At 42.6% G+C, this 71,432-nt stretch overlaps 3 protein-coding genes and 1 non-coding gene across 6 annotated transcripts; 2 read left to right on the top strand and 2 right to left on the bottom strand.

The window, feature by feature from the left end:
• Positions 1-4,097: 4,097 nt before the first annotated feature.
• LOC117063805 lies at positions 4,098-4,169 on the bottom strand. The gene has a single exon (XR_004429089.1). It is a non-coding gene; the product is annotated as a small nucleolar RNA SNORD27 (small nucleolar RNA).
• On the top strand, positions 4,102-12,239 carry SAP18 (Sin3A associated protein 18). The gene is made up of 4 exons (XM_033177057.1): positions 4,102-4,890; positions 5,096-5,205; positions 11,109-11,231; positions 11,821-12,239. The coding sequence occupies exons 1-4, from the start codon at positions 4,762-4,764 to the stop codon at positions 11,975-11,977; spliced, it is 519 nt and encodes a 172-aa protein (XP_033032948.1). The 5' UTR covers positions 4,102-4,761; the 3' UTR covers positions 11,978-12,239.
• Positions 12,240-18,745: 6,506 nt separating this feature from the next.
• Positions 18,746-45,088, bottom strand: SKA3 (spindle and kinetochore associated complex subunit 3). 3 transcript variants are annotated; one of them, XM_033177040.1, is made up of 9 exons: positions 44,786-45,088; positions 38,325-38,386; positions 38,044-38,209; positions 33,704-34,115; positions 26,945-27,030; positions 24,779-24,864; positions 22,448-22,651; positions 20,553-20,671; positions 18,746-20,021 (listed from the first exon to the last, which is right to left on the bottom strand). In XM_033177040.1, coding segments are annotated over exons 1-9 (1,239 nt in total). In that variant the 5' UTR covers positions 44,889-45,088; the 3' UTR covers positions 18,746-20,020. The 3 variants fall into 3 exon arrangements, with proteins under 3 accessions (XP_033032931.1, XP_033032932.1, XP_033032933.1); XM_033177041.1 differs by lacking the exon at positions 44,786-45,088 and adding an exon at positions 39,173-39,307; XM_033177042.1 differs by lacking the exon at positions 22,448-22,651.
• On the top strand, positions 44,966-45,902 carry MRPL57 (mitochondrial ribosomal protein L57). The gene is made up of 2 exons (XM_033177058.1): positions 44,966-45,117; positions 45,312-45,902. Exon 2 carries the CDS (start codon positions 45,317-45,319, stop codon positions 45,623-45,625), a length of 309 nt encoding a protein of 102 aa, XP_033032949.1. The 5' UTR covers positions 44,966-45,117; positions 45,312-45,316; the 3' UTR covers positions 45,626-45,902.
• The last annotated feature ends 25,530 nt before the right edge of the window (positions 45,903-71,432 follow it).

Genomic DNA, 71,432 nt, shown 5'->3' with positions numbered 1-71,432 from the left:
TGTCTTGAGACGGAGTTTCGCTCTTGTTGCCCAGGCTGGAGTGCAATAGTGCAATCTGGGCTTACTGTAACCTCCACCTCCCAGATTCAAGCAATTCTCCTGCCTCAGCCTCCCAAGTAGCTGGGATTATAGGCATGTACCACCATGCCTGGCCAATTTTGTATTTTTAGTAGAGATGGGGTTTCTCCATGTTGGTCAGGCTGGTCTTGAACTCCCAACCTCAGGTGATCTGCCCTCCTCGACCTCCCAAAGTGTTGGGATTATAGGCGTGAGCCACCACGCCTGGCCAGAATAGCTGAGTCTTAAGGTGTACATATACTGAATCTTTCTAGGTGATGCCAATCAGTTTTCTAAAGTGAATGAGAGCAATCTATAAGATTTCCCTTTTCTCCATATCCTTGCGAGCACTTAAGTTGTCAGACTTTCACATTTTGGTTAATCTAGTAGAGTAAAATGTTATCTGTGTTTAACTTTGCATTTCTATGACTATTTTTTTTTTTTTTTTTTTTTTTTTTTTTTTTTTTTTTTGAGGCGGAGTCTCGCTCTGTCGCCTGGACTGGAGTGCAGTGGCCAGATCTCAGCTCACTGCAAGCTCCGCCTCCCGGGTTTAAGCCATTCTCCTGCCTCAGCCTCCACAGTAGCTGGGACTACAGGCGCCCGCCACCTCGCCCGGCTAGTTTTTGTATTTTTAGTAGAGACGGGGTTTCACCGTGTTAGCCAGGATGGTCTCGATCTCCTGACCTCGTGATCCGCCCGTCTCGGCCTCCCAAAGTGCTGGGATTACAGGCTTGAGCCACCGCGCCCGGCCTTTTTTTTTTTTTTTTTTTGATACAGAGTCTCGCTCTGATGCCCAGGCTGGAATGCAGTGGCTGGATCTCAGCTCACTGCAAGCTCCGCCTCCCGGGTTCACGCCATTCTCCTGCCTCAGCCTCCTGAGTAGCTGGGACTACAGGCACCCGCCACCGCACCTGGCTACTTTTTTGTATTTTTAGTAGAGACGGGGTTTCACTGTGGTCTTGATCTCCTGACCTTGTGATCCGCCCGCCTCGGCCTCCCAAAGTGCTGGGATGACAGGCGTGAGCCACCGCGCCCGGCCCAAATGACTATTCTTGAGGTCAGGTATCTTCATATGTTTACCTTTATTTAATCTTCTATGAAATGCCTGTTTTTTGTTGTTTTGTTTTGTTTTGAGATGGTGTATAGCTCTGTTGCTAAGGCTGGAGTGCAGTGACAAGATCTTGGCTCACTGCAGCCTCCGCTTCTCGGGTTCAAGAGATTCTCCTGCCTCCGCCTCCAGAGTAGCTGGGATTACAGGCGCCTGCCAACAGGCCTAGCTAGTTTTTGTATTTTTAGTAGAGAGGGTTTCCGCCATGCTGGCCAGGCTGGTCTCAAACTCCTGACCTCAAGCCATCCACCCACCTCGGCCTCCCAAAGTGCTGAGATTACAGGCATGAGCCACTGCTCCTGGCCCATCCATGTCTTTTGTCATTTTTTCTGTTGAATTATGTATTTTTAAAATAGCAAGGTATAGCATTAGTACAGAAGGGTGCATAAAAAATAAATGGGGTTGGGCATGGTGGCTCTTGCCTCTAATCCCAGCACTTTGGGAGGCTGAAGAGGGTGGATAGCTTGAGGTCAGGAGTTTGAGACCAGCCTGCCCAAAATGGCAAAACCCTGTCTTTGCAAAAATTACAAAAATTAGCCTGGCATGGTGGCTTGGGTCTGTGTTTCCAGATACATGGTCCCAGCTACCCAGGAGGCTGAGGTGGGAGGATCGCTGAGCCGGGACGTCAGGGTTGCAGTGAGTCATGATTGCATCACCGGACTCCAACCTGGGTGACAGAGCAAGACCATCTCAATAATAATAACATAAATGTACTCTTTGAAAGAGTAATTTTAATTCAGGCCAGGTGTGATGGCTCATGCCTGTAATCTCAGCACTTTGGGAGGCTGAGGCAGGTGGATCACGAGGTCAGGAGTTCAATACCAGCCTGTCCAAGAGAGTGAAACCCCATCTCTACTAAAAATACAAAAAAATTAGCTGGGCATGGTGGTGGGCGCCTGTAATCCCAGCTACTGGGGAGGCTGAGGCAGAGAATTGCTTGAACCCAGGAGATAGAGGTTGCAGTGAGTCGAGATTGTGCCACTGCACTGCACTCCAGCCTGGCGACAGAGCGAGACTGTCTCAAAAAAAAAAAAAAAAAAGTATTTTAATTCAAACAGCTATGTAACCACCACCCAAGTTAAAAAAAAATGGAACGTTGCTAACACTCTAGAAGCGTTCCATTTTCCCCTGCCTTATTACAATTCCCTTCTATACTCAGAGGCCATTACTACTCAGACTTTTTGGTAATTATAATTCTCCATTTTCTTTATAATTTTGTCACCTGTGAATTCTCCTGAACAATAATATTTTAGTATTGCCTGCTTTTGAATGTTTCGAAAATGAATTCACACAGTAAATACATTGTTGTCTTTGGTTTCTTATACTTACCATCATGTTTGTGAGATTCACATTGTTTCGTATGACTGTAGTTTGTAAATTTGTGTTGCTTTATAGTATCCCATTGTTGATTGTTGGTGTTATTGCTGTCTAGTACAACACAATTCACTGAAGTGTCCTACTGTTGATGGACACGTGGGCTGTTTCCAGCTTTTTGTTATAGCTAAGAACATTCTTGTAATGTCTCTGGATATACTTGAGCAAGATTTTCTCTAGGGTAGGTACTACTTTCCAAAGCAGGTGTTCCAGTTTACATTCTTACCAGCAGTATATCAGAATTCCCAGTAGCCTACAAACACTTGCTACTGTCAGAGATCCTAGATTTTTTGTTTGTTTTAAGATGGAGTTTCGCTATTGCCCAGACTGGAGTACAATGACGTGATCTTGGCTCACTGCAGCCTCTGCCTCCGGGTTCAAGCAATTCTCCTGCCTCAGCCTCCCAAGTAGCTGGGATTACAGGCTTGCGACACCACGAGTGGTTAGTATTTTTTAGTAGAGACGGAGCTTCACCATGTTGGTTAGGCTGGTCTCGAACTTCTGACTTCAAGTGATCCACCTGTCTTGGCCTCCCAAAGTGCTGGGATTACTGGGGTGAGCCACTGTGCCCGGCCGTATTTTTTTTTTTTTTTGAGATGGAGTCTTACTCTGTGGCCTAGGTTGCTGGACTGCAGTGGCACAATCTCCACTCACTGTAACCTGTAACCTCTGCCTCCCCGGTTCAAGCAGTTCTCCTGCCTCCGCCTTCCCAGTAGCTGGGATCACAGGCGCTTGCCACCACTCTTGGCTAATATATATATTTTTGGATTTATTTATTTATTTATTTCTTCATTTATTTATTGAGACGGAGTCTCGCTCTGTAGCCCAGGCTGGAGTGCAGTTGTGCGATCTCGGCCCACTGCAACCTCCGCCTCCCACCTCCCGGGTTCACACCATTCTCCTGCCTCAGCCTCGAGTAGCTGGGACTACAGGACCCCGCCACCATGCCTGGCTAATTTTTTTTTTTTTTTTTTTGTATTTTTAGTAGAGACGGGGTTTCACCGTGTTAGCCAGGATGGTCTGGATCTCCCGACCTCGTGATCCGCCCCCCTCGGCCTCCCAAAGTGCTGGGATTACAGCCACAAACCACCGCGCCGGGCCGTTTTTTTTTTTTTTGTATTTATAGTGGAGCCGGGCTCTCATCGTGTTGGCCAGGCTTGTTTCAAACTCCTGACCTCAAGTTGGGAGTCAGGAGGTCAGGTGATCCGCCTGATCCTTCCAAAATGCTGGGATTACAGGCGTGAGCCACCACCACGCCTGGCCAGAGTTCCTAATTTTTGCCAATCTAGTGGGTGTGGCTTAAAAACCAATCAACTGAAACTAATCATGGTTTTAATGCATTGCCCTGATTTGTAATGCGCTTGTGCACCTTACATGTTTGTTGACTCTGGATTTTGTCATTTCCAAAGCACCTGTTCAGTAATTTTATCCATTTTTCGATTGGGTTGTCTGTTTAGATCCTATATATTCTGGATAATTGCCTTTGTCAATCATATGTGTAACAAATTTCTCCCACTCTGTGGCTTTTTTCTCTCTTATGATGTATTTTTTTTTTTCCACTTTTCAGTCGTAAGATGATATCACTTTTAAGTTCAGTCATATACTTGGCATTTTGGGTTCATCATGGAGTTCTGTATTTTGAAGGTCAGATTATTTTTGTCCTAACCCAGTCGAATCAATTGCTTCTCGTTAGTTCTTTTTCTATCATATATTCCCACCCATAGGTCCTGAAGATATTCTAGAACGTTATTTCCTACAAGTTCTGGGTTTGCTGTTCGCAATTTAGGTCTCTAAGCCGCCGTGTGTGCGGCTGAAAGGATCGCTCCATGACCAAGTACGCTGGCGGCGCCTCTTCCGGCTTACCTCAGGGGCGGGTATGGCGGACCTGTTCTTTTATCAGAAAGATCTATATTTTGCTAATAAAGGAACGTTTTGTGTCCAATAAGGTTTTCGTCATTAGGCGTGAAAACGCCACCTTAAGCTTATTTCGCCTGTGAATATTTACGGGAAAAAAAACACCCCGGCAACCAACTGCCAGACGACGGAGGCTAAGCTGCTCCTCCTCGCGGAGGCCAGCACCCGCCTTTTCCCGAAGTCGCAACACGCAGGCGCGCCCGGCTCTCACGCCACGAACCGAAGTGCGCCTGCGCCAGGAGACGCCCCGCCCAGCCCCTGGCCGACTATAAAGTGTCGAGCTTCTCCTCGCGAGAGACTTCGTGCTCATGCTTGCTGCAGGGGTCGGAGGTCAGGGCGAGCGTCTCGCGGGCCGTAGGAGGAAGATGGCGGTGGAGTCGCGCGTTACCCAGGAGGAAATTAAGAAGGAGCCAGAGAAACCGATCGACCGCGAGAAGGTGAAGGTCCCCTCCGCTTTGGGGTCCGGGAAGAGATTGGGGGTGGGCCCGGCAGGGTGCAGAGGCGCGGCCTGTGTGCGGGAGGAGACGGCGTTTTTGGTATCCGGGCGGCTCGGAGGCCTCAACGCCTCGGGAAGAGAGGTGAGGTCCGGGCTCGCAGCTGGTGTCTTTAACTTCTGCCCTTCCGTTTTTCTCTCTCTCTCAGACATGCCCACTGTTGCTGCGGGTCTTCACCACCAATAACGGCCGCCACCACCGAATGGACGAGTTCTCCCGGGGAAATGTACCGTCCAGCGAGTTGCAGATCTACACTTGGTAAGGAGGGCGGGGGCGGGCTCGAACCCGGGCCGGGAACCTGGATGGAACAACAGTTAATTGCCTTTGCCAGTGTAGGGTTATTCTCCTTGATTTAAATTTCATTCCTCCATTTGGGGCCTTCGGGCTCGGCTTTCGGGAACTTAGAAATTTTTGTTGTTAGGTGAAAGGAGATTTGCCTGTATTGTAACGCTTTTGTGATTAATGTTGCAACTTTTGGGCGGTTAAGAATGCACAGACCCAAGATTGCTAGCACTGTTGTGGCTGCTAGGTACAAAAGTGATGGATAATTAAGTGGTAGTATCCTCCTTAAAGGGACTCATAGTCAAATAAATTGCACTAGGACAGCATGGTAAGGGAGAGTGATGCTGTCGAGTGGTGTTTGTTTTTCTCAAAGAGCATTTAGGTACCAAAGCACCAAAAGTGAAAAATAAACTACCAAAACCCGAGTTATTATTTAAGGGTTAATGGAAAAGCTTTTGGTATGTGTTTAGTGAAGATTGTTCCTGAGTGTTCATCTCTTGGGTGTATCTCCCTACAAACTACTGCTGGCTTGTCTTTAGCACTGCACATAACTCCTTGGATTGACACCATAATGGGTTTTTAATATAAGTAAAAGGTGTGTAACTGAAAAATACATGTATATGCTATATATGTGTATGTGTATATATATATATATATTTTTTCAGACGGAGTCTTGCTCTGTCGTCCAGGCTGGAGTGCAGTGGCGCCATCTCCGCTCACTGCAGGCTCCGCCTCCTGGGTTCACGCCATTCTCCTGCCTCAGCCTCCTGAGTGGGTTGGATTACAGGTGCCCACCACCATGCCTGGCTAATTTTTGTATTTTTAGTAGAGATGGGGTTTCACCATATTGACCAGGCTGGTCTCGAACTCCTGACCTCAGGTTATCTGCCTGTCTCGGCCTCCCAAAGTGCTGGGATTATAGGTTTGTGAGCTGCCGCGCCTGGCCTAAAATAAATTTTTTTTTTTTTTTGAGAGGGAATCTCGCTGTGTCGCCCAGCTGGAGTGCAGTGGCGCAATCTCGGCTCACTGCAAGCTCCGCCTCCCGGATTCACGCCATTCTCCCGCCTCAGCCTCCGAGTAGCTGGGACTACAGGCGCCCGCCACCTCGCCCGGCTAGTTTTTTGTATTTTTTAGTAGAGACGGGGTTTCACCGTGTTAGCCACGATGGTCTCGATCTCCTGACCTCGTGATCCGCCCGTTTCGGCCTCCCAAAGTGCTGGGATTACAGGCTTGAGCCACCGCGCCCGGCCCTTTTTTTAATTTTTAAAGAGAGGGAGTCTTGCACTGTATCCCAAGCTGGATTCAGTGTGCTGGTACCCTTTTAAGGACACACCGTGCCTATTAAACCATAATTTCCCATTCCTCCATCCCCTGGTAGCCTCTAATGTATTATCTGTCTATATATGAATTTGTCTATTCTGGATATTTCATTTCAGTGAACTCATTACAGTGTTTGTCATTTTGTGACTGGCTTATTTCATGGTGTTTTCAGGGTTGAGGTAGCATCCATTCAGCCTTGTCAAGATTGAATAATATTTCATTGTATGTGTGCATCACATATATACTCATCTGTTGATGGACACTTGGATTGTTTCACCTTTTTTGCCATTGTGAATAATGCTGCTGTGAACATTGGCATACAAATGTGTTTGTGTCCCTGCTTTCAGTTATTTTGGGTATGTACCTAGGAGTGGATTACTGGGTCATATGTTAATTTTGTTTAAGTTGTGAGGAACCATCACACTTTTTCACAGCAGCTGCACTATTTTATATTCCCCAGAATGTGTATAATTTTATTTTATTTTATTTTATTTTTGAGACGGAGTCTTGCTCTGTCGCCCGGGCTGGAGTGCAGTGGCCGGATCTCAGTTCACTGCAAGCTCCGCCTCCCGGGTTCCCGCCATTCTCCTGCCTCAGCCTCCGGAGTAGCTGGGACCACAAGCGCCGCCACCTCGCCCGGCTAGTTTTTTGTATTTTTAGTAGAGACGGGGTTTCGCCGTGTTAGCCAGGATGGTCTCGATTTCCTGATCTCGTGATCCGCCCGTCTCGGCCTCCCAAAGTGCTGGGATTACAGGCGTGAGCCACCGCGCCCGGCCTGCATGTGTATAATTTTAAACTGTTTAAGCCCTGTACACTAGAGCTAATCCCTTGAATATTGGGACCTTACTTATCTTATTTGGAGGTGCTTGTTAAATTTATGTAGTAGTATGATACTTGTATTTAAGCATCACTCAAGGGTAAGTGTTCCAGGAAGGTTGATTTAGCTAAATGGAAGAACTGTTGAATGACTTGATGAAAATTTCTTTTCAGAAATTGAAGTGTATGTTTCTTCCAACAAATAAGAGTTCCTATTTGCCGGGTGCTGTGTGTGCTTAGATCCTGAGGGTATAAAGTCAAGAAGGTACTGCTCCTCCCTGTAGTCCTTTTATCAGGGAAAGCGGATGAATAGAGTGATTTTTAGGGTTAAGATGGCAGGGTGAGGTTGTTCCACAGACCTTCTCCTCTGAATCAAGAAAAAAAAAAATTACAAAAAAAATCCTGTCCTGAACTACCTGTCCATAAATTGCAACCAAACAAAGAAGGAACAACCTTAAGTTTTATCTCAAAATGGTGGCCAAAGAAGAGATTCTGAAAGACTGGATGATTGGTAATGGGGGTAACGCAAAGGCCTGCCCTCACTCCCAGAAATAGTAGTGAGGGAAAATTAGTTAACATATGCTGGAAATTCTCAATAGAAGTAGACTGTGAGGTTAAAGTAGGCAGCCCCTACAAGCTATGGAAAAAGGAGTGGGATTCCAGAGGAGCCCAGTGGAGGCAGGCTGTGCTTGCCAAAGTCAGTCATGGCTCAGCCAGAAAAACAATTGGGAGAGATGTGTTAAGAGATTGATTTCTGCTGGGCGCGGTGGCTCACGCCTGTAATCCCAGCACTTTGGGAGGCAGAGGTGGGCGGATCATGAGGTCAGGAGTTGGAGACCAGCCTGGTCAACATGGCAAAACCCTGTCTCTACTAAAAATACAAAAATTAGCCAAGTGTGGTGGTGGGTGCTTGTAATCCCAACTACGTGGGAGGCTGAGGCAGGAGAATTGCTTGAATCCAGGTGGCAGAGGTTGCAGTGAGCCGAGATCGGCGCCACTGCCTCCAGCCTGGGTGACAGAGCAGACTCCATCCCCCCCAAAAAAAGAGAGCTTTATTGCAAAGAATTGGCCTACGTGATTGTGGGGGCTGTCTAGGCACTTAATTGTCAAATCTGTAGGGCAGGTTCTCAGGAAGGAAAGGCTGCTCTTAGGGCCTTTCAACTAATAGAATCAGGCCTACCCAGATTATATAGGATAGTCCCTTGAATTTAATGTCAATTGGTGGTTGACTTTAATCACATCTACAAAGTATCTCACAGCAATACCTAGGTGAGTGTTTGGTTGAATATCTGGGGGCTGTAGCTTCGTCAAGCTGACACAAGCACTGAACCCCACCCTGTCCTCAAGCTTCTGACTAGTGATGAAAAAGCAGCACTTGGCACTCCAGTTGTTGATCTGGAAAGTTAGTCCTTAGAAGGTGGGAAGCTTGTGTAGGTTTCACACTGTCAGAACTGATAAAAGGTGTGATATAAATCCCCCAAACTCATTAAGAGCAAGACAATATTGAAAATATTTTTAGAAGGAAAAAATTCTTTCTGGTATATATTATCATAAGTATGTACTGTGTATCAGAATATAGATTGAGCATTGCAAGTGCAAAATCTGAAATGCCACAAAATCTGAAACTTTGAGAGCTAACATGACACCGGTGGAAAATTGCACACATAAGTTCTTGAGACAAACTTTTTTTTTTTTTTTTGAGAGAGAGACTTGCTCTGTCCCCCAGGCTGGAGTGCAGTGGTGCAATCTTGGCTCACTGCAACTTCTGCCTCCCAGGTTCAAGCGATTCTCCTGCCTCAGCCTCCTGAATAGCTAGGATTACAGGCGTGCACCAAACTTCCTTTCATGCACAAAATTACTTAAAATGATGTATAAAATTATATTCCCGCCGTGTATAAGGTATGTTTGAAACATAAATGAGTTTCTTATTTAAACTGGGGTCACAACCCCAAGATACCTTACGTATCTGCAGAAATTCTAAAATCTGAAGAAACCCAAAGCACTTCTAGTCCCATGTATTTTGGGTAAGGGATACTTAATCTGTAATTGACACAGAATAACATCAAAATATCAGGTAAAAAAAAAAAAAAAAACTCACCTCTGAGACAGATAAACCAGTGTGGCCTCAGGTTTCTTTGTTTTTGTTTTTGAGACAGTCTCACTCTGTCGCCCAGGCTGGAGTACAGTGGCACAATCTTGGCTCACTGCAGCCTCTGCCTCCCAGGTCAAGCGATTCTCTTGCCTCAGCCTCTCAAGTAGCTGGGATTATAGGCTACAGATGTGTGCCACCACGCCTGGCTAATTTTTGTAATTTTAGTAAACCGGGTTTCACCATGTTGGCCAGGCTGGTCTCACACTTCAGCTCCTGGCCTCAGGTGATCCACCCACCTTGGCCTCCCAAAGTGCTGGGATGACAGGCATGAGCCACCGCACCTGGCAAAAAAATGTATACTGGGTTATTTCTAAGATGCTTATATTTTAAAATATTTTTTCAGATTGTGCCCTATTAGCTCAGGGGACTATATGAAAGTTGCATTCAAATCAGTATTTGCAGGGTAAGAAACTTTATTGTGACAAGAGCCTGTGCTTCATCCTAAGAAAATTTTGTATATTTCATTGGCTCTAGGACTCTTATTTGTGGTAAAACTTAAGATCCCATCTAAGAAAGAAGAAACACATCTGGCCGGGCGCAGTGGCTCACGCTTGTAATCAGTCCCAGCACTTTGGGAGGCCAAGATAGGTGGATCAGTTGAAGTCAGGAGTTCGAGACCAGCATGGCCAACATGGTGAAACCCTGTCTCTACTAAAAAGACGAAAAAAAAGCTGGGCGTGGTGCCACGCACCTGTCATCCCAGCTACTCAGGAGGCTGAGGCAGGAGAATGGCTTGAACCTAGGAGGCAGAGGTTGCCGTGAGCCAAGGTCAGGCCACTGCACTGCAACCTGGGTGACAGAGCGAGACTCTCAAAAACAAAACGTGTCAGTATGAAAATGCTTTCCTAGTACATTGATTCTAAGATACACTCCAATTTCAGAGATGCTAAAATGTGGAAGAGTACATGTCTTAGAACTAATGGGATACATGTATTTTGCGTATTTGGGTTTATTTGGACTAGTTACCTTTAGGTAAATCACTGGACCATAAGGTGTTGTGTAGCAACAGAAGATAGCATATAGAATCTCTGAAGTCCCTTTTAGCACTAAGAGTCTAATTAATTGAAATTTCCAGCAGTAAGGCTGGTACACGGAGTTTTTGGAGGCAAATAGTATTTTTAGCTGCTTTAAAATTCAACTCTAGTATAAGACCCTGGCAGTTTCTTTTTTTTTTTTTTTTTTTTTTTTTTTGAGACGGAGTCTCGCTCTGTCGCCCAGGCTGGAGTGCAGTGGCCGGATCTCAGCTCACTGCAAGCTCCGCCTCCCAGGTTTACGCTATTCTCCTGCCTCAGCCTCCCGAGTAGCTGGGACTACAGGCGCCCGCCACCTCGCCCGGCTAGTTTTTTATGTTTTTTAGTAGAGACAGGGTTTCACCGTGTTAGCCAGGATGGTCTCGATCTCCTGACCTTGTGATCCGCCCGTCTCGGCCTCCCAAAGTGCTGGGATTACAGGCTTGAGCCACCGCGCCCGGCGACCCTGGCAGTTTCTAACGTAAGTCACAACTCATATATGTGATTAACTCATTGTCAGTATCCTTTTAATAATATTGCTGATTAAACAAATGTAAATGTCTTCTTTTAAAAAAATCCAGGATGGATGCAACCTTGAAAGAACTGACAAGCTTAGTAAAGGAAGTCTACCCAGAAGCTAGAAAGAAGGGCACTCACTTCAATTTTGCAATTGTTTTTACTGATGTGAAAAGACCCGGTTATCGGTAGGTAACTTCTCATTTGTAAGTCCTGTAATCTCTGTGTTTTTAGTATGTTTTAACTGATAGAGATCACTCCTTCAGTGAGTCTTATTTGTGGGAGAACAGGGTTTATTTTTATTTTTTTATTTTTATTTTTGAGACGGAGTCTTGCTCTGTTGCCCAGGCTGGAGTGCAGTGGCCGGATCTCAGCTCACTGCAAGCTCCGCCTCCCAGGTTCACGCCATTCTCCTGCCTCAGCCTCCCGAGTAGCTGGGACTACAGGCGCCTGCCACTGCGCCCGGCTAGTTTTTTGTATTTTTTAGTAGAGACGGGGTTTCACCGTGTTAGCCAGGATGGTCTCGATCTCCTGACCTCGTGATCCGCCCGTCTCGGCCTCCCAAAGTGCTGGGATTACAGGCTTGAGCCACCGCGCCCGGACAGGGAGAACAGGGTTTATACTCAGACCTGGTTTGGCTTAATAAAGTCCTTAAGTTTTGGAGCCGTGTTATAAAGTGATGGAGCAGATCCGGTGCCGGATTCACGGATTCACTTCGTAGCACATGCTGGGATTCCCTGGTTTTGATCCATTAACAGTTGATTTTCCTTCTTGCAGAGTTAAGGAGATTGGCAGCACCATGTCTGGCAGAAAGGGGACTGATGATTCCATGACCCTGCAGTCGCAGAAGTTCCAGATAGGAGATTACTTGGACATAGCAATTACCCCTCCAAATCGGGCACCACCTCCTTCAGGGCGCATGAGACCATATTAAATTCTATTTACAATTTCTTGAATTTATTTTTCCGTCAGTTATGTAAAATAAACTTACTCTTTTTCCTCCCCTGATTATTGCCATTAAGCCTTTAAATTCTAAAATTATAATGCATCATCTATTTAGGAATTAGATTCAGATGTGCTATTGTATGATTACTAATGGAAAGTCTGTATGTTTCAAGCCCTTCTGTAAAATATGAAGAAAAGTGCTCTTAGCATTCTGTGTAAAACTGTACTGTTAAATATATGTGTGTAATCAGCCTGAGTGTGAAAGTTAATGGAGGTCTGGGAACAGGGTTTATACTAAGTAGTGGAGGAGGGTATGGTTAAGCCCAAAGGGGCAGAACAAGAAAGCCACGGGATTGTATGAATCAAACGTGTTTGTGTAGACTGCTGTATGCAGTTGGAAAGGACGTGAGATTGAGCTCAAGTGGCAGCAGAGGCAGTTTGGAATAGTATAAGCTGAGGCAAGGTGAGGAAGCTGTGTTGGAAGAGATTGCCCTGCCTTGATCAGGGTACCATGACACAAAAGGCTGAAGAACAGGCACCACAATGAGGACTTAATATTTTTAACGTGGGGAATAGGGCATTTTAAAGGCTGGAAAACGAGTTCAGAGGAAACAAGGGTTTCGGTAGAGGTAGAAAGGTTTACCTTGGAGATCTGCACATGGAGGTAGGGGTGAAGGAAAAATCTTAAGACGGAGGGAGAAGAGCCAAGGACAAGGTCAGGTTGAGTGAGTAGGAGGCATTCACACACCCTCTTGTGTGCTAGGCACTGGCGTGCATCCGATTAGAGAGGCAGTACAGCAATGATACAGACCAGTGCAGCGAAACATTTAAATCCTGATTGCAGCAGTGGCTCTGCAAACTTGGATAAATTATTTGAATCTTTTGTAAAATGGAGATAATGACCTATAGGATTGTCAAGATTGAATATTTTATTTTATTTTATTATTATTATTATTATTTTTTTTTTCTGAGGCGGAGTCTCGCTCTGTCGCCCGGACTGGAGTGCAGTGGCCAGATCTCAGCTCACTGCAAGCTCCGCCTCCCGGGTTTACGCCATTCTCCTGCCTCAGCCTCCCGAGTAGCTGGGACTACAGGTGCCGGCCACCTCGCCCGGCTAGTTTTTGTATTTTTAGTAGAGACGGGGTTTCACCGTGTTAGCCAGGATGGTCTCGATCTCCTGACCTCGTGATCCGCCCGTCTCGGCCTCCCAAAGTGCTGGGATTACAGGCTTGAGCCACCGCGCCCGGCCAAGATTGAATATTTTAAAAGAGCTTAGAATAGTGCCTGGCAAATTAGAAAACAACAAATACTGGTTATCGGCCGTAAAGTGGTGTTAAAACTGGAACTCTTCCATGGCACTATTCTCATTTTGAAGTTGATGAACGGTATGACAGTGTACTGTACATTCCCTTTAGTTTGTTACAGTAGCCAAGTGAAAATGTATATCCCAAAATTTAAAAAAAAGTACTAGCAGCAATTAAATTGCACTAGTTTTATCTGGTACCTAGAAAAACAGCCATTTAAAATCTAACGATTCTGGGGAACTGGTGTCCCTGTTAGCAGTGGCAGAGACCAACCTGGAGCCGAGATCTGGTGCCTCTTCTGTGCTGGGGTTTACCCCAAACCTTTAGGTTGTTTATTCATTCAGATTAGATAGAGTGGAGCCATAAAGTTAATTTACACCTAGCTTTTTGGAGAATAGCCATGATTGACTTCCTATTCGTGGGGGGAAAATCCCTATGATTTACTATGCAGATGAAGAGGGTAGGAACTAAATAAAGGACTTTGTACGCCAAAGTGGTTGAGCTGGTTTGTCACATTCCACCCTTTGCTTGGTTCCAACATGGAATTTTTCCTTTAAAGATTTCAATATTCCATTAAAAGTACAGTTAGAGAATATCTAGTAGAATATTGAATATAATGCTAAGAATCAAAAGACTTCTTTATCTCGGGCTTTGGTAAGTAAGTGTGGCTTTAAGTAATCACTGAGCTGTTTCCCCACATATAAAATAGAAATAGTTGTCATGACAGTGTCTTGCTCAGTGCTTTAGTGTCTGCCCTGGTTGCCTCATTGGCTCATAGGTATTTTGGAATTGATGTTTTCCCTTTGGAATATGTGTTACAGTACATGACATTGCCTGTGTCTTTTTAGTTTTTCACGGTATACAAAAACTGGGACGGTTATGCCCAGCTGATCATTGACTCAGGTAATGCTTTAGGTATTGGTTTTATGCATATGAGAGGCAGGTGTGAATGGGGGTAGAAAGAAACATTATTAGGCTAGGTTTAAGATTCTCCAAAATTGAACATACTAAATAAAGAGCTGAACTCGATATATCTCTTTCTTTTTCAATTAAACACATTTCAGACTTGTTTTTGTGAAACTGAGAAAGCAACACTAAATCAAGTTTATGACTTAAGTGTTTACTTGTGCCAAACACAGATGGCTCCCAAGTTATGATAGTTCAACTTTAGATTTTTCAGCTTTGCGATGGAGCATAAGTGATAAGCCATTCACTACGGTCCTCAGCTCATTATGGCGCTACATCCCGATAAACCCGCTGTGAACTGAACACATTTTAAGTAGAAAGGGCACTTCTGACAGGATATTTTCAACTCATGATGAGTTTATCCAGACATGACCCCATAAGTAAGGAACACTGATACTGTGCTGAGGAACAACTTTACCAGCATTATTTCATGCAACCACAACTGAGATACAGTGACTACAGTGGTCATTTATAGGTGACAATGAGGCCCAGATTGAGGGGCTACTTTAACAGCTCAAAAATGGGTCATTGGACCTAGGTAGCCAAAAATAGAGGACTAGTTGAAACATTTCCAGAAATAATGTTCTTTCATACTCAGTTTCTTATAGTCTGGCATCCACCCACACTACACTGACACACTATTATTGCAGTGATGTTATCCCCTACAATTAGCGATTTTTGCCTAGTTATCTACAGTAGACCTATTCAGTTTTTATACACACTCAAAATGCCTCTCTCAAAAAAAAATGACATGGTCATAGTTTCCACTTTGAATATGTTAAGAACAGCCAGATGTCTGCCTGTTCTGGTTTGTCTTCTATTACTTAAATATAGGTTGCTTTTGCAAATAACTAATTTCCTGGAGTCTGCAAGGCACAAGCTTGAAGGAAGTTATGTTTATTGTGTTAGAAAGGATTAATCATGGCTAGGCAACTATTCTGTGAAGACAAAATCATGGATTCTCCCCCTTAAGACATCCTTAGGGGAAATAAGCTAAACATAAAAGTAATTTTAATACTAAAAAGTACTTGTAATAAGCAAAAGTCCTTAGCCTGGGAATGTTAATACAGACTTTATTATAGGAAGGTGTAATGATAGCCCTACCTCATAAAACTTGGGAGAAGTCAGTGAAACTAGGGGAGAGCCTGGTGGGCAGTGAATATTCAGTAAAGGTAAGCTATTTTAGAAAGAGGAAAAAGGTATTTCTAGCCTCTTCAATTTGCGCCTTCAGCTGTTCAGAATTTCTTGCTCTACCCACGGTAGTATGTCAACCCAGTTACAACCAACTCACAAGAAAATTTAACCAGAATTTGGCCAGGTGCAGTAGCTCACACCTGTAATCTCAGCACTTTGGGAGGCCGAAGTGGGCAGATGACCTGAGGTCAGGAGTTCAAAACCAGCCTGGGTAATGCAGTGAAACCCCGTATCTACTAAAAATACAAAAATTAGCCAGGCGTGGTGGAGGGCGCCTGTAGTCCCAGCTACTTGGGAGGCTGAGGCAGAATGGTGGGAACCCGGGAGGTGGAGCTTGCAGTGAGCCGAACTAGCACCAATGCACTCCAGCCTGGGCTGGAGACTCTGTCTCTAAAAAAAAAAAAAAAATTGAATTTGGTGAAATTAGAGCAATTTAAGAATGAAGTGGGCCAGGCTTCGTGGCTCATGCCTGTAATTCCAGCACTTTGGGAGGCTGAGGTGGGCAGATCACGCGGTCAGGAGTTCGAGACCAGCCTGACCAACATGGTGAAACCTAGTCTCTACTAAAAATACAAAAACTAGCCAGATGTGGTAGCAAGCGCCTATAATCCTAGCTACTTAGGAGGCTGAGGCAGGAGAATCGCTTGAACCTGGGAGGCAGAGGTTGCAGTGAGGCAAGATCTTGCTACTGTACTCCAGCCTGGGTGAGAGGGAGGCATTAAAAAAAAAAAAGAAAAAAAGAATGAAGTGAACCTCCTGAGGGATATTCAAAAATCCTTGAAAATTTTAGATGAGTGCCTATTGTATGTACCAGATGCTGTGAACCTGGCAATACCAAGATTTGACACAGATACGGATCCTTCCTCAAAATCTTACAGTCTAGTAAGGAGGAAAAGGTGCAAATATTGATAAAAGGTGGACAGAAAAATGTCACAAGAAAGAACTGCTACTGAAACTGTGGTAGGATAATGGAAGGTTTTCTACAGATGGCATTTAAGCTTGTTCAGCTCCTTCAAGTGGAGTGCTCCAGTAAAGGGCACAGCACGAACAAGAGGAAATGATGAACTCACATTCAGTAAAACACTTACCTACTGACCTTTGACAGGAGTTCCAGACTATTCTAAAGAATTGTAATCATCTAGTTGAGAATCAGGGTAGTGGTAGAAAGATGTTAAAAGACCCTCTGTAGGGCTTGGCAACCAAGACTTGGGATGAGAAATCGGACATGGAAAGTTAATCATGAAAGCCTCAATTTCCTCATTTGAAAAACTGGGTACCTACCTCAAAGAGTTAATTGCACACATTAATAAATGTATAGCATTTAGAACCATGCCTGGCATTGTAAGATCTCAACTCTTTAACGTAATCACTAATTCACACAGTAAACCTTTTAAACCTAGGTGCCAGGGTAATGGACAAAGTAAGCAAACAAGGTCCTTGCCCTCATTGAGCTTTTGTGGTCCAGTGGGGGAGACAAATATTACATAAATGTATACCCAAATATTTTATTAAATCGAATTTATTAAATTCTACCAAATACTATGAAAGACGAGAATAAGGTGCTGAGAAAGAACTAAGGGGGAAGATCTCTTTTAAACCAGGAAGATAAGGTAAAGTCTTTGATAAAATGATACTTAATCGGAGAGCATATTAGCCAGGGCTCAAAGTCTGAAGTAACAAAACTCCAGCTAGCTCAAGGGCAAGGAGTTTATGCATCATTTAACAGAAGAGTCCAGGGTGGAGCTGGCTTACTTCAGGCCCAGCTGATCCTGGAGCTCCACCACCACCTCAACTCTGTGGCAAGGGCTCCTCCACTCAGGCCGGCCCTCCCTTCACGGCTCCAGCTGTACCTCTGCATCTCCAGAAGTGTGCTGCTCTCTCTCGGTACTTCCCCGGTCCCAGAATGGGCTTGCATTGACCTACTTGACTGGTGTGGTCGGAAGTTGTGATGCTGCTTGGTTGAGCCTGGAGCTGGCCTGTAAGTTCTTAAGGGCAGTAGTGCGGGGCAGACAAAAACATCAAGTATCCACCAATTAAGGATGAGGGAGTGTTAGCAGAGTGGGTGGGAAAAAGTATTCCAGGATGAGAGCAGCCTGTGTGAGGCCCGGGGGTAGGAAGAACGGAGTGGAAGAGGGTGGTGTGTGGCTGGAGCACAAGGGGCAGGAGAGAGAAGCAAGCTGCGGTCAAATCACATAGGGTCATGTAAGCCAAAATAAAGATCTTGGATTTCATTTGAACAGCAGTGGGAAGACACACTTGAAAGATCCCAATGTCTGAAGCTTGACAAGCTGGAAGCATCAGTTCTAAGAAACAGAAACTAGAATCATAGGAGGGAGGTGGTAAGGGTTAGGGAACTATGACTTGGACAAACTGAGGGGCCACCACGAAACAAGTGTGCTCCCTTGCAGATCATCCGAAACGCTTAACCGTCATTACTGCCCACTGATGTGGTCTGACTGGGTCCTCACCCAAATGTCACCTGAATTGTAGCTCCCATAATTCCCACAAGTCGTGGGGAGGATGCAGTGGAAGGTAACTGAATCATGGGGGTGGGTCTTTCCTATGCTGTTCTCATGATAGTATGTCTCCCGAGATCTGATGGTTTTATAAAGGGGAGTTCCCCTGCACATGCCCTCTTGCCTGCCACCATGTTAAGACACATCTTGCTTCCCACTTCGCCTTCTGCCATGATTGTGAGGCCTCCCCAGCCATGTGGAACTGTGAGTCCATTAAACCTTTCTTTTATAAATTACCCAGTCTTGGGTGTCTTTATTAGCAGTGTGAGAACAGACTAATACACTCATCTTTAAAAAACCTCTTCACTACATAACCTCTTCTAGCTACTGCCCCTTCTCTTGCCTCCCTTCTTTAGCAAAACTTCTCAAAAGAGCTGTCTAAAGCCACTGTTTTACCTCCTCAGCTGTTTTCTCTTCCATTCACTACAGACGCCTAATACCAGCACTCCATAAAAATTAATCAATGTTGTCAACATCAACTTTGCCAAACCCAACAGTCAATTTTCAGTCGTCTTTTTACTTGAATTCTCAGCAATACTGACAGAATCGTCACTCTCCTTGAAATACTTTATTCCTACTTCACTGGCCTCTTCTCAGTCTCCTTTGCTAGATGATTTTGCCCCTTTCCATCCTCTAAAGTTGGGAGAACTCCAGGATTTGGTCTGTGGTATACTTTGAATATATTCCCTCCCTAAGCAGCTCATCCGGTTCTGAGGATTTATATACACACGGTACACAGTAAAAGGCTGGTATACATTTCAGAGTCAATGGCATACATAAAGCTGACTAGAGCTTTATTTTGAAAAACAAAACTAAATATCTTAAAATTTTATTTTACATTATATTTAACAAAAATTATACTTACAACTACCCAGTAACTTCTAGAACAAGGACAAAATCAAGTTTTGTTTCGGTGACAGTTTTCTGACAAGATTAATAGAGCACAATGGACAGGTCCCCCATTTGACTTTCAAGGAACCATCATAAAACAGGGTAATCTTTACTGCATCAAATTCCCAAAACTAAGCCTTTGAAGCACATTGACATACTTAATTGTTTCTTCTCAAATTTTTAATGGTTCTCCACAGTATGTTAGGTCCTTATTTTCTCATTGGCTGTAATTTGACAAGTTCTCCAAAAGCACTATCATGAACTTAATTAGATAATACTTTCCAGTTGTACTTAAATCAGAAGGCTCGTAGGCTTGATAAGCAGGTCAGCCTGAAGCTACCAGGCAGCTCTAGAGGCTCCCGTGGCCATAGCTAACAGTGCACAGGAAGGCCCCTGGCCTAGGAGGACCCCTCAGAACCTTTTAGAGAGAGTGAGGTTCGGGGTCTACTGGGTGTCCAAGCTCGAGAGTGGAGCGTGAGAGGTCAGCTGCCATGTGATAGAGCTGACGTGAGAGAAAAGACCCCACACAGTGAAAAGCTGGGAGAAAAGAGAAACTCACAACCTGACAGCAGAGTTCCTGGTTCCAACTGTCGAGACCTGTCTCCACCTCCAGTGGTCACAGTATATAGTTACCCAGGCCTGGAAATCTCCCTTTTTTCCTAATTACTTTAACTGGTGTTCATGTTGTTTGCAAACAACAGCCACTGCATCTTCAGACAGCACTGAGGAAGTAAAAGGTGTGGGACGGTCCTGAAAGGAGATGATGGGCAGGCAGAGCTGGCTGGCAGCAATGTCTCCCTGGCCAGGTCAGGGGCAGCCTCATCTGAGTAGCAAACACCTTTATATTTTTAAAATTACTTGTCCTACTTCCTGGTACTACTTAAACCATTCTGTTGATTAAGCTGGGTAATTTAGTATCAATGAAACACTAATAATCCTTAAAGAGTGAATGACCGGACTACATGTCAACAAGACTAAGGTTAAACCTTATGGAAACTTCGTAAAAAGCGAATTATGATGTTAATGTTCATGTTCCTCTTTAAAATGGGTCAATGTTTAAAAAGGGGAAAGAGGCAGGGGAATGTGAATGATAAAATCGGTCCAGCTCTGCTTTAATCTCATTCTGTTCAGTTTCTTGTAATGGATAGATCCACTAGAATTTCTGCAACAGATACAAATAAAAAATATCAATTTAATATAATTAAAAGCCATTAAGACAAATGACACAATACTGTGGCTATATATTTTACACATAAAATAATTGAGGATATATTCCCACTGATACCATTAAACTGGATAATTTGGGTATCTGAGATTCAGGGATCACAAGTTCTGTATCAAAAGATAGAGACAGGCTATTAAGCTGGCAAATGTCAATTAAAAACCAAATTTTTACTAACATTTAAATGTTTTTTTCTTTTTTTTTTGAGACGGAGTCTCACTCTGTTGCCAGGCCGGAGTGAGCGAAGCCATCTCTGCTCACTGCAACCTCCGCTTCCCAGATTCAAGCGATTCTCCTGCCTCAGCCTCCTGAGTAGCTGGGACTACAGGTGTGCACCACCACACCTGGCTAATTTTTGTATTTTTAGTAGAGACAAGGTTTCACCATGTTGGCCAGGATGGTCAAATGTTAATTTTTAAATGTCCTCCTCAAATAACACATGAACTTTCTTTACAAAGGTAACATACTCACCAGTTTTCTTTGTTGCTGACATCTCGGATGTTCTGTCCATGTTTAAGGAACCTTTTACTGGGTGGCACTGCTTTAATTGCTACTGGAGTAGCTAGGTTTGAGTTGTATTTTGATAAAAGCTAAAAAAAAAAAAAAAAAGCCAATTCCTTTTTATTGAGCCATATGAACAACATAACCTAAATTTGGAAGAAGTTATAAAATGTTCAATACAAGCTACGGGCCGGGTGTGGTGGCTCACACCTGTAGTCCTAGCACTTTGGGAGGCCAAGGCAGGTGGATCACTTGAGGTCAGGAGTGAGACCAGCCTGGACAACAGGTGAAACCCTGTCTCTACTAAAAATACAAAAATTAGCCGGGAGCGGTGGTACACACCTGTAATCCCAGCTACTTGGGAGGCTGAGGCAGGAGACTCATTTCAACCCTGGAGGCAGAGGTTGCAGTGAGCTGAGATCATGCCACTGCACTCCAGCCTGGGAGACAGAGCAACACTCGTTCTAAAAAAAAAAAAAAAAAAAGACATGCTAACAGCAATGAAAAGATGGGGATATTAGAAATTTAAGTTGGATGTGAAGGACTGATTTTTGAAGCCTAAAATGTATTCTGACTGAGGTTAGTGAAAACAAGTAGCAATATATCCCTGAGAGCAAATTAAGCCTTAACAAAGATGTTAAATACACAAAGGAAAGATGTAAAATGAATGCTCAAAAGGAAGGTCATCAATTACAAAAATTATGACAGGAGAACATGAAATATTAGCTAGAATTTTTTCATGCATAAAGAGATGATATATTAAATATAAGCTTTCCTTCCTTTTACATAGAAATAAGGAGAGATGAAGCAACCGTTGGGAAGTGGAAACTATATAATTTTCATAAAGACAGAAGATGCTCCTTCTTCATGCAATTTATTATTTCTTCCAGAAAAGCAGAAAAGAGAAAAAAGGATAACAAGTACTTTATTGATATCCCAGCATGGGTCAGTTCTAAAGGCATCTGAGTATTTTCCTAAGTGATTTATCCTTCTCATGGGTCTTCCTAAGTCAGGAAGATTTCTAGAATGGTTATTAAGAATTCCATACGTGTAAGTAATAATTGCCAAACACTGTAACCTCTATTAAGGAGGGGGACTGTCAAAGAATCAGACTGGTTATTTAGAATTGGCAGTTGTTATAAGTCATTAGTAGACTAATGGTAACTGCTGTTAAATACTAAAGAATTGGATACAGTCAGGCATCACTTAACAATAGGGATACATTCTGAGAAATGCATCATGAGGTGATTTCATCGTGTGTGAACATCACAGTACTTACACAAGCCTAGATGGTATACCCTACTGCACACCCAGGCTATATGGTACAGCCTATTGCTCCTAGGCTACAAACCTCTACAGCATATAACTGTCCTGAATAGTGCAGGCACTTGCTACACAGTGATAAGTACTTGTGTATCTAAACATAGAAAATGTACAGTAAAAATACAGTATCATATTATCATTGCTGCGGCATATGCAGTCTGTCACTGACCAAAACGTTATGCAGCACACGACTATATTCTAATATACATCAATCAGTGTTTCCTAAACTGAGGTCGAACAAGTCTCAAGTTAAAGAAGCACTGACATGTTATTCATGATACCCTGGTTCTGGGAAATTGTAGGGTAAATGACTTTTCTGACTTTGCCAGCAACACTTCTAATGGAACCATGATCGACATGGAAACCACAGTTGAACAAGTACTAGAAAATAAGGTCCTGACAGCCTAGAATTTAGATTTTCTCATCACCAAAATTAGCACATTAGCTCAATGATAAATAAGACAGTTTACATGCAGTTTCAGGTCTTTAAGTATTTCATTTTGAAAAGAATATCAGAAAAAAAAACAGCCTGGAAAAATAACCTGGAGAATATCTTCTGGAATTTTAGTTACTTCTGGAGGCGTAGGTGTTCTGAGCAGATTCTCATAAGAAGAAATCGTAGGTGAAGAGGGATCTGTTAAATTCTCAAAGCATGTGTCTGAATTTAAAACCAACGAAGTATGATCTTTAACTTCCAAATCATTTGGTGAACTATTTGTTTTTGATAATGGGTAATTTGTGGATACCTATTGAATAAAAATAAACCATTAAATTATGATAATATAACATAATGTAGTAAACAAAAATGGTTAATCATTTGTTAGTTCTGTTGAGGTCTCTAAGTAGGCCCCCATATGCCCCATCTTCTCTGACCAAGTTCTAAACAAAATCAAGAACAAATGGCATACAGAGGACAAAATATCACCTTCATTACCAATAAAGGCTGAGTTAAAGCTTAATGTCAGCAAGGTGCGGTGGCTCACGCCTGTAATCCCAGCACTTTGGGAGGCCGAGGTGTGCGGATCACGAGGTCAGGAGTTTGAGACCAGCCTCACCAACATGGTGAAACCCCGTCTCTACTAAAAATATAAAAATTGAGCCAGGTGTGGTGGTGCGTGCCTGTAATCCCAGCTACTCAGGAGACTGAGGTAGGAGAATTGCTTCAACCCAGGAGGCGGAGGTTGCAGTGAGCCAAGATTGCGCCACTGCACTCCAGCCTGGGTGACACGGTGAGACTCCATCTCACCAAAAAAAAAAAAAAAAAAAAAAAAAAAAGCTTAGTGTCATAACTAAATAGAATGAACCAAAGATTTAGATGGATACACCCACCCCATCTCAGGCAATAGTGAGTGTAGTCAGAGGAAAATCACAGCATGAATGAACAAGTGTTACCACACGCCTTCCCAAGAGGAAGAGAGCAGATCAGAGGTAAGTTTAGTATGCAGACTATTCATGCTAAACCAGCCAGTTGGGTAAGTCGCTCCATCTCTCTCAGGTCAGAGTTAACAGAGAGAGAGGATAGAGTGTCACCTCAGTAGGGTACCTTCCATGTGAACATAAGGAGTAGATTAATTGTAAATGGCAGGTACTAACAGGCAGATAACCTGATACTTCAATTGCTAACACAGCCCTATGTTCATCCACAGCTGCGCTGTACAATGTAGTAGCCATAGCCACACGGGACTCTTTAAATTTTAAGTTAATCAAAATTAAATTAAAATTAAAGAATTAAATATTAGTTCTTCAGATATACTAGCCACATTTTCAGTGCTCAATAACGTGATTAGTGGCTACCATACTAGACAGTGCAGATTATAAAACGTTTCCATCATTACAGAAAATTCTATTGGATGCCCTAACACAGTATTGGTTTTCTATAGCATTGGTTAAGTGACCATACTGACTAAAGAGGGATATGGTTTTGATTTGATGAAATCTGATTAAATTTATTCACTGGTAAAATTTAGGGGAAAAAAAGCACAAAATCACCCATAATTTTATCACCCAGAGATAACTACACTTTGCTGTTTCTATCCACTCTTTTTCCTTAAAACATATGTGTGTACATATGCATGTGTGTGTACATAGACACACGTCATTTTCCATATATTTCTTGAAAACATTCTTTTTATATGCTCTCATCTGTTTTGAAAAACACATGATAGTATACATAACACCTGATCTTATGGATATGCCTTGCTGTGTTTTAGTTCTTCAATATCATTCGATATTTATACCGTTTCCCATGTTTTGTGCTTACAAATAATGCTGTTCCTTACTCTATAACTTGTTGTAAATCTTTGTCCCACTTTGCCTTAGAAAAAATTCTGAGATATGGTTTAAGGGTATGAAAAATATTTTTTAGCCGGGTGTGGTGGCTCACGCCTATAATCCCAGCACTTTGGGAGGCCCAGGCGGGCGGATCACAGGGTCAGTAGATGAAGACCATCCTGGCTAACAAGGTGAAACCCCGTCTCTACTAAAAACAAAAGAAACCAGCCGGGTGTGGTGGCAGGCGCCTGTAATCCCAGCTACTCGGGAGGGCAAGACAGCTTGATTCTAGACAAGCTAGAATCGCTTGAACCTGGGAGGCGGAGGTTGCAGGGAGCCGAGATTGCGCCACTGCACTCCAGCTTGGGTGACAGAGCGAGCGAGACCCGGTCTCAAAAACAAAAACAAAAGAAAAAAAAGAAAAATATTTTTTAGAGCAATTGACTTATGCTGCCAAGCTACCCTCCAGAAATGCACTGTAAATACACTCCTAAAAGCTGGATTCATCCATGTCTTCTAAATAGCCTCTTTGAGTCTGCAAGCAGTAGTGTATCTGAATCTTTAGGAGAAAGACTGTGGCTTTCAATTTTATGGAAAGTTACCAAAGCTATGCTGTTCTTTGTAGATGGAATTTTCAAACCAGGAGTACAGAATGTAGGTACCAAAGGAGAATTGGTATACTCGGCATCTGAAAGACACATAAAATGGTCACAAAAAATTGTAACTATAGTATACTTAACTGGACAGGAAAAAAATCTCATATTCACATATGTGATTACCATTAGCACTAATAGAATTCAGCAAGGATGCAAGAGCAATACACAATAACAAACAGTTGTAATATATACTAAACATAAAAGCAACAAACTATTACACATATAATTTGAAGAAAGATACTTTTCACAGTAGCAACAAAGACAAGATACCTACAAATATATCTATTAAAAATGGTGTAAAACCTTTATGGAGAAAATTATCAAACTTCTGACAAAGGAGGAGGAACAGGGAGAACAGGTCACTTGCCTTCCAAGATGGCAGGACTTACTCCAAAGGTACAGTAGTTAAAAACAGTGTAACATTAACCAGGGATGGAAAAATTAAAGATAAGAACAAGAGAGACCCATGCATATAGAGAAAATTGCTATCTAGGACACATAGTATCATCGAGGCAACCTTAAAAAACAACAAAGAAAAGGTAAATGTTAGAAAAACAATCTAACTGGCAAAATATTTTAAGTCTAAAAATCATCAAGTGCTGGAAAAGATGGAGAAACAGGAACTCAACACCACTAGTGAGAAGATAAATCTTAACAGCCACTCTTAGCTGACTAGTCAGCATTTTCTAGAATCAGTAAAAATGTGCATGCCCTCTGACCTGGCAATTCTACTCCTAGATGAGAAATACATATGCACTATGGAAAATTTCCTTAGGGCACTGCCTATAATAAAAAATGAAAACATTACCTCTTAATCAGCAAATGAATATGGCTCATATATACAGTAGGATACTATTTATCAATTAAAAAGGATGAAGTGCTTTGGGAGGTCAAGGTGGGTGGATCACTTGAGTCCAGGAGTTTGAGATTAGCCTGGGTAACATGGTGAAACCCCTCTACCAAAAAAATACAAAAACTAGCTGGGCATGGTGGTGTACGCCTATAGTCCCTGCTACATGGGGGCTGAGGTGGGACGATTGGTTGAGTCCAAGAGGCAGAGGTTGCAATGAGTAGTCTACAACTGTGACCAGCCTGGGCAACATGGCAAATCCCCATCTATACAAAAAATACAAAAATTAGCTGGACGTCGTGGTGTGTGCCTGTAGTCCCAGCTACTTGAGGACTGCTTGAGCCTGAGAAGCTGAGGCTGCAGTGAGCCAAGATCATGCCACTACACTCCAGCCTGGGCAACAGAGTAAGACCCTATCTCAAAGAAAACAAAACAAAAAAAATCATAAAACTCTAGGATTTTTTAATCTTGCTTTTTCATGAACATCAATGTTTTCATGTTTGCTGGAACAAATATGAAAACAATGTATGAACATTTTCTTTAAGTTCTGAGCTATTCAAAAGAAACCAAAATTTAAAATGACAGCTGAGGTATTCTCTGCGTGGTTTATATAAGAAAGATAATGTGGCCGGGCGCGGTGGCTCAAGCCTGTAATCCCAGCACTTTGGGAGGCCGAGACGGGCGGATCACGAGGTCAGGAGATCGAGACCATCCTGGCTAACACGGTGAAACCCTGTCTCTATTAAAAATACAAAAAACTAGCCGGGCGAGGTGGCGGCGCCTGTAGTCCCAGCTACTCGGGAGGCTGAGGCAGGAGAATGGCGTAAACCCGGGAGGCGGAGCTTGCAGTGAGCTGAGATCGCGCCACTGCACTCCAGCCCGGGCGAAAGAGCGAGACTCCGCCTCAAAAAAAAAAAAAAAAAAAAAAGAAAGATAATGTACAACTCTACTCAATAGGTTAAAAGAAAAAGTGCCATGACTCTACATCAAAAGATCGCTGAGTAACTATATAGGGTTCAAATTAAAATGTTAAAAACAAGCTGACAAATACTGAATATAGTCAATAGTATTAAAAGCATACCAGAAAATTTTCTTTCTCTTGGACAAAATCATGCTGAATGAAATGGTACTTAATGTAATCCAACATTAGGAATTAAACAGATGAAGAAAACTATTAGAATGTCTAAGATGATGAAATCAATTTTGTTCAAAGATAGTTTGGGGAAAATGTTCCTGAGAAGTAACTTGATTCTTATACTTACCACTTTTTTCCAGCTGCTGGATAGTGGAGCCGGGAGTGGCAAAAACATTATCATTGGGCCTGGATTCTGTATCTACGGCCTCCTCACTGCTGTGATTCATAGGGAAATTACAAGGTTAAAAAAGTTAACGTTCAATCTCTGGGAAAAAATTTAACCTTACTAAATATCAAGTTTGGACAAACATTCAGTTATGCTTTATGGTATAGAAGTCCCATGAAACAAATTCATGTATGTGCACGGTATAAAATGGTTAAGGACCATTAACTTCAACTTATTAGTTCAAAAAAGGAACTATGTAGCTCATGGGGCTTCAGAATCTTAAAGTGGAATTTTATAACCGGTATACATATATAGATTAAAAACTTGCCATTTTTTTAAGACTAAAATGACTGATCCTGTCATCTGATTATCATTGTCCTAGACAATTACACAGATGTCTGTAAAATAGTTATAAAGAGAATATCACTGAATACAAGATAGTTCAGGATTGATTTTCACTTATAAGTTTCCAGTTTTGAATTTAAACATAATGACCCATGCTGTCTTTAACATCTTGTGCAAACATTTTTTTTTTTTTCTGAGACAGGGTCTCGATCTGTTCCCAGGCTGAAGTGCAGTGGTGCAATCTCAGCTCATTGCAACCTCCACCTCCCAGTTTCAAGTGATTCTCCCACCTAAGCCTCCCCAGTAGCTGGGACTACAGGCGCACACCGCTGTGCCTGGCTAATGTTTTTGTATTTTTTTGGTAGAGACAGGGTTTCACCATGTTGGCCAGGCTGGTCTCAAACTCCTGACCTCAGGTGTTCCACCTACCCTGACCTCCCAAAGTGCTGGGATTACAGGTGTGGATTACAGGTGTGAGCCACCACGCCTGGTCATTGTGTAAACATTTTTTTAAAGTGTATATACAGTATGGCAAAAGAATATATGTTGTATAAAATCTCTAAAAATAAAATGGCGGGGCATAGTGGCTTATGCATGTTGTGGGGCCAAAGTGGGAGGATCTCTTCAAGCTAGGAGTTGGAGACCCAGCTGCGCAACATAGCAAGACCCCATCTCTACAAAAAATAAAAAATATTAAAATTAGCTGGGAGTTGCAGGACATAACTGTAACCTCAGCTACAAAGGAGGCCCAGGTGGAAGAATCACTCGAACCCAGTTCATGGTTGTGGTGAGCCACCATCCTGCCACTGCACTCTAGCCTGGGTGTTGGGAATGTTTCATGTAAAGAGGTGGTTTCCAAATGTCTAAAACCTTTTACCCAGTCATTTTACCTCTAGGAAAACTCAGCAAACATTTTGGCACAGTAGTATTTATTACAGCTTATTTATAATAGGGGAAAATTTGAAAGAACCAAAATAGGACAGTGAGAACCTGTCTCTAAAAATAAAAGAAAGAAAGAGAGAAAGAAAAACTACTACTAGTGTACCTGTGTAGTCCCCTGTGGAAGCTTCCCAACTTGGTACCCATCTCTGCCCTACAGAAGTAAATTTCTATCTAGATTTGCTTGGTACTTTAACTACTTATTTGTGTACTCTAAATATAATTTTTGTGCTTTTGAACTATAAATGAAATAATAGTGTTTTATATCTATATAACTGCACACTTTGATTATTTTCCTTGAATTTGTTCATTTAAGTAAAATTTCATAGAGGCTTTTATATACACTGGCAACTTTCCCTGAGATTGATTCACCAATGGCCACCAGCATTATAAAAACATTTTCTTATGTCTTTATCAACACTGAATATAACCTGTCTTTTTTGGTATTCTCTCTCTTAACATTAACAAACCTAGTTAAAACTTGGAAATAAAAACGTGCATCTGGATAGTTGAAAAATGACATCTTATTTTTGTATTTGAATTTCCTTCATTACCTGCAAGGCTAAAAGTGTTCATATGCTTATTGGTCAATTGTATTTCTTCTGTTTTTTTTTTTTTTTATCTAGAGATGGAGTCTCACTCTGTCACCCAGATTGGAGTGCAGTGGCAGGATCTCGGCTCACTGCAGCCTCTGCCTCCAGGGTTCAAGTGATTCTCCTGCCTCAGTCAACTGAGTAGTTGGGACTGCAGATGCCCAGCTAATTTGTGTATTTTTAGTAGAGCCAGGGTTTCACCATGTTGGCCAGGCTGGTCTCAAACTCCTGACCTCAAGTGATCCACCCACTTCGGCCTCCCAAAGTGTTGGGATTACAGGCGTGAGTCACTGTGCCCGGCCTCTTCTTTTGTTAATTCATGTCTTTGCTCGTTTTAAAAATGGGATGTCTTTCACCAATTACTGCATATGGGTTTTTAAAACGTTATGTATATATATAACATATATGCACATATATTATAGCATGTTATAAAACTTTTCCTGCTTTGTCATTGGTCAAATATTTTATGATACAGTAGTTTAAATTTTGTATGTGATCAAATCTATCCATATTCTTTTATTTATTTTTTTATTTTTGAGACAGAGTCTCGCTCTGTCGCCCAGGCTGGAGTGCAGTGGCCGGACCTCAGCTCACTGCAACCTCCGCCTCCTGGGTTTATGCCATTCTCCTGCCTCAGCCTCCCAAGTAGTTGGGACTACGGGCACCCGCCACCTCGCCCGGCTAGTTTTTTGTATTTTTTAGTAGAGACGGGGTTTCACCGTGTTAGCCAGGATGGTCTCGATCTCCTGACCTTGTGATCCGCCCGTCTCGGCCTCCCAAAGTGCTGGGATTACAGGCTTGAGCCACCGCGCCCGGCCTCCATATTCTTTTTTTTTTTTTTTTTTTGAGACGGAGTCTAGCTCTATCGCCCAGGCTGGAGTGCAGTGGCCGGATCTCAGCTCACTGCAAGCTCCGCCTCCGGGGTTCATGCCATTCTCCTGCCTCAGCCTCCCAGGTAGCTGGGACTACAGGCGCCGCCACCTCGCCCGGCTAGTTTTTTGTAGTTTTTAGTAGAGACGGGGTTTCACCGTGTTAGCCAGGATGGTCTCGATCTCCTGACCTCGCGATCCGCCCGTCTCGGCCTCCCAAAGTGCTAGGATTACAGGCTTGAGCCACCGCGCCCGGCCGGCCTCCATATTCTTTACTATGATTTCCAGCTTTCATGTCATGCCATAATTTAACTACTTCCTACTGTTACCTATTTTGGTTCTTTCCAATTTTCCCCATTTAAAATAAGGCTGTAATAAATACTACTGTGCCAAAATGTTTGTCAAGTTTTCCTAGAGGTAAAATGACTAGGTAAAAGGTTTTAAACACTTAAGAATCAACTCTTTCCATGAAACATTCCTGACAATGATATATGAACACACGTTTCACTGTACTCTTCTAACAGTTAAAACAAATATTCTTTGTACTATTTTGATAGACAAAACTGTTTTTAAAATATTTATTAGTCATATCTATTCCTGTCCATTGCCTAGGTAGCTTTTGGTGTGTTAGTGGTTTCTTATCAGTATATGTGTAACATAGTCCTCAATGCAATTATTTTCTTGGTTTATTTTTTATCCTTTATATGCTTCATGTTCCAGTCTATTTATTTTATTTTTATTCTTTTAGAGGTGGGATCTAGCTATGTTGCCCAGTCTGGTTTCAAACTCCCAGGCTCATGTGATTCTCCTACCTCAGTCTCCCAAGCAGGTGGGACTAAGGAATGAATCACTATGCCTGACTCATGTTCCCTTCCATATTTCTGAATAGAACAAACAAATATTGTTAAGATGTCTAATCATGCCGGGCGCGGTGGCTCAAGCCTGTAATCCCAGCACTTTGGGAGGCCGAGGCGGGCGGATCACGAGGTCAGGAGATCGAGACCCTCCTGGCTAACACGGTGAAACCCCGTCTCTACTAAAAAATACAAAAAACTAGCCGGGCGCAGTGGCGGGTGCCCGTGGTCCCAGCTACTCGGAGGCTGAGACGGGAGAATGGCGGGAACCCGGGAGGCGGAGCTTGCAGTGAGCCGAGATCGCTCCACTGCACTCCAGCCTGGGCGACACAGCGAGACTCCGTCTCAAAAAAAAAAAAAAAAAAAGATGTCTAATCATTACCACTTTCTTGCAATTACAAACATATTGATAGTTGCAGTATACCCTTTCACTGTTTAAACAGCTAATTTATCTATATTTTCTTTTACTTTTTAAATAATTTATCTAAATATTTATCTTTTTATCTATCTATATTTCATATTTACTCGAGGTAGAGACGACTTGATTTTTTTCCAGTTAACTAATTGTTTCTGTATAATTTACTGAATCATCTTTACTTCAAAAATACCTTCAGGATCACTTGAGGCCAAGACTTAAGAGACTAGCCTAGACAACATAGTGAGACCCTGTCTCTACAGAAAGTTAAAAAAAAAAAATTAGTCAGGCCTGGTGGTCCACACCTGTCGTCCCACCTACTACTTTGGAAGCTGAGGCAGGAGGACTGCTTGAATCTAGGAAGTCGAAGCTGCAGTGAGCTATGGCCATGCCTCTGCACTCCAACCTGGGTGACAGACTAAGAACCTATCGAAAGAAAGAAAAGAAAAGAAAACAAAGAAAGAAAAGAAATAGTTGCCTTATGTAACTATATGAAATATATATCTTCTATCAGCCTCTTACTTGAATTTTATTATTTCTATAAGTTTTTCATGTGATTTTCTTGAGTTGCCTAGGTACAAAATGGCCTAGAAGTGCAACACAGAAATATTTCTTATTTCCTATCTCATTACACTGGCCAGAGCATCAAGAATGATGTTAGGCTGTGTATGGTAGCTCACACCTATAATCCCAGCACTCTGGGAAGCTGAGGCAGGTGGATTACTCGAGCCCAGGAGTTCAAGAGCAGCCTGGGCAACATGGCAAAACCCCATCTCTACTAAAAATAGAAAAATTAGCCAGGCGTGGTGGCTCATGCCTGTAGTCACAGCTACTCCGGTGGCTGAGGCTCAAGAATCACTTGAACTCAGGAGGTGGAGGTTGCAGTGAGCTGAGATTGCCCCAGGGCATTCCAGCCTAGGAACAGAGCGAGACCTTATCTCAAAACAATGACAACAGCATGACATGACATGACATGACATAACATTCGAAAGGATTCATCCAGAACACCATCCATGCTCAGAGCTTTTTGGAGCTTGTTATCTGATAACTCTTTTTTTTCTTTTTTCTTTTTGGAGAGAGTTTTGCTCTTGTTGTCTAGGCTGGAGTGCAGTGGCTTGATCTCAGCTTACTGCAACCTCCATCTCCTGGGTTCAAACAATTCTCCTGCTTCAGCCTTCCAAGTAGTTGGGATTACAGGTGCCCACCACCAAACCCAGCTATTTTTTTGTATTTTTAATACAGACAGAGTTTCATCCTGTTGGCCAGGCTGGTCTTGAACTCCTAACCTCAAGTGATCCACTGTGCCTGTCCTGTTATCTGATAACTTTTTCAGTTTTCTTCTGTGATTACTGCTCTACCCAGGTTTTCTACTTCAAGTCAATTTTTATCACTTTGTATTATTTTCCAAAACTTTATCTGAAATTTTCAAATTTCCCAATACTATACCCTATGATATTTTCTGATAGCTTAGAAAAATAAAAACATAGGTCAGGCACAGTGGCTCACGCCTGTAAACCCAGCACTTTGGGAGGCTGAGGCAGGTGGATCACTTGAGGCCAGGAGTTCAAGACTAGCCAACATGGTGAAACCCTGTCTCTACTAAAAATACAAAAATTAGCCAAATGTGGTGGCGTGCCCCTGCAATTCCAGCTACTTAGGTGGCTGAGGCATGAGAATCACTTGAACCCAGTGGTGGAGGTTGCAGTGAGCTGAGATTGAGCCATTGCACTCCAGCCTGGGCGACAGAACAAGACCATCTGAAAAACAAAACAAAACAAAACAAAACACACAACACAGTCCTTAGTTCTTAGTTCTGTTATTTGTATTTATGTTTAGATAAGGACCAGTTCTTACGTTTATCAATTCAACTCTTTTAAAGATCTTTTGAATTAAAATTTTATGTTATCTTTAGTGTTTCGTCTTTTCCCCAGAGTTGTGGGGTTTTTTTCTGACTCTTTGACATGAATGTTTATTTTCTTTCTTTAATAGTAACAGTTTTTAATGATAAGTATTTATCTTTAGACACTGCTTGGCTACTTTGATAAGTGGTACTTTCATTGTAACTCTCACGCTTTTAATCACCATTTCCATGCTAATGGCTCCCAAATCTAGTTTGCACTGACTTCTTCACTGAGCTTTAAACTGATATTAGAATGCCTAAGCATGAAGAGGCACTAACAATGTCAAAACCAACATGTAAACACATCACCTATCCCCTCGTACTCCAGGTATTCTTTTCCTGTTCTCTCTAACATCATCCCAAGCAAGAAAACAGAAAGCCGGGGTTTATCCTAGATCATCCTCTTTTCCCAAGTCTCCACAGCAAATCAATCACAAGTTCTTACTAATTTTACCCCTTTAATTTTATTCCCTCTTTTCTATCCCTACAAATACCATCTTTTTTTTCAGGCCCTTATCACTTCTATAGTCTCTCACCTGAAGAAACCGACAGCTCACACTTTATTGACAGTATTGGTGATTCGAGAAGATCTGTAATACAAAGTATCTGAAAACCTTACCACTAAAGAACTTATTGATGTAACCAAACACCACCTGTTCCCCTAAAACCTACTGAAATAAAAAAAATCTGAAAACTTTTTAAAGGAAAAATGTTATCTGAAACATTATATTTCTTCTGGAAGAAAATCAATAAATACAAAAGGTTTAGGAAGCTAGAGAAAAGATGCCTTTTAAGAGCTGCTTACCGTTTATTATTCCTCCCATTTTTAAGTCCCATTGTGTAATCTTCATTTAAACACATAGTATATTCAGAGATACCAAAGTGTTCTAATTTAGGAGTTACACACTCAAAATCATCCATTTTTAGTGCACATTTTGGAGTTTTTAGTACTTTTACTAGTGATTGCTTGGTAGGTGGAGTTACAATTACAAGCTCTTCCTTACAGTTGTTCACTGCCTGTGGAGGGTTTGGTGGAACTTGGGATACCATGTACCGCTCAAGTCCAAAATCTGAAAGTTGTGGACTACGTGGAGACTTCTCAGAAATACAACTACTTGCAACAGGAGGATCAGACAGATCATCTTTCACATCAGGCTTCTGAACATTTTCACAATTAGACAACTCTGGGTCAGAGTTAATGGCTTCTTGCTCGTGTACTAGGAGGAAAAATCAGAATATTCTGGTCAAACATCAAAACGGAAAACTTCATGTTTACAAAAACAACAGAAAACAGCTTATCTGAAATTTCCCAAATCAGCAAAAGTTCCGATTGTCTAAACATTTTATTTATTATTTATTGAGACAGGGTCTCGCTCTGCCACCCAGGCTGGAGTACAGAGGTGTGATCACAGCTCACTGCAGACTTGACCTCCTGGGCTCAAGTGATCGTCCCATCTCAGCCCCTGGGGTAGCTGGGACTGTAGGTGTGCCACCATGCTCAGCTAAGTTTTAAACTTTTTTGTGGAGATGGGGTCTTATCATGTTGCCCAGGCTGGTGTCAAACTCCTGGGCTCAAATGATCCTCCTGCCTTGGCCCCAGAATGATGGCATTTCAGGCATGAGCCACCACACTCAGCTGAAATGCTATTTCAATTGTCCCTTTAATAAAGTTCCGACATGTATCTCTTGTGCACCCATATCCCATTGTGATTATACATTAGAGGAGGAAAGCAAGTTAAAGTGTTATAAGATGAAAAATTAATATTCACAAATAAAAGTCCAATTTTCTTATATCCTTAATGTGATTTACTAGTTTTTCTTAATATTTCCTTTTTTTCTCTCAGACTTTAGTGAGCATCAGAATATATTTTCTTTTTTTTTTTTTTTTTTTTTTTTTTGAGACGGAGTCTTGCTCTGTCGCCCGGGCTGGAGTGCAGTGGCCGGATCTCAGCTCACTGCAAGCGCCGCCTCCCGGGTTTACAGCATTCTCCTGCCTCAGCCTCCGGAGTAGCTGGGACTACAGGCGCCGCCACCTCGCCCGGCTAGTTTTTTGTATTTTTAGTAGAGACGGGGTTTCACCGTGTTTGCCACGATGGTCTCGATCTCCTGACCTCGTGATCCGCCCGTCTCGGCCTCCCAAAGTGCTGGGATTACAGGCTTGAGCCACCGCGCCCGGCCATCAGAATATATTTTCTGTAGCTTTGACTGCTGTCCCGGCTGGAGTGCAGTGGCGCTATCACAGATCTGGATGTAGGCAACAATGGGGGGGGGCCCCAGGTTGGGGAGAACAATGAACAATTGTTCTGAGAAAAGGCCAATCACAAAGGACCTGTAAGTACTTTTTTTTTTTCTTTTTTAATTTTTGAGTCGGGGTCTCACTTTGTCCCCCAGGCTGGAGTGCAGTGGCAATCTTGGCTCACTGCAGTCTCAACTTCCAAAGCTGGGACTACAGGCATACACCACCATGCCCAGCTAATTTTTTGTATTTTTGGTAGAGACAGGGTTTCACCATGTTGCCCAGACGGGTCTAGAACTCCTGAGCTCAAGTGATCCGCCCATCTCGGCCTCCCAATGTGCTGGGATTACACATGTGAGCCACCGTGCCTGGTCACAACCACCTTGCTCTGTGCCTAGCCCGCCTCCAGCATGACCCTGTAACACGTCCCTTCAGCCTCTGCCTCTTTGCAGACAGCCTCTTCTCTGCTGTACTGCCCACTGCCACCTTGCAACGTATTTTCATACTTTAATAAATCTGCCTTTCTCTACCTACCACTGTCTTGGTAAATTCCTTTACCACTGTGACACTAGCCCCAACTAGTCGCACACACAACACTGGGCTCAGGTAATTCTCCTACCTCATCCTCCCAGGCAGCTGGTACTACGGGCGTGTGCCACCATGCCCAGATAATTTTTTGTACTTTTTGTAGAGATAGGGTTTCGCCATGTTGCCCAGGCTGGTCTTGAACTCCTGGGCTCAAGTGATCCACCCGCCTCAGCCTCCCAAAGTGTTGAGATTACAGGCGTGAGCCACTGCACCTCGCCTGAAACTATATTTTAAAATTTCATGACAGTATGGAATCAACTGTGTTCCATATTTAACACAGAATATGATATTATTTTAGATTCGTAACTTCCAGATGCCCATGCTAAACAGCAAAGACTGTTATATAAAGATAAGTTTTTATCCTAAGTTAGTCTGGAACACCTATATCAAACACCTAGCTGAGAAAAATAATAGGGGAGCATTTCAAAGATATACAGTTTCTCAACCATTAATAGGTTATATACTTTTTTTTTTTTTTTCTGAGATGGAGTCTTGCTCTGTCACCCAAGCTGGAGTGTGGTGGTGCAATCTTAGCTCACTGCAACCTTTGCCTCCTGGGTTCAAACAATTCTCCTATATGAGCCTAACGAGTAGCTGGGATTACAGGCACACACCACCACACCCAACTAATTTTTGTATTTTTAGTAGAGACGGGGTCTCACCATGTTGGCCAGGATGGTCTTGAACTCCTGACCTCAGGTGATCTGCCCGCCTTGGCCTCCCAAAGTGCTGGGATTACAGGCATGAACCACAGTGCCTGGCCAGTTATATACTTTCTTGTTTGTTTTGTTTGGTTTTAAAAGCCTTGAGTTTAAATCTCTGAGGTTTCATATTTTGATTTCATAGTTTTTGTTCCTTTGAAGAGATTCTGAGTCACTGAGTTGTTTTGGCATTATGCTTTCTATAAATTTTGAAACGTTACAAGAGTTGCCAAAAACCTACTGATGTATTTATCACAGGACTGTCATTTAAGAGATTAATAAATCATCATTATCAGTACTCCATAGGGAGATATTATCCCCATCTTATAAATGAGGAAAAAGCAACTTACAGAAATTATCCAAGGTCACACATGTAACAACTGGTGGAGCCGGTATTTGAATCTATGGCTCTTTCACACCAAAGTCAACAAAATTCTATGATGCCATGTTGGGGGTGGTGGTGCTTGCTATGGGTTGCTTTTAAGTAGGTATGTATGTATGTATGTATTTTATTTATTGAGGCAGGGTCTCGCTCTGTCGTGCAGGTTGGAGTATAGTGGCGTGATAGTAGCTTACTGCGGCCTTGAACTCCTGGGCTTAAGGGATCCCTTCTGCCTCAGCCTCCCAAATAACTACGTCTCCAAGTATGCACCATCATGCCCAACTAATTTTGTAAAACAATTTTTTGTAGAGACAAGAGTCTCATTATGTAGCCCTGGTCTCAAGTGATCCTCTTGCCTCAGTCTCCCACACTGCTGGAATAAAAGGCATGAGCCAGTGTGCCCGTCTCACATGGACTGTTTAACTTACCTGCCACACACATCCTCAATATATACTTGTTCAATTTAATAATAGAAATGAAGACACTAAAGTTAGTCATTCAGAGGTATGGGCATAACAATAGCAGTTAATAATTAACCTTGAGTGACTGACATGCTAGGCACTGCTCTAAGCAAACTTTATCATATTTAATCCTTAAACAATCTCATGAGATAGATACACTAAACATTCCCACTTTACAAATGAGAAGGTAAGGCACAAGATTAAGTAACTTGACAAAGATAATAATACAGCTATTAAGTGGTGGAATACAGATTTGAACTCAGGCATTTTGGCTCCAAATTCTAAACCACTATGATAGACTGCCCTTCATTAAAATTTTAGAACCAAAAAATGACTCTGTCAAATTTTTATAGCCAACATCTCTTTCTACAGAAGAGAAAACTGTGAACAAGAAAAATGAAATAACATGCCTTGAGGTCTCTCAGCTTTTATTGGCAGGGCTAACTAGAAACCACCTATCCCAAGTTACGAAGATTTATCTTGTAGTTTTTCATTTAAATAGACCATCTAGCCTAAATGTGCTAAATATAGCACTGTGCTAGCTTTCATTTGGCATTTTGGAAAGGAAAGCAAGGACTGTCTTTATATTGCACCCCTGATTAGCACTCCAAAAGCATACCACACAGTGAGAGTTGACTAAATGTTTACCAAATAAGCATCAGATAATGACAGAGCTAGAATTAAAAACCATGGCCAAGCCTACAGCTGTCTTAGTTAATCATGCTGCCTTGTTTCTTCAATACTAAAACAAATGCTATAAAATGAAGTTATTCAAACCTGAATTTTTCTTGACACGTGGACTATATCCATACTTCTGGAAATACTCTCTTATTTTCATAATATCCATTGAATTTTTTTCCATTAGTACTTTTGTTGCCTTTATGAAATCAATGCCTTCTTGATTTTCCAATCTTGCTTTATCAAGAAGAATATTAACATCATCCTTTTATGAATAAAGAAAATATATTTTAATTTCTCTAACTTCTGACTAAATCTATTTAGGATAAAAAAATTACTCGCCACAGAGAAACCGTAAATTAATATTGTAGGAGTGATACCTTTAGAGTCTGAACTTCTGAATGAAGGTCATATAAAATTCTCATTGGATAATCTTCAAAGTCTTCAATATGAATATTGAAAGAAAAAAAGTCCAGTAAGTGTAAGGAAAAGGAGAAAGAAAAAGAATACTTAGTATACAATCATATACCTTATAATGACATTTTGTTCAATGACAGGTCACATATGACAGTGGTACCATAAGATAATACCATATTTTTGGCCGGGTGCGGTGGCTCAAGCCTGTAATCCCAGCACTTTGGGAGGCCGAGACGGGCGGATCACGAGGTCAGGAGTTCGAGACCATCCTAGCTAACATGGTGAAACCCTGTCTCTACTAAAAAATACAAAAAAAGCTAGCTGGGCGAGGTGGCTGGCGCCTGTCGTCCCAGCTACTTGGGAGGCTGAGGCAGGAGAATGGCGTAAACCCGGGAGGCGGAGCTTGCAGTGAGCTGAGATCCGGCCACTGCACTCCAGCCTGGGCGACAGAGCGAGACTCCGTCTCAAAAAAAAAAAAAAAAGATAATACTATATTTTTTACTGTACCTTTTATATGTTTAGATACACAAATACTTACCATAATCTTACAGTTGCCTACAGTATTCAGTGCAGTCGCATGCTATATAGGTTTGTGGTCTGGGAACAATAGGCTACACCATATAGCCTAGGTGTGTAGTAGGTCATATCATGTACGTTTGTGTTACATATGCTCTATGTTTGCACAATAACAAAATTGCCTAACATTGCTCAGAACGCATCCCCATTAAGTAACGTGACTGTATAACATACATACTGAAAAGCATACAAATCCTAAGTACGTAGCTTAATGAACTTTATAAAATGAGCATACCTGCATAACTGGCCCTCAGCTCAAGAAGCAGAAGTAGAGGCCAGGCGCAGTGGCTCACGCCTGTAATCCCAGCACTTTGGGAGGCCAAGGCGGGTGGATCACGAGGTCAGGAGATCGAGACCATCCTGGCTAACACAGTGCGACCCCCGTCTCTTCTAAAGAATACAAAAAATTAGCCGGGCGTAGTGGCGAGCACCTATAGTCCCAGCTACTCGGGAGGCTGAGGCGGAAGAATGGCACGAACCCAGGAGGCAGAGGTTGCAGTGAGCCGAGATTGTGCCACTGCACTCCAGCCTGGGTGACAGAGCAAGACTCCATCTCAAAAAAAAAAAAAAAAGAAAAAAAAGAAAAAAGAAACAGAAGTAGAAACAGAGCCTTATTAGAACTCTAGAACCCCTCTTATAGCCTCTTCCTTCCCCACAAGGGTAAACTTTACCCTGATTTCTTTTTCTTTTTTTGAGACAGAGTTTTGCTCTTGTTGCCCAGGCTGGAGTGCAATGGTGCGATCTTGGCTCACTGTAACCTTTACCTCCTGGGTCCAAGCTATTCTCCTGCCTCAGTCTCCCAAGAAGCTGGGGCTACAGGTGTGCGCCACCACGTCTGGCTAGTTTTATATTTTTAGTAGAGACAGGGTCTTACCATGTTGGTCAGGCTGGTCTTGAACTCCTGACCTCAAGTGATCCACCCACCTCAGCCTCCCAAAGTGCTGGGATTATAGGTGTGAGCCACTGCACCTGGCCACCTTACCCTGATTTCTAACACCATGAAGCAGTTTTACCACTTACTAATTTGATGTAATGGACTCATACAATACGCACTCTTTTGCGACTGGCTTCTTTCACTCAACTGTTACATTCTTCCAAGTTCAAATCTAATCCATGTTCATTACTGTGTAGTATTTCCACTGCGTGATACCAAATTTATTTATTCTACTGTTGAAACACTTTGGATTGTGCCTAGTTTGGAACTATTATGAATATTCTTGCTTTGAACTTTCTAGAACATGTCTTTGGTACCAATGTATTCATATTTCTGTATGTTAAGAGACTTAGAAAAAGTGCTGGATTACATGTTACGCATATGTTCAACTTCAGTAAATACTGCTAGTTTTCCAATGTGATTTTGACAGTTTGCACTCCCACCAGCAGTGCATAAGAAGTGCATTTGTTCCACATCTTTCCAAACACTTGTAATTTTCTTTTTCATTTTAGCTTTCCTGGTGGGTATGCAACTATACTACATTGAGACTTAATTTTCATTTCCTTGATTACTAATGAAATTAATGTCTTTTCACGTTCCTAATGGCCTGAATTTTTTTTTTTTTTCTGAGATGGAGTCTCACTCTGTCGCTCGGGCTGGAGTGCAGTAGCTGATCTCAGGTCACTGAAACCTCCACCTCCAGGGTTCAAGTGATTCTCCCACCTCAGCCTCCTGAGTAGCTGGGATTACAGTCGCCCACTACTATGCCCAGTTAATTTTTTTGTATTTTTAGTAGAGACGAGGTTTCACCACGTTGGCTAGGCTGGTCTTGAACTCCTGACCTCTGGTGATCCACCCACCTCGGCCTCCCAAAATGCTGGGATTACAGGTGTGAGCCACTGTGCACAGCCGAATCTTTTATTTTATTTTTTTCTGGGACGGCGTCTTGCTCTGTGGAGGAGGCTGGAGTGCAGTAGCATGATCTCAGCTCACTGCAAGCTCCGCCTCCCGGGTTCATGCCATTCTCCCACCTCAGCCTCCTGAGTAGCTGGGACTACAGGCGTCCACCACCACGCCCGGCTAATTTTTTGTATTTTTAGTAGAGACGGGGTTTCACCGTGTTAGCCAGGATGGTCTTGATCTCCCGACCTTGAGATCCGCCCGTCTTGGCCTTCCAAAGTGCTGGGATTATAGGCGTGAGCCACTGCGCCTGGCCCAAATCTTCTAATTTTAAGGCAGTCCTACTTACCCATTTTTTCCCTTATGACAAGCACTTTTTGGTTTCTATTTTTTAAATCTTTGCCAATGACAAGATATGTGTCTCTCTCACGTTTTCTTCTAAAAGCTTTATGGTTTTAACTTTTGCATTTAGAGCTACACCCATCTGGAATTGATTTCTGTACATGGCATGTCGTAAGAATCAAGATCCACTCTTTTTCTCCATACGGATATTCAATTGACCTGGCATAACTTACTGAAAAGGCATCCTTTACCCACTGCATGTCACCTTTGTCATTAATCAGTGGGTGTTACATATGATGTAAAAGTAGTTTCTTCCTTTAACTTTTTTGAGACAGGTTCTCACTCTGTCACCCAGGCTGGAGTACAGTGGTGCAGTCATGGCTCACTGCAGCCTTGACTTGCTGGACTCAAGCAATCTTCGCACCTCAGATTCCCAAGTAGCTGGGGACTACAGGCATGCACCACCCCACCGAGCTAATTTAAAAGAAGTAGAGTTGGCCGGGCGCGGTGGCTCAAGCCTGTAATCCCAGCACTTTGGGAGTACGAGACGGGCGGATCACGAGGTCAGGAGATCGAGACCATCCTAGCTAACACGGTGAAACCCCGTCTCTACTAAAAAATACAAAAAACTAGCGGGGCGAGGTGGCGGGCGCCTGTAGTCCCAGCTACTCCGGAGGCTGAGGCAGGAGAATGGCGTAAACCCGGGAGGCAGAGCTTGCAGTGAGCTGAGACACGGCCACTGCACTCCAGCCTGGGCGAGAGCGAGACTCCGTCTCAAAAAAAAAAAAAAAAAAAAAAGTGGAGTTACTTTTTGTTTCTTTTTTGAGACAGAGTCTCACTGTCACCCAGGCTGGAGTGCAGTGCCCTCATCTCAGCTCACTGCAACTGCTGCCTCCCAGGTTCAAGTGATTCTTGTGCCTCAGCACTGCCCCCACCCAGTAGCTGGGATTACAGGTGTGTACCACTACACACTCTTAATTCTCAAGAGAATTGAAAACACGTTAACACAAAAACTTACATGTGAATATTTACAGTAGCATTATTCACAATAGCCAAAAAGTAGAAACAACTCAAATGTCTATCAGCTAGTGAATAACGAAAATGTAGTAGGACCATACAATCGAATATACACAGCAATAAAATGGAATGAAGTGATGACACATACGACAACATAGAGGAACACTGAGACATTACACTAAGTGAAATTAGTCGCAAGACTATAAATTCTATAATTCCATTTATATGAAATGTCCAGAATAGACAAATCTATAGAGACAGAAAGTGGATTCATGGTTGCTTAAAGCTGGTGTGGTGGGTGGGGTTAAGGGGAGTGACCGTTAAGGTGCACAGGGATCTCTTCTAGGAGTGATGAAAATCCAAACTTTTTGTTGTGATAATTGCACAACTCTGAATATCTTAATAACCACTAAATTGTATCCTTTAAATGGTTTTATGGCATGTGAATTATATCTCAAAGACATTTAGAAGTCAACCAACTGAATTATTCATCATTGTGATAATAAAAGGCGAGATTGTTTGTGACCATTTTCTCTAATTACAATTCCATATTTTCTATAACGCATATGGGACAGGAATTGAATGATTATTCCAAGTTTTCCTTGTAAACACAGAAGAAAATGCAGATTATGCAGAGTCAATATGTCGGTAGGAAAATAAATTAGGATGAGCTTTATGGAAAGTGTCTCATATATATGAGATAATTATATATATATAATGTATATAAATATATAAAAAAATAAATATAAATATATATTAAAATATATAAAAATATATAAATAGATAAAAATATAAATATATTATATAGCTATATTATGTAAATACATATAATATATATGATATATAAATATAAAAAATATATTATATAATATATAAAATAAATATATAAAATATATTAAAATATGATATATAAAAATATAAATATATATAAATATATAGAATGTATAACTATATAAATATATTAAAATTGAGATTTTATACATTTTATATATAGATTTTACATATATTATATATGTATATTTTATATATATATAAAATCTCCAGGCTAGGCCCGGTGGCTCACACCTGTAATCCCAGCACTTTGGGAGGCCGAAGCGGATCACTTGAGGTCAGGAGTTTCAGACCAGCCTCGCCAACATGGTCAAACCCTATGTCTACTAAAAACACAAAAATTAGCTGGGCGTGGTGGCGTGAGTCAGTAATCCTAGCTACTTGGGAGGCTGACGCAGGAGAATCGCTTGAACCTGGGAGGTGGAGGTTGGAGGAGCCGAGAGATCGCGCCACTGTACTCTAGCCTGAGCAACAGCGAGACTCCATCTCAGGAAAAAAAAAAAAAAGAAAAAGCATCCAAAAATGTTAATGCAATTTTGTGTCTATTATGGCACTATCATAAAATCAAATAAAAACAAAAAAGCTCTAAAATAAGAATGGTAGAAAAGCTACTAAAATATTAATAGTGGTGTGGCATGACCCATGGATACGGGGTATTTATTTTCTTTCTACTTTTCCATACCTTAAATTTCCTACAATGCACATATGTTGATTTTACAGTCACAGAGATAGACATTTTTTTTTTTTTTGAGATGGAGTCTTGCTCTGCCGCCCAGGCTGGAGTGCAGTGGCCGGATCTCAGCTCACTGCAAGCTCCGCCTCCCGGGTTCACGCCATTCTCCTGCTTCAGCCTCCCGAGTAGCTGGGACTACAGGCGCCCGCCAGGCCCGGCGAATTTTTTTTGTATTTTCAGTAGAGACGGAGTTTCACCGTGTCAGCCAGGATGGTCTCGATCTCCTGACCTCGTGATCCGCCCGCCTCGGCCTCCCAAAGTGCTGGGATTACAGGTGTGAGCCACCATGCCCGGCAGAAATAGGCATTTTCAAGTGACTGGAGATCATTCATTACATAATTAAAGTAAAAGTCTCCAGGGTGTAATATTTTAAAGCACATTACAGTTATGACATTTATGAAATAATTCCAAAATCTGAACTACTTTTTCAATAATTAAAAAAATCTCCAATAAAAAGGTGAATGGTGAAGTTTGCTTTATTTACACATTTTTTTAAAACCCCAGCACTGTCGAGTACTAGTGTTTGTGTGGGTAATACGATTTAGTGGGAAAAACACAGAGGTTTACTGCAACTGTTGACCACCTGGGTGAGAAGAAAGTCACTATATGTGTAAAGTATCGTGTAAAGAACAACGTTAAATAGCTTGATTCTAAGAGAATCTGTTTAGGTTTACATGGTATTTTATTGACAAGCACATATATTGTATGTGACGAAAGCATATCACATATAAATTAGTATATGTATTATGAGCTCAATCTGTCAACTTAGGTTCTTATTCTTAAGTGCTGCTGTCTCTGTTTCCAACATAAATAGTGCTACTTTCATTATCTCAGGAGAGCCCTGGGGTTGTACCTGGGACTAAAACGGACACGCGATAAGGGTTCCTAGGAATAAACCATAACCAGGCCCGGGAGCTACGCTAACGCCAAACGCCGAGCATTGAGACACTCAGCACCCACTCCGCGCCTTGGTGGCAGCCGTCCACGCCGTCAGTGCCTGGCGGTTTCCGCGGGGCTCACCCTCCACTCGCCACGCCCCTCCGCCCGCGGCGCACCCCGCGCACCGTGCCCGGGCAGCCCGCCTCACGCACCGCTTTCCTCTCCGTCCAGCGCTCGCTGCAGCCGGGCCGTCTCGCAGTCCAGCGTGCTGGCCAGAGACCGCAGCTTCCCACAGAAGCTCCGGATAGGGTCCATGCTGAGCACACCCGGGAAGGACTCCAGGCGTAGGCGGACAACACCGCTCACCTCACAGCCTCCCGCCACTAGTTTGAATCGGCGCGGGACGCGACCTCGGCTCTGCGCAGACGCAGTTCTCTCTCGCGAGAGCTGAAGTCTCTCACCGAGGCGCCAGGAGACCCCGCGAGACGGGTGCGCTTACGCCGCAGCGTCTGCCGGCGGCCGCGGAGTCCTGAGCAACTGGCGGGTGAGTACTTGTGCGAATTCAGTCCTGTAGGAAGCGCCTTCTTCGTCTGCTGGCCTTAGCTGGGCTCCCCGCTTCTCTGGAGGGGAGGCGGTGCGGGAACTCCTGTAGGCGTGAGCTGGAGCGCGCGCCCGCTGCTCTCTCTAGGTCCGGCCGCGCCAGTTCGCGTCCGCAAAGCCCATCCCTCTGTTCCGCAGGCATCATGTTCCTGACTGCGCTCCTTTGCCGCAACCGCATTCCTGGCCGTCAGTTCATCGGGAAGCACCGGCGGCCGCGGTTCGTGTCGTTGCGCGCCAAGCAGAACATGATCCGCCGCCTGGAGATCGAGGCGGAGAACCACTACTGGCTGAGCATGCCCTACATGACCAGGGAGCAGGAGCGCGGCCACGCCGCGGTGCGCAGGAGGGAGGCCTTCGAGGCCTTAAAGGCGGCCGCCACTTCCAAGTTCCCCCCGCATAGATTCATTGCGGACCAGCTCGACCATCTCAATGTTACCAAGAAATGGTCCTAACCCTTGGATTTCATGGATCACGGGGCTGCCCATCTTTACCTGGTCCTGGAACTGAAAAGCTGTAGCTACTGTGAAAATGAGCCTTTGGACCAGTCTTTATTAAAACAAACAAACATGAGTAGTCTGCATATCGAATATCTAGGGCTCTAAACCCTCTAATACTTAAAAGTGTAATCGCTGTCCTGTCGTTTCTTTAGTCTGATAGGAAGATAGGGATTTTCTCAGTCACATGATATTTTGAAGGAAAGCTGCAATAAAGCCACAGACTATGATTTGAGGTCTTTGCTTAAGTGTGAGATACTTGATGGGGGTTTATCGTGCAACATTAGTTTGCTTACTTAAGAATTGCCCCAAAATAAAAGGAAATATGAGCTTTTTTTTTTTTTTTTTTTTTTTTGAGACGGAGTCTCGCTCTGTCGCCCATGCTGGAGTGCTGTGGCCGGATCTCGGCTCACTGCAAGCTCCGCCTCCCGGGTTTACGCCATTCTCCTGCCTCAGCCTCCCGAGCAGCTGGGACTACAGGCGCCCACCACCTCGCCCGGCTAGTTTTTTGTATTTTTTAGTAGAGATGGGGTTTCACCGTGTTAGCCAGGATGGTCTCGATCTCCTGACCTCGTGATCCACCCGACTCGGCCTCCCAAAGTGCTGGGATTACAGGCTTGAGCCACTTACTCCCACAAACATTTTCTGGGATTTTACTACTAAAAGTGGACATTTAAGCGAAGTAAAAGAGGCCGGGTGCCGTGGCTCACGCCTGTAATCCCAACACTTTGGGAGGCCAAGGCGGGCGGATCACCTGAGGTCAGGAGTTCAAGACCAGCCTGGCCAAGGTGGTAAAACCCTGTCTCTACTAATACAAAAAAAAAATTAGCTGGGCATGTTGGTGCAGGCTTGTAATCTCAGCTACTTGGGAGGCTGAGGTGGGAAGATCACCTGAATGAACCTCATGCCTCAGAGGCAGAGGTTGCAGTGAGGTGGAGGTTGCAGTGAGCCAAGATCATGCTACTGCACTCCAGCCTGGGAGACTGCATCTGAAAAAAGGAAAATAAACGAAGTAAAAGATATTTATCAGAACTGTTATAGGAAGGTGTATTTTGTAGCTATTTAAGGCGGGGTGCTGTAGTGCCTGCATGTAGTCCCAGGTATTCAGGAAGATTGCTTGAGTCCAACTTGGGCAACATAGCGAGACCCTATCTAAAATAATAATAATATATGGCCAGTCGGGTGGCTCACGCCTGTAATCCCAGCACTTTGGGAGGCTGAGGCGGGCAGATCACTTGAGGCCAGAAGTTCAAGACAAGCCCGGCCAACATGGTGAAACCCTGTCTCCACTGAAAATACGCAAAATTAGCTAAGTGTGGTGTGGAGGCCTGTAATCCGAGCTACTCAGGAGGCTGAGGCAAGAGAATCGATTGCACCCAGGAGGTGGAGGCTGCAGTGAGCCGAGATTGTGTCACTGTACACCAGCCTGGGCGACAGAGCAAGACTCCGTCTGAAAAAGAAAATTTAGGCGGGGAAAAAAATCAGAACTGCCTCTGGGAACAAGAATAAAGGAGAAACCAGGATTAACTGAGAAGAGACACAAAGAACTTTGTCAAAATTGTATGGCTGAGGCCCACACGGTGGCTCACTTCTGTAAACCCATCACTTTGGGAGTCTTAGGCTCTTGGATCACCTGAGGTCAGGAGTTCGAGATCAGCCTGGCCAACATGGTGAAACCCCGTCTCTACTAAAAATGTAAATATTAGCAAAAAAAAAAAAAAAAATTAGCCAGGTGTAGTCGTGCACGCCTGTAATCCCAGCTACTCGGAGGCTTAGGCTCTTGGATCACCCGAGGTCAGGAGTTCGAGATCAGCCTGGCCAACATGGTGAAACCCCATCTCTACTAAAAATATAAATATTAGCAAAAAAAAAAAAAAAAAAAAAAAAGCCAGGTGTAGTCGTGCACGCCTGTAATCCCAGCTACTTGGGAGGCTGAGGAAGGAGAATCGCTCGAACCCAGGTGGAGGCAGTAAGCCAAGATCGTGCCACTGCTCTCCAGCCTGTGTGATGGGAGTGAGACGCCATCTCAAAGGAAAAAAATTATATAAATAAAAATATCTTTTTTGAAAATAGTATGCCATATAATTTACCAGTTGAAGTTGTTTGCTGTCTGAATGTAATAAAAATAGTCAAATACTTTGTTACTAAATACATACTGTATATAGCAGTGTAATACAGCACCCTGTACAATATACATTTGGTGACACAGTATACAGCACTCTGTATAAAAAAAAAATTTTTTGACACCAAGTCTCACTATGTTGCCCAGGCTGAAGTGCAGTGGCAATTTACAAGCACAATAATAGCTTGCTATAATCTGGAACTCCTGGACTCTAGCAATCCTTCTGCCTCAGCCTCCCAAGTAGCTGAGACTACAGGCCCACTACCACGCCTGGTTAATTTTTTTTATTTTAATTTTTTTGTGGAGACAGGATCTAGTTATGTTGCCCAGGCTGGTCTCAAACCCCTGATCCTCCTGCCTTGGCCTCCCACAGTGCTGAAAGTACCAGTGTAAACCACCGTGTCTAGCCCCCAGCAATCTTATCATGTGTATTAGTTTGCTAGGGCTGCCATAACAGTACCACAGTCTAGGTGGCTTAAACAACAGACATTTATTTTTCCACAGTTCTGAAGGGTGGATTGGTTTCCTTGATTCTTTGGTAAGAATCTGTTACACACCTCTCTGCTTTCAGATGACCACCTCACTCTCTTCCCATGGTTGTCTGTGTTCATGCACCAGTCTAGTGTCAATTTGTATTTCCAAATTTCCTCTTAAAAGGCTACCAGCCATATTCGATTAAGGACCACCACAACTGTCTAATTACCACCTTTTAGACCTGTTTTAACTTAATTTTTACTTAATTACCACCTTTAAAGACCTGTTTCCAAAGACAATTACATTCTGAGGTAATGGAGGTTAGGACTTCAACATACTATAGAATTTTGTGGAACACAGTTCAGCTCATAACACCATGCTATATTGATTGAATTGGTGTAATTTCCTATTCATCGAGATAACTCATACCTTTTCCTCCCTGCAGTAGCCTTCTGCTCTCAGGTCCTCCTCCATCGTCATCCCCATCTGTGACCTAGCCTCATATACCCTGATAACATGGAATCTCATCACTCTGGATCCCCTTCACCTTCACAACACCTAAGCTGCTGTCTGTCCTCATCTTCAATCCTTTGTTGAAATCAAGGATATGCCCCTCCTTTCAAATGCCATGCCTGGGTTTCTGTTGAAAACAATGAATTGGGCTGGTGCAGTCACTCATGTCTGTAATCCTAGCACTTTGGAAAGCTGAGGCGGGCAGATCACCAAAGGTCAGGAGCTCAAGACCAGTCTGACCAACATGGCGAAACCCTGTCTCCACTAAAAATACAAAAATTAGCCAGGTGCGGTGGTGCACACCTGTAATCCCAGCTACTTGGGAGGCTGAGGCAGGAGAATCGCTTGAACTCAAGAGGCAGAGGTTACAGTGAGCTGAGATTGAGCCACTGCATTCCAGCCTGGGCAACAGAGCAAGACTTGGTCTCAAAAAAAAAAAAAAAAGAATATTGTAAAGGAGATGGAGAAAAAGATAAGTGTACAGGAAGTCCAACAAGGAAGGAGTGACAACAAACTTCTTGACATAAAGCATGCAAACGAAAAGGGGAACATGACCTTTTTTTTTTTTTTTTTTTTGAGACGGAGTTTCGCTCTTGTTACCCAGGCTGGAGTGCAATGGCGCAATCTCAGCTCACTGCAACCTCTGCCTCCTGGATTCAAGTGATTCTCCTGCCTCAGCCTCCCAAGTAGCTGGGATTATAGGCATGCGCCACCATGCCTGGCTAATTTTGTATTTTTAGTAGAGCCGGGGGTTTCTCCATGTTGGTCAGGCTGGTCTCGAACTCCTGACCTCAGGTGATGCACCTGCCTCAGCCTCCCGAAGTGTTGGGATTACAGATGTGAGCCACTGTGCCTGGCCTGAAAGTTTTTTAAAAAGCTGTCTGCCTTAAAGTAAGATGGGGTTGGGAGAAGCAATAAATATTAGAGCAGAAATCAATGATATTAGAAACATAAAACAATAGGAAAAAAAGGATATATCTGAACATCAATAAAATTGATAAATCTCTGGCCAGAATAATCAGGAAGCAAGAAGACATGAATTACCGTGATCAGAAATTAGTAAAATGGCATTATTAAAATGTTTACAGATTTAAAAAATATAACAAAATATTAATGACTTCAATAAATTGGACAACTTAGATAAAATAGACAAATTCCTTGAAAAACATAAACTACCAAAGGCCACTGAAGAAACATAAACTGAATGGACTTATATGTTAAATAATTGGATTTGTAGTTAAAAACCTTCCCACAAGGAAGACTCCAGGCCCAGACAGTTTCATTAGTGAATTTTACCAAACATTTCTGGAATAACACCAATTCTATATAAACTCAACAGAAAATTGAAGAGGAGAGAATGCTGCCCAACTCATTGTAAGAAGCCACTATTATCCTGATATGAAAACTTGAAAAAGACTACAAGAAAAATCTATAGAACAATATCCTTTATGAACATAGATGCAAAACTTTAAACAAAGTTTTGTTTAAATCCCTACAATATATAGCAACATTACAACATCATGATCAAATGGAGTTTATCCCTTGAATGCAAGGTTGGGTTAGCATTTGCAAATCAGTCTAATTGACGTTATTACCCCCGCCCCCCAACACACACACACACAAAATCATGATCATCTCAGTAGATGTAGATAAAAGCATCTGACAAAATCCGACCTCCAATCCTAATAAAAACTCTCAGCAAAGTAGGGATAAAAGGAAACTTCGTTGACCTGACAAAGTACACCTATGAAAAACCTACTGCTAAAATCATATTTAATGGTAAAAAACCTAATTCTTTCCTCCCTAAAATCAAGAACAAGGCTAAAATGACTGTTTTGGGTTTGTTTGGTTGTTGGTTTGAGACAGAGTCTCACTCTGTCACCCAGGCTGGAGTGCATTGGGGGCCCTCCCACCTCAGCTTCTTGAGTAGCTGGAACTACAGGTGCATTCTACCACGACTGGCTAATTTTTGTATTTTTGGTAGAGATGGGGTTTCTCCGTGTTGGTCAGGTTGGTCTTGAACTCGCAGCAGAGCGAGACTCTGTCTCAAAAAAAAAAAGAGTAAGTGTTCAGGCTTAGTGGATTGGACTCCTCTCACTGTTAGGGCAGGATGGTGAGAGAAATACACAGAATTCCATTACAGGAGGCACACACGATCACAGATACAGTTTCGATTACTTTCGTTGTTTTTTTTTTCTGAGTTCAACCTCTCGTCTTGTTCTTCTTCTTATACTATAGGCTGTTTGCTGTGGTTTAGTCAGAAAGCCGTGTAGAATGCCTGCCTTTTGAAGACCAATTTTTTTTTTTTTTTTTTTTTTTTTTTTTTGAGACGGAGTCTTGCTCTGTTGCCCAGGCTGGAGTGAGTGGCGCGATCTCGGCTCACTGCAAGCTCCGCTGCCTCCCAGATTCACGCCATTCCCCTGCCTCAGCCTCCCTAGAAGCTGGGACTACAGGCGCCCGCCACCACACCTAGCTAATTTTTTTTGTATTTTTAGTAGAGACGGGGTTTCACCGTGTTCACCAGGATGGTCTCGATCTCCTGACCTCGTGATCCGCCTGCCTTGGCCTCCCAAAGTGCTGGGATTACAGGAGTGAGCCACCGCGCCCGGCCAGAAGACCAATTTTAAGGTGTCTAGTAAGACAGCAGGTAAGTCTAGTAGGGAAAGCATGCTTAGGAGAATATTTTATGGGGAGAAAATTTAAAAAAAAATACTTGTAGTTCTTGAGGAAAATCTCTAAAATTATACACGCCCTCATGGATATAACGTGTGATGTGCGCTAGATATACATAATTTGGGATGTGAGAAGTGAATTCTGTAGCATTCTTTTTAGATTTAAGTATGAGATTGGCCTGAAGAGCTGGTGGTAGGCAGCAGGAAGAGGATGGGTGGCTGGGAGGGATGGGGAATGGTAGGTGAGTCTGACTCAAACCCAGCACACCTGAGCTCTTAGTCTGTTGTAATTACAATATGTAGTATAGTTCTCTTTCATGTTAGCTTGGCTGTTCATTATTGCCAGTTATAGCTGCTTGGGATTATTGAGACTTATCCTCCGGTTTCCCTTGAAGTCTTCTAGTTTTATTTAACAATGGGCTCTGAGACGGATGGTTAACCCATTATTTCTACATGTATTCAATTACGTTTGTAAGTTAAAGATCATTTTTAGAGATTTTTCTTCAGTACTAGATTATTTATTTTTCTTTTGTTAGTCTTAGCTCTAAAAACAATATTGTAAAATACAGGATAACTGCTGGGCAATGCAGGAAGAGTAAATAGTTTCCAAAGAAAAGTCTTTATTTCCTTAAATATCTGTCACCTTTGTAGCTTTAGATCAAAAAATAAAAAAGGCAAATGATATACCATGGATAAAAGTGTCAGGAAACAGTATTGTCAGTGAGAACATCTTTAAAAACAAGTTATCAAAGTTAGAAATATTACACTTTTTTTTTTTTTTGAGATGCAGTCTCGCTCTGTCACCAGGCTGGAGCGCAGTGGCACAATCTCAGTTCACTGCAACCTCCGACTCCCTGGTTCAAGCGATTCTCCTGCCTCAACCTCCCAAGTAGCTGGGACTACAGGCACACACCAGCATGCCCAGCTAATTTTTGTATTTTTAGAAGAGACAGGGTTTCACCATGTTGGCCATGATGGTCTTGATCTCCTGACCTCGTGATCCGCCCACCTGGCCTCCCAAGTGCTGAGATTATAGGCGTGAGCCACTGCACTTGGCCTATACGTTTTTTTAAATTAATGGTTTTGTAATTAATAAAGGGAGAGCCTGTGTTTCTAATCTGTACCATTCTTTGAGGAGCTGTAAATATCATTACCATCAATAAGGGAAAGTGTTCAGTCTTTCTCATTAAGAGAAGCACATTAACACAGTAGTGAAATACTGGCTTTCACCTAGGTTGTAGCAAGGATTAGGAATTTATAGGAAATTGTCTGTCATATATACACTGTTGTTATGCAGTAATATTAGTTTTTGAGAGTTTGGTAAAATATATCAATTGTAAACACAAATGGCTAAGTAATCCATTTCTAAGAATTTTCCCTGCAGAAATAGCCTCACATGCAGTGATAAGTACAAGGAAAGTCAGTGCTTACTCCATATGTAAAAATGTCTTAGAGATACATTCTAAATGAGAGTAAGTTGCCAGATAATATGTTTAATATCCCATTTATGTAAAGCATGTGTGTTGTATATGCCTAGGACATTTCTTCCAGGACACACGAGTATACTGGCTACCCCTGGGGACTGACACTCCGTATCTTGTACTGTGTGAATATGTTTTTTTGTTTTGTTTTATTATTATACTTTAAGTTCTAGGGTACATGTGCACAACGTGCAGGTTTGTAACATATGTATACATGTGCCATGTTGGTGTGCTGCACCCATTAACTCATCATTTACATTAGGTATATCTCCTAATGCTATCCCTCCCCCCACCCCCTCCCCCCTCCCCACAATAGGCCCCAGTGTGTGATGTTCCCCTTCCTGTGTCCAAGTGATCTCATTGTTCAGTTCTCACCTATGAGTGAGAACATGCGGTGTTTGGTTTTATGTTCTTGCAATAGTTTGCTGAGAATGATGGTTTCCAGCTGCATCCATGTCCCTACAAAGGACACGAAGTCATCCTTTTTTATGGCTGCATAGTATTCCATGGTGTATATGTGCCACATTTTCTTTTTTTTTTTTTTTTTGAGACGGAGTCTCGCTCTGTCGCCCAGGCTGGAGTGCAGTGGTGCAATTTCGGCTCAGTGCAAGCTCCGCCTCCCGGGTTCACACCATTCTCCTGCCTCAGCCTCCGGGAGTAGCTGGGACTACAGGTGCCCGCCACCTTGCCCGGCTAGTTTTTTTTTTTTTTTGTATTTTTTAGTAGAGATGGGGTTTCACCGTGTTAGCCAGGATGGTCTCGATCTCCTGACCTCGTGATCCGCCCGTCTCGGCCTCCCAAAGTGCTGGGATTACAGGCTTGAGCCACCGCGCCCGGCCCGTGCCACATTTTCTTAATCCAGTCTGTCACTGATGGACATTTGGGTTGATTCCAAGTCTTTGCTATTGTGAATAGTGCCGCAATAAACATACGTGTGCATGTGTCTTTATAGCAGCATGATTTATAATCCTTTGGGTATATACCCAGTAATGGTATGGCTGGGTCAAATGGTATTTCTAGTTCTAGATCCTTGAGGAATCACCACACTGTTTTCCACAATGGTTGAACTAGTTTACAGTCCCACCAACAGTGTAAAAGTGTTCCTATTTCTCCACATCCTCTCCAGTGCCTGTTGTTTCCTGATTTTTTAATGATTGCCATTGTAACTGGTGTGAGATGGTATCTCATTGTGGATTTGATTTGCATTTTTGTGATAGTGAGTGATGATGAGCATTTTTTCATGTGTCTGTTGGCTGTATGAATGTCTTCTTTTGAGAAGTGTCTGTTCATATCCTTTGCCCACTTTTTGATGGGGTTGTTTTCTTCTTGCAAATTTGTTTGAGTTCTTTGTAGGTTCTGGATATTAGCCCTTTGTCAGATGAGTAGATTGCAAAAATTTTCTCCCATTCTGTATGTTGCCTGTTCACTCTGATGGTAGTTTCTTTTGCTGTGCAGAAGCTCTTTAGTTTAATTAGATCCCATTTGTCAATTTTGGCTTTTGTTGCTGTTGCTTTTGGTGTTTTAGACATGAAGTCCTTGCCCATGCCTATGTCCTGAATGGTATTACCTAGGTTTTCTTCTAGGGTTTTTATGGTTTTAGGTCTAACATTTAAGTCTCTAATCCATCTTGATTTAATTTTCGTATAAGGAGTGAGGAAAAAGAAAATTCTGAGTACATTTTAAAACGTAAGGCTTCCAATGGAATTTTTTTTTGTTTTTGTTTTTGTTTTGAGACGGAGTCTCGCTCTGTCGCCCACGCTGGAGTGCAGTGGCACGATCTCGGCTCACTGCAACCTCCACCTCCCGGGTTCACACCAGCTTCAGCCTCCCGAGTAGCTGGGACCACAGGCGCCTGCCACCACGCCCGGCTAATTTTTTTGTATTCTTTAGTAGAGACGGGCTTTCACTGTGTTAGCCAGGATGGTCTCGATCTCCCGATCTCGTAATCCACCCGCCTCGGCCTCCCAAAGTGCTGGGGTTACAGGCATGAGCCGCCGCGCCCGGCCCAATGGAATTTTTAAAACCATTATATGGAGAATTTTAAACATATATGTAAATAAACAATGAATATAACAAACCCCTGTATGTCTATAACCCTGCAGAATAACCAGAAACACATGGCCAATTCTGTTCCGTCTATATTCCCAAATAAAATTCATACATTGTGATTAGCTGATGTGTTTTTAAGTCTGTATATTTATACATTTCCCCTATATCTCCTATATATCATTTTCTTGTAATGTATTTATTGAAGAAGCTGCATTGATTTTCCTGATTCATCTTCAGAGTTAAAATAGAATTTCACAAAAGAAAGAAATAAAAGCAGACAGAAGGAATAAAAATATCAGAAAAGAATCGATGGTATTTAAATGGTACAGCTGCTTTGGAAAACAGTCTGGCAGTTCCTCAAAAAGTAAGACCTAGAATTACTCTTTGACCCATCAATTCTGCTGAAGTCTTCATACTGAAGAGAATTAAAAACATGTCCACACAGAAACTTGGACACAGATTTCCATAGCAACATTATCCATAATAGCCAAAAGGTAGAAACAACCGAAATGTCCACCAATTGATGAGCGGATAAATAATATGAAATATTCCCACACAATGGAATATTACTCAGCCTCAAAAGGGAATGGTTGCCAGAGGTTGGAGGAGGAAAAAATGGAAAATACAGTGTTTCTTTCTTGGGTGCTGAAAATATGTTAGAATTAAATAGTGGTAAAGTCTGCTGCTTCCAGAAAGTGCTAAACTGTACACTTTAAATGAGTAAAATGTAGTATGTGAATTACATCTCTTAAAAATCAAGACCATTTTCCAGAAATAAAGTTTAAGAATTTTCAGATTTAAAAGATCTATTGAGTTCCCTTCAAGATGAATTTCAAAGTTCTTCTACACTAAAGCACATTATTGTGAAATTTGATAACATCAGAGATAAAGATCTGGAAAACTTCCAGAGAGGTGAAAGAAAAAGATCACCTGCAAAAAATCAAGAACCAAAATGGCACTGAAATTTTTCATTGAAATTTTAGATATAATAGGAAAATGAAATTTGGCCTTCACATTCTGAGAGAAATATGTACATTTTAAACTCAACTAAACCGTCAACCCAGTGTGAGAACAGTGCTCAGGCATTTTGGGACATGCACAGCATCAAAGCTTTACCTTAGATCAGGAAGCTACAGTAAAGTGGCAGCCTAAGAAATGGGAGAATGAATTCCAGGAACAGGTGATCCATGCAGGAGAGAGGAGCAGCATTGCTGAGAGCCAGGGGTGAAGCAATTCAAGCTGGAGACACTGAGACAAACACAGGAGCGCCTGGCATTCTAGGAGAGGCAGTGCAGTGGTTCTCACAACTCAGTAAATGTGGTAATTACCTCTTATCTGGTTACAATGCACCTTCCCAGGCCTGCCAGCAGGGATTCTAAATCCTGATGCAAATGATATGGCAGCACTTGTGGTTAGAGACATGAGTGTTTCAATCACAGATCACAGGTCCAAACCCAAATCCCCTCAGTAATTAACTGTATGCTGTCATTTAATTGCTTAATCTCTCCAGCACACCACTTCCTCAGGCCAATTCATATGGGAATATTAATTCATCGGAGTGTTTTAAAGGGTAGTTTGTACAATGAGCTCGTGACTATGAAATGCTTAGCATGGCATCCAAAAAGTTCTCAATAAGTGGTGCAACAATACCTTTCTACTACAGAAAACACACCCAACCTAGAAAACAGTGTTCCTAAGGGATTAAGAGAAGTAAGTACAGTTGGGTGAGCAGAGGGAACCAGCATGGCAAGGGCATTTCCTAGATGAGGTGCCCATCACATTTGAAAGTGGGATGCAGGGCCAGAGCTGAACATCAACCAGGACAGGCAGGAATGAAGTAAACAGTTCACACCTGCTCCTTCTCGGGTCCATTCCTTTCATTTTCACTTTCGACTCTGATGCAAAATTAGAACTCTTCTCTGCTCAAATGTCACTATTCTTAATAAAGTAAAGTAAATAAGTAGGATTCAAAAACTTCAATTGCGTAAAATACATGCTCTTGTTATTGCAAGGCAAATGGGAAATATTTTGCAGCTGGTTATCGCCATCACAATAACACAAATTCTAAAACTTCCACTGTTTACAACTGAACCACACCCTCAAATAATCAAAAACCAGTCCCTCCCTAACCTCTCTCCCCAGCAAGAGAAGGTCTTTGGCTGCCCCAACCTAAGCAGGAGAGCAAGTGGAGAGTGGGAGCCCACAGCTGCAGTGGCAAGAAGCCTGAGGGCTGATGGCTTTGACCAAATAATAGGGAATTGGGTTGAGTTGTTTGAATCATTTCCCAAAAACTGATTTATAAAATAGATCAGACTCACAGAAGGAGCTGGGGAATGGGAGCCCACCCCTCAGTCTCCAGCCTCCCAAAACTACATGTTTCTGCAGAGTAACCTTAAGCCTCTCCCAGCATGGATTAAAACCCATGGCTCTTCCAGATCTAAAATCTGAGGCTCTACAATTTAAGTCAGAGTTAGGCACTTCCATACCTGTGATGGCAGCATGCTTACATACTCAGTCTATCATTGTTTAATATTGAATGAAAGACACACATTTTGGTTACTTATTATGCAGCAGATAATCTGCGTTCACCTGCATTGTCTCAGGGTCAGCTCTTTATTTCCAAGAATCCTGTCCCATTTCCTGGAGCCTATTGACTGGGGGAAAGATGTGGTCAAAAGTTAAAGCTATGTTGGGCAAAGCCTTAGAAACAGCTTTTCTGACAAAAACAAGCAATGGGGAAAAGACTCCCTATTCAATAAATCGTGCTGGGACAACTGGCTAGCTATGTGCTGAAGATTGAGCTGGGCCCCTTTCTTACACCATACACAAAAATCAACTCAGGATGGATTAATGACTTAAGTGTAAAACCCAAAAATATAAAAACCTTGGAAGACAACCTAGGCAGTACCATCCTGGACATAAGAACAGGCAAAGATTTCGTGACAAAGACACTAAAAGCAATAGCCACAAAAGCAAAAATTGACAAGTGGTATCTAATTAAACTAAAGAGCTTCTACGCAGTGAAAGAAACTATCAACAAAGTAAACAGGCAACTTACAGATTGGGAGAAAATATTTACAAACCATGCATCTGACAGAGGTCTAATATCCAGCATCTATAAGGAACTGAAATAAATTTACAAGAGTAAAACAACCCCATTAAAAAGTGGACCAAGGACATGAAGAGACACTTCTCCAAAGAAGACAAACACGTGGGCCAGGTGCGGTGGCTCATGCCTGTAATCCCTACATTTTGGGAGGCCGAGGTGGGTGGATCACAAGGTCAGGAGATTGAGACCATCCTGGCTAACATGGTGAAACCCCATCTCTACTAAAAATAAAAATACAAAAAATTATCCGGGTGTGGTGGCAGGTGCCTGTAGTCTGAGCTACTTGGGTGGCTGAGGCAGGAGAATGGCATGAACCCAGGAGGCAGAACTTGCAGTGAGCTGAGATCGCACCACTGCACTCCAGCCTGGGCAACAGAGCGAGACACCGTCTCAAAAAAACAAACAAACAAACAAACAAAAAAAACATGTGGCAAACAAGCATATGGAAAAAAGCTCTACATCACTGATCACTAGAGAAATGCTCATCAAAACCACAGTGAAGCACCATCTCACACCAGTCAGAATGACTATTACTAAAAAGTAAAAAATTAGCAGATGCTGGCAAGGTTGCAGGGAAAAGTGAACACTTATACACTGTTGGTGGGAGTGTAAGTTAGTCCAACCATGGTGGAAAGCAGTATGGTGTTTCCTCAAAGAGCTAAAAGGAGAACTACCATTCAACCTAGCAATCCCATTACTGGATATATACCCAAATGGATATAAATCATTCTACCATGAAGATACATGCATGCAAATGTTCATTGCAGCACTATGCACAATAGCAAAGACATAGAATCAACCCAAATGCCCATCAATCACGGATTGGATAAAGAAAATGTGCTACATATACACCATGGAATACTATGCAGCCATAAAAAGAACAAGATTATGTATTTTACATTAGTATGGATAAAGCTGAAGGGTATTATCCTTAGCAAACTGACGCAGGAACAGAAAACCAAATACCGCATGTTCTCACTTATAAGTGGGAGCTAAATGATAAGAATTGTGAACACAAAGAATGAGACAAAAGACACTGGGGTCTACTTGAGGGAGGGGAGCAGAAAAGATAACTATTGGGTACTGGGCTTAATACCTGGATGATGAAATAACATGTACAACAAACCCCTGTGACACGTGTTTACCTATATAAGAAACCCTCCCATGTACCCCCAAACCTAAAATAAAAGTTAAAAAAAAAGAAACACAGCTTTTTATTTTTTTCTCTTTAATACCATAAAGGTCATGGGCATTTGCCACCTGAACAGTCAGTAACACATGAGTGGAAAGAAACTGAACACCCAGGGACACCAGAGACTGTTCACTGTAGAGGAAGGAGGCAGGCATAACTCATAAGGTGAACTTCCTCCAGTCCCAAAGTGGTTCCCGTCTCCTTAAATGCAGGTCCCATGGAATGCAGACTAGGAAGTAAAGCAAATGAGAATGGCTCACAGGGGAGCAGTTCAAATGTGCCGAAAAGGATAGAGCAGCCCCAATGAGGAAAGAAGACTGAACAAGAAATGGATTTGTAGGGAGGACAATGTGCACCTATCAGAGCTCTGATTCCTTCTCTTCCACTACCCTCCCCTGCTCACTAACACTGAAAAAGTATTGATGGCAAATGTTGGGCCGTAAGTATTTCCTTGCTTTATAATCTGGATTTGAGGGGTTAAATTTCAGAGATAATGAAAACATCCCCCTTTAGTTAACTTTTAATTTCATAATTTTACTTTTTTTTTTTTTTTTTGCAGATTTGTGAACATGTGAAACAAAGAAAAGAGTATGCGAGTAATTTATAATCAACAAATATGTGTTCACTGAGTGACACTCACATGGCATATGGCATACGAGCATCCTGAGAGTAGGACCGTGGGGCATTCAATGGTGATTATCCTTAGAGCTGGTCGGGGCCCAGCCTCCCGCTGTCTATGCACTGCTGCATGTACAGTCTGTGTCTCCTTTAACTTCACAGCAATGCCACGAGGCAAACAGCATTGTCTTCACTTTCTGTGTAAGAAAACTAAGGCTGTGTGAGAGTGTGCAGAGCTGGATCGTGGATTTGTGTTTGGCTCCTTCTAGTTTCAAAACCTGTGAATATTTTCCTGTCTTTAGTGCTAATCTTAGCGCTATATTTGGAATAAGCATATAAACATATAACCACAGTCCACTCAGGTAATATGCAATTAAATTATAAATAAATGCTCAATGAGATTATAAGTGATTGAATGAGCTATATATAAGAATAATAACTGATTGAAGTGTTATTCACAGGATAAAGTAGAAATCATTTAAATGGCTGACAGTATAAGGAGGGTTAAATCAAGCATCCAGATGTGGAAATAGCTGATTTACATACATAGTTTATGCCATGTAGAATGTTTATAATCTAATATTGGATGAAAAAACAGATACAATATTTTATGTACAGTATAAGCTAAAATTTCTACATTTAGTTAAAAATGCAGGAATATAATTATCAAAATTTGAGTGATAAAATTATGAATAATTTTCTTTCTTTTACGACTCATATTTACCAAAGATCCTCCAAAGAGATTATACACTTTTTTAATTGGAAAAAAAGTTATTTGTTAAAGAGATCATAAATGACATAATACGTTACAGAAGTTAAAAGCTGAGATTGTGAGAAATTCCAGGGACTCCTGCCACCAGCCCACCTCACATCATTGTTTACATGGAAATGTTGGGACTCAGGTGACCTCATGCCTCTCAATTCCCAGCCAGCTTTCTTTCCCTCTGGCTCTTAACCAACCTGTTAAACAGAAAATAATCAGTGAGACAAATAAAAACAAATAAAAAACACTTGTTCTAACAAGTTACACATAATTGCTTGCTTACCAATTGTCTACCTCAGAACTTCCTTTTCCTCATAGAGTCAATATATTCATCTATTTTAAATTCAGCTTTTGCCATTTTACAGTCCGAGATGCAGGACTTTGCATGGGGCATGGATGGGTTTCCACAGTCAGCATGAGGATGGGAGGAGAACAGGGCAGATCCAGCCCCACTCAGTGAGAGTTCTGGCTGGAGTTGCTTGGCTGGACCTCACTCCAGAGAGAGGAGACCTTCCCCTGGACCAGCTACCAAGACAGCCTCTAGTTGGAAAATCTTTTCTTTTAAGGTGAGATGCAGCCCCCACTGGAGAGGAAAACACCAGAGAGTTTTAAAAAGGAAAAACCAAGGTAAGCTGAGGAGCTTCTTGACAGGAGACACAGTAGAGTCTACCCAGCTGAGGTGAATCTCTGCAGTTCCCCAACAGGACAGCGAGCAGGACCCCCAAGTCACTGGTCCCTGCAGCGTGGGAGCAGCATGAGCCATCTGTGGTCACATTGTCTTCTCTGGCAGCAGCCTCCAACCAGAAATCCATCTCAGGAGATCCATCTGTCCTCACAGGAACCTGATGCCAGAGCTGTGCGCGGAAAGGATTTGGACACAGGTATTTTGTGGAACTGAACATTTTCCAGGTCTTGCTGGAGGTCATTCTGTGTGAACTTGATGGAGCTCTTTCTCATGGCCTTCTTTTCTTTTCTTTTCTTTTTTTTTTGAGACGGAGTCTCACTCTGTGGCCCAGGCTGGAGTGCAGTGGCCGGATCTCAGCTCACGGCAAGCTCCGCCTCCCGGGTTCACGCCATTCTCCTGCCTCAGCCTCCCTAGTTGCTGGGACTACAGGCGCCCGCCACCTCGCCCGGCTAATTTTTTGTATTTTTTAGTAGAGACGGGGTTTCACCGTGTTAGCCAGGATGGTCTCGATCTCCTGACCTCGTGATCCACCCGTCTCGGCCTCCCAAAGTGCTGGGATTACAGGCGTGAGCCACCGCGCCCGGCCCTCATGGGCTTTTTTTCTAAGTATGGGAGAGCATGGCTTGCATGACTGCTGGCTTCTAGCACGTAGTGTGCAAACCCAAGCCAGGGTGTGTAATTCACTGTAGCCCTTGGCAAAATAGCAGGGGATAAAAGTCAGTTTTTAATCTTCTGTTTATTACTCTCAGCCAATTAACTTCTATCTATAGTAGAAGATATTTTACCATTTTATTTCAAAATGGAGAAATACCATGCTCTTTAAAAAGTCTTTTAGAGGCACGGACTTCTCAATTTCATTACATTAAAATCACCAAAAGATAGAAAAAAGTGAAATTTACATATCAAAGGAATTTTCTCTTGGCAAAATACTCTATTTTGTGTTTTTGTGTTTGTGAATTTTCCATGCATGTGTCCAGATGCATAGGGAGTTTATTCATTCAATTAAGTTAAAACATTAGATAACATGGTATGTTCAAAAAGTAGTGAGGACACATTTTGTTTCTGTCTCTTTAACTGAGAGAAGTGGCTGATGCCTCTTGTGTGAGAGCGCTGTGTAGCTGATGCAGATATGGAAACCGAGGTTTTCTTACTTGGTGCCGCTGGCCTGGGCACTGGAGGTTGGCTCCAGGAGGGCAGGGTGTCTGTTTTTATTACCACTCAGCAAGTGCCACACAAATACACTCAGGTGTGCCTGCCCTCTAGTGGATGCTGGAAGGCACTGTTCTTATTACCACTGAGCAAGCGCGGCAAAAATACACAGGGGTGTCTCTGCCCCCTAGTGGATCCTGGCACGCACTGTTCTTATTACCACTCAGCAAGCGCCGCACAAATACACACGGGTGTGTCTGCCCTCTAGTGGATGCTGGCAGGAACTGGGAGCAAATGTGACCATAAAAAAATGAACGATTTTAAAAATACCCATTATCTCCAGAGGGGATTTAATTCTAACAGGAAACCTTTTTTTTTCCTTTTTTCAAATGGGCTGATGGGTAAAAATAATACAAGACTGGAGATGTTGGAAAAACGCACACTGCGTTTGCCTTTAGGCATCTGTGATGACTGAGTCCTTCCTCAGCGCTGCCACAGGGAGCACATTCACACACATATCACACAAATACCAGGGTTAGGTCAAAAAACCAAGTGTTACCTGGAGGAAGTCACAAAGGCTATGCGACCAAGCCTTCACCTGGAAGACACTTGACAGTTCAGAAGCTGAGATCCTGTGAGGTGTCTCGGAGAGCTCAGCTGTGACCCTGCGCTGTATGGAAGGGTGGGCAGTGGGGCCCAGGCAGGTGAAGAGAATTGTCCACTGTTGAGCATCATCAGCCGAAAACCCACATGCAATGCTGTTGCTGCAAAACCACCGACTGTTGAAGCCACAAACCACAGAAACAGACTCCCTTTATGGTGCTCATTATGCAACTGGTGACTTTTCAGAAGATGAAGATTAAACATATTAATCATAAATTCAAAGTATCAGAAGAAATACTAGGAGATTCTCTAACCTCTGCTACCATGACTTTTTGTTTTTTTTTGCAAGATTAGTGAATTATTGTAAATAAACTCACAGAGGCCAAAGTGCTCACCTGAAGTCATCCAGAAAGAGAAAGACTGCTACTCCCCACGTCTGAGACATCTGTGTTTTCTTTGGATAATACAAAAATTAAAGATAAGGGAGAGAGAGAGAGAGAGACAGAAAAAGACCGAGAGATAGAGAGTTGGAGCTAAGAGGAAACACTTTCACGTTTTGCCCCCAAAATTCCCAGTGAACATTACCATTGCCAGCGGGTGAAATCCAAGGCCCTGGCTCCAGGATCCTGCTCTTTCCTTTGGTGACTCCTGTTCAGATTTCATGTAGAAACAACATGGAACTTGTTACACTTCTCTGGACAAGTCATATGCTCATACTTTTGGCTCACAGGCTCCACTTCCCTGGACACCCCATCACCCTAAGCTTCAAGTAATTCAGCTTCACCCTTCAGAGAAGAGCTCAGCTGTCATTTCTTCTAAGGATCCTCCCAGGCCACCTCTCCAGCAGGAGGGCCCCCACCTTGCTCTTTGCACATCTGTCCCTCGAGGTGCTGCTGTCCTCTGTGGAGGGTGGGACCCCGGGAACTAGAGCCCCTCTCATACGGGGCACTCAGTAAGTGTGTGCTGAGTGTATACAAGTGTGGCGAGCTTGCGTAGCCTTACAATGTGTACTCTCATGTCTGGAATAGATCCCCATTTTCATTCTTGGTAAAATGAGTAAGTGGGGCTGGGTGACCCATACTCTCTTTTCAACTCAGAAGTCCACATTGAGCCTGACATCAAATAGCTTCCCAGCCAGTGCCAGGCCAGGACCCAGGTTGTTGTTCAATGTGCCTGTGTCCCCCACAGAGTGGGGAAAACATGGAGAAATGGGACCAGCTCTGCTGCCTGCTGCCCAGTGCCAGCCAGCAACTCCAGGCTCACAGAGACGAGGCAAAGGCACCTGCAGGAGATCTTGGTTATTCATTAGCTGTGTTTGGGCTGGGAGGGGAGTATGTTCACTTTTAATTTTTCAGGGAGTAGCATGAGACAGTAAAGTTTGAAATGTGTTTTTGTGTCTTGGCCAAAAAAAAAAAAAGAAAAAGGCCTTTTTACCTTCTCATCCTTGGAGCCACTGGCATTAGCTATGGGCCTGATAGTTTAAGAAAACTTGAACTATGTGAACCAGTGTTCTTCAAAGTAATATTTTGATAAACAGTGTAATTCTTTTTTTTTTTTTTGAGACGGAGTCTTGCTCTATCGCCCAGGCTGGAGTGCAGTGGTTCAGTCTCCACTCACTGCAAGCTCTGCTTCCTGGGTTCACGCCATTCTCCTGCCTCAGGCTGGGACTACAGGCGCCCGCCACCGCGCCTGGCTAATTTTTTTTGTATTTTTAGTAGAGACGGGATTTCACTGTGTTGGCCATGATGGTTTCGATCTCCTGACCTCGTGATCTGCCTGTTTCGGCCTCCCAAAGTGCTGGGATTACAGGCTTGAGCCACCGTGCCTGGCCAATAGTCTAATTCTTTATTACAGCAAAACCATAGCTTAAGTGGGGAAAACTCTAGAGGACAGGAAAACACACTCTTGAAAAAAGGTGGTGATGCCCTGAAATTCAGCAAACTACAGGGGTACATGTTGTTCTACCCCAGGTCAGAGTGTGTCAGTCATCACTCGATGCCACTCACAGACCACCAACTTCAGAATACCTGCGTGTAAAGGTCTGTACAAAAGTCATAACATAATAATGTAAATAATTTAACGGTATTATTAATAATAAATTATTATTTATATTACACTATTACATAATGTAAAGACTATTAAAACATGTTTGTCTTCAAAGAATGCCCTTGGTTTCTGTGGGCACTGTCTCCTCATGGAAAGGTAGTGCATTCCTGCAAAATCATGGATAAAACCGGCCTCCAGGAGCTGCAGGCTGCAGCAGCAGCTTCTCATCTACATCGTTCACTGCATGATACTGTTGTTGACTTTGAAAGCTTCTTTCGGTCTAGTTTTATCAACAGAGCTAGTATTTCATGAGGATCTACTACATACCAGCTTCCAGAAAGCAAAATGCCTTTTGTTTGTTATTATTCACTAAATACAAATCACAACTCTCTTCTCATTACTCACACAACAAAAGTTAGCTGAGGGAGATTGAGTGACTTTCCCAGGGTCACACAGCTACTAAGAGTAGAGTCGTGTTTAGATTCATGTGGCAATGCTGAACACAGAAATGAACCAGTGAAAATATCATTCCAAAAGCCTACTCAAGTCATTTGTTCTTATTTTAAGGAAAATCCTTTTTTTTTTTTTTTTGGAGACGGAGTCTCGGTCTGTCACGCAGGCTGGAGTGCAGTGGCCGGATCTCGGCTCACTGCAAGCTCCATCCCCCGGGTTTACGCCATTCTCCTGCCTCAGCCTCCCGAGTAGCTGGGACTACAGGCGCCCGCCACCTCGCCTGGCTAATTTTTTGTATTTTTTTAGTAGAGACGGGGTTTCACCGTATTAGCCAGGATGGTCTCGATCTCCTGACCTCGTGATCCGCCCGTCTCGGCCTCCCAAAGTGCTGGGATTACAGGCTTGAGCCACCGCCCCCGGCCAGGAAAATCTTTATGCTAATTTTAAACTCCAAATATGTATGAATGGCAGAGATCTACAGATTTGATTCTGATGTAAGAAATGATGCTCACCAGCTGGTTACTGCTACCACCCCACAACCCCGAGCATAGTGGACAAATGTCTAAGCCTCGTGGTTAGTGGGGATAATGCTGGTGGAGTCTGAAGTTGTCATGCAGTGACTGACGCAAGCTTAGGCAGATTTGGTGATATGTGACACAAAGATGCAAAGAAATGCCGCAGCTGACACACACAGGGTGGCTCTGGGAGATGCAGAAGGAACATGTTACCCAAAATAGAGCCAGACAGGCATCCTTAAGGAAGGAGCAAAGGGGCTGCATCTTAAAGAATGAAGAAGAGATCTGTCATGACAGATGAGACAGGAAGTGCTTGAGAGGCAGACGGACAGCATGAGAATGTCGGGAAGGTAGGAGAGATTCTCGCACATCTGGGAAGCTGACAATCCATCAGCATGGCCAAAAGGAAAATAAAGAGGAGGAGCAGAAATAATAGATGAGGCTGGATGTAGAAGCAGGGCTGAAGTTGTGTCGATTGTGGTAAAGAGCTGTGATTTTATCCAGAAGGCAATAGGTAGCAGTGTAAACAGAGATCTTTTAAAACAAGAGTCAGCAAATATTTTCTGCAAAGGGCTAAATGTTAAATATTTTAAGTTTTCCAAGCCTTATGGTCTCTCTCTCTCTCAATGACTCAGCTCTTCCATTGTACCATGAAAGCAGCCAGAGACGTCATATAACACATGTATGTGGCTGTGTCCCAGTACAACTTTACTTACAAATGCAGACTGCGTCAGACATGGGCCATGCATGGTAGTTTGCCACACCCTGTTTTAGAAAGCTCAGGTTTGTGATACGATGGAGAATGCCTATGAGACCTCTTGTTTTAAATGGTAGAGTGAACATACACTGCAGTTCTATCCTGCTTGACCCAAGCTCTTGATAGTGAAAAGTAGAAAAGATAGATAGTAAATAGATAGATGATAGGCAGGTAGACAGATGATAGATAAAGAAAATACATAGCTGTTCCAGAAAACAGAAAGGGATAACTTCATGAACCAAAAAGAAAGTAATATACTTTAGAAAGGAAGCAGGCTGAAAAATCCACAGTTGCAAAGCGAATAAAATTTCCAATGGCCTCTTTGAGTCCCTTCTTGGAAGTAGTCACAGCCGACTTCCTCCTCTGTTTTTGTTTGTTGTTTGCTTTTTTGTGGGGTTTTTGTTGTTGTTTGCTTTTTTAAAAAAAATCCGTTTCCCTGCTTTTTTGTCACAGAAGCCTTTGTCACTTCAAACACTGCAAGTGTTCTTTTAAAAAAATTGTATCAATCTTTCAATTAAAATGCAACATGTCTGCAACCTGGTATCTAGAGAGGTGAGATGGACAAAGGAGCCCTTGTTACTGCATGTTTTCTTGCCCCAGCCTTCACCTTGCACACAGCAACAGACAATGCACAAAGCCACTTCCTTATGGACTGAAATTCTGATCTTTTTATGACCGGCCTTTCCATCTTTCACCTTCCCCTCTCCCATGCTGTGAATGATTGTAGTGGACATTTTTGTTTTAATCTCAGTGACAGGGGAACACAGGTAGCTCTAATATAATTGTGACCCAGATGCTTCTGTTTGTATCATATATTCATTTTGTAGCAAACATTTACATCCATTATTTTTTCACTGTCTTTTGAAAATAATTAGGCAATATCTCATCTGAGGTAGAATATTTCTAGTGGTTGTGTTCTGAGGGAAAAAAACTAATCTGTTCTCTATCCACTGCTTTCCAGGAACAGTAAGAGGACCTTTTGCTTGAATAATTTTTATCCACACTACAGAGTGGGTAATGAGCAGATTATGTAAAAACAATTCTGCTTCACTTCAGTAACAGCCTCCTCAACTCATTTTTTCTCAACAAACTTATTTTTCCAGCAGAAAAATCCCAGGCTTCTTAGAGAACCCAGTGACTTTTTGCACCTAAATCGGTGAAATCATCATGTTTTCTTCTGCCGTATCCATAGTTCAAACAAAGATGAGGCAAAGCCAGACTAATTCCTGAAGGAACCCAAGAAAGTCCTCCTTTCTCTCTCTGGAATGAAATGAATTCTCTAGACCATCAGTTCTAACCTTCAAAAACCAAACCTGTTTGTGAGATCTCCTTCAAACACTACTGTAGACCCCAGCATTTATTCATCAAAGTTTTTGAGTATTTGTTTTATTTGGAATCAATTTATTTGTAAGTTTAGTATTTGTATTAATATAAGGGAGAAATGTTTAAATCTGTCTATGCCATATGTGCCTCTGGCTTATTGCCCAATTAATTGTAGCCTCAGGCTAAACTTTGGTTTCTGTCTTTAATTTTTGTCAGAACAAATATAAGTGATCTCAAAACATCTGCTTTTATTGTAGGGACTCATGCTGCCATCTCCATTCCTCTTTCTTTTCTTGCAATCTGGGTGGAAATTCTTTAATATGAACATTTCAACCACCTTCACTCTCCCATGTCCACTATCAGCACATTCAAACTTATCCAGCCAAGGCTGTCATCTTAGGCCAGGGATTTTTTAGGAATCTATTCTGCTGTGATACGGCTGGCACCCCTTTGACTCACTTTATCACCCCAGGGTTCTTTTCATTTTAGGAGCCCAAGAGGGCAGAAAAAGAAGTAGGTGAGCAATTCAACCCTCTGAGTCAGGAGCATCTCCCCTTGTATTAAGCAACATTGTAGAATATCGTATTTAGTAAGCTCCTAGCAGATGAGCCACGTGACTGCTGAGCACACATGCCTGCTTGCTGCTGTGAGCTCCGACACCATCATCATTAGTCTTTTCCACCTCTGGAGGGAATGATAAGGGCCACTTAATAACCTGTAAATCACAGAGAGTGAAAGGTGTTTCGCCAAAGTGCTGATGACAGAATGAAAGGTGAGGAGTGTTAGCCACAGGTCAAAAGTGCAGGAAAGTCTCTCAATGTGAGTTGTTGAAGAAACGTAGGTCTTTTTTCTTTTGGAAGTCTCACTAGAATGGGGTCAAGGACTCTGCCGATTCTAGGATGAAAAATTGGGGTATTAGACACCCTCAGATATTTATCCCAAGTCTTCATTTAGGGCTTTTAATTAGTTTGTTCAACCATCACAATCTCAAATGCTAAGCAGGGCATTTGAATCTCTCCACAGTCCAAATCAGCACCACCTTTTAAAGTTGAGTTTCTCATTATTCTCACCTGATACACCTTATTTATCCCACACCCACCCAATAACATATCGTACTCACTGTTATCTTTGAGACAACACTTGAAGTTTACTCAACCTGGAGTGTTCTTCACATGTCTTGTCCAGATCCAGTTTGGACTCATTCTTCAGCCCTGCATCAGTCAATGGGAGCTAGGTTAAACTGTGGTGACAGACAACCTCCAAATTTCAGTGGCTCAAAAATCTTCTTCCTCGTTTATATGCATCTCATCATGGGTCAGGTGAGAGGTAGCTCTGTGTTGTATCATCCTAACACAGGAATCCAGACGGAAGGAGGGACCATCAGTAAGATCCCCATTGCTATAGAAAAGAGAAAAAAGCATGCGGAATAGAACTCTGTTTCTTGGAAATTTCTCCTGAAAAAGTCACACGTTATTTTCTTCTCACCTCCATTGGCAAAGAAAAACAAAACAGTCATGTGGCCATGTGAAAATTTAAGTAGGTGGGATGGAACAGTCAGAATGCATTCATAAAAAGTGAACTGAAAATATTTGGAGAACAGCACCAATGACTATCATGAATGCCAGCATGCATCCCAAACAACCCAGTGCTGTCACTCTCCAAACCTTTTACGTCTTGCAAAGTATTAGAACTTATCTGAAGCCATACCACTCAGAGGGACTGCAAAATACATAATGACATCTCCTTTAGGATGTCCTTAGAGAATTCAAGGAAAAGAAGTTAAGTAATTTAAAAGTGCATTTGGGTACAGCTATTTACCACTAGAGGGTAAGACTAGAGATAGATCGTAAACATAATAACAGGGATTATGCTCAGAGTCAGGGCCAGAAGTATGGTTTGAGGTGGGGTCATGGTCAGGGTCAAGATCAAAGTCAGGGTCAAAGTAAGGATCAGAATTAGGGACCAGGGTAGGGATCAGGGTTTAGGTTCAGGGTCAAAGTCTTGGGACAGGGTTGGGGTTAGGATTAGAACCAGAGTTTTGCTCTCCTCGGGACCCACCCGAGAGTGGGTCACCATGGCTTTGGAGCACCTAGTAGCGTGTCCACCTTGAAGACCAGAGTTTCATTGTCCTTAAGACTGACCTGGGGAGATGTGGCTGCAGGCCATTGAGGAAGGTGAGGCAAAAGCTTCCTGTCTGCTCCCTGCGTGCTGAGGAGAGAGCTCTGCTATGGGCTTTACTTTCGCATGTTACATTCTACAAGTCTTGTTTTACAAAAGCCTGCCTGCCTTGAGGCTTTGGCTGCTCGACGCTGCTCATCATCACAGCGTGCCATAACATATGGTAAGATTTGGGTTTGTTTCTGGGGAGAGGTCTTGTTACAGAGAAAGGAGCAATGCTTAGAGCCACCATCAGGACAGTTGGGATGAAAGTTGTGGATGGGCAGAGGATGGAGGTAACATGTGCGCCCCGCTGTAAACACTTTTATTCATGTTTTAATTACTAATTTTTCTTACAGTGTTAAAGTAGTAAAAAATAGTATTGAAAAATTGGAAAGTAGTCACATTAAAACTTGCAACATTATTTAAGTTTAAATATATTATTTGTACCTCATCAACATTTTTTATTTTGTTGAGAAAGTCCAAGGTTAATTGGCAGCATATTTGTAATAGTAGATAGAATAATGTCTGTTTTATAAACATTGACATCCTACATTACCTAGCTCTCAGATTTTTAGAAAGTGTATTTTGCCAGGCTTGAGGTTGTATGCCTGTGATGCATCCTCAGGAGGTCCTGACAACACGGGCCCAAGGTGGCAGGGGCTCAGCTTGGTTGTATACATTTTAGGGAGACATGAGATATCATTATTATTATTATTATTATTTTGAGACTGAGTCTCGCTCTGTCGCCCAGGCTGGAGTGCAGTGGCCGGATCTCAGCTCACTGTAAGCTCCACTTCCCGGGTTCACACCATTCTCCTGCCTCAGCCTCCCCAGTAGCAGGTACTACAGGCGCCCGCCACCTGGCCCGGCTAGTTGGGAGACATGAGATATCAATCAATATGTGTAAGATGTACATTGGTTCAGCCCAGAAAATTGAGAAGGCCAGATGGGGGCTTCCAGGTCATAGGTAGGTAAGAGACAAATGGTTTCATCATTTTGCGTTGCTGATTACTCTCTTCAAATGAGGCGATCAGATATGCATTTCTCTCGGCGAGCATATGGGTGAGTTTGGATAGAATGG

The sequence above is a fragment of the Trachypithecus francoisi genome, unplaced genomic scaffold (genome assembly GCF_009764315.1).
Source record: "Trachypithecus francoisi isolate TF-2019V2 unplaced genomic scaffold, Tfra_2.0 Lachesis_group18, whole genome shotgun sequence".
Taxonomy (NCBI): Eukaryota; Metazoa; Chordata; class Mammalia; order Primates; family Cercopithecidae; genus Trachypithecus; species Trachypithecus francoisi.
Note: the sequence above shows the minus strand (reverse complement) of the source record. Positions and strands in the feature narration are given on the sequence as shown.

Coding starts and splice junctions, on each gene's coding strand:
- MRPL57 (XM_033177058.1), top strand. CDS start 45,317: ATGTTCCTGACTGCGCTCCTTTGCCGCAACCGCATTCCTGGCCGTCAG.
- SAP18 (XM_033177057.1), top strand. CDS start 4,762: ATGCTTGCTGCAGGGGTCGGAGGTCAGGGCGAGCGTCTCGCGGGCCGT. Junction 5,206..11,108: donor GAGTTGCAGATCTACACTTG/GTAAGGAGGGCG, acceptor AAAAAAATCCAG/GATGGATGCAACCTTGAAAG. Junction 11,232..11,820: donor GTGAAAAGACCCGGTTATCG/GTAGGTAACTTC, acceptor TCCTTCTTGCAG/AGTTAAGGAGATTGGCAGCA.
- SKA3 (XM_033177040.1), bottom strand. CDS start 44,888: ATGGACCCTATCCGGAGCTTCTGTGGGAAGCTGCGGTCTCTGGCCAGC. Junction 34,116..38,043: donor ACGTGTCAAGAAAAATTCAG/GTTTGAATAACT, acceptor TTTTCCTCCTAG/TACACGAGCAAGAAGCCATT. Junction 20,672..22,447: donor TTCCAGAAGATATTCTCCAG/GTTATTTTTCCA, acceptor TTTTTTTTTTAG/CTTTTATCAAAATACAACTC.